Source organism: Falco peregrinus, chromosome 6, assembly GCF_023634155.1.
Source record: "Falco peregrinus isolate bFalPer1 chromosome 6, bFalPer1.pri, whole genome shotgun sequence".
Lineage (NCBI taxonomy): Eukaryota > Metazoa > Chordata > Aves > Falconiformes > Falconidae > Falco > Falco peregrinus.
Window position 1 is genome coordinate 48,236,286 of NC_073726.1, and position 58,216 is coordinate 48,294,501.

Sequence of the window (58,216 nt, forward strand, 5' to 3'; positions counted from 1 at the left end):
CTCGCGTCCGGGCAGGCAGCGCCCAGGCCAGGCACGGCTCCGGGAAGCACCTGCGAGCCCGGCCCGGGGTGCAGCGCTGGCCGCCGCCCGCTTGGGGAAATGCGAGCGGAGGGCCCGCTCCGGCCGAACAAGGGCGACGCCGCCGAGGATAAAACAAGAGTGAAACGTAGGAAGGAAAATAAGGAAACCCGCCGGGGAAGCCCGGGACGCCGCGTCTCCCGGTTGGGTGCAGACCCGCCTGACGGAAAACAAGGTGCCCTGCGGGGACAGGCCGTGGCAGGAGCAGCCCTCGGTGCCTCGGGACCCGGCTCCGACGCCCGCCCGCCTCAGCCCCGACCCCGGGGCGGCAGCCCCTCCACTCCCCGCCCGCCTTCCTGCGCCCGGCACCGCGGGACCGGCCCGCTTGGCCCGGCGGCGGGCGGGGGCGGCCGGGGGAGGTGGGAGGAGACGTGGGAAGGACTTGTGTTGCCACTACAAATCTGGTGACAGACCCGCCACCGGCACATGGCGATCGGCCCTTCCCGCCCCGCGCTCGGCAGGTGGGTGCGGGGCGGCGGCGCGGGGCGGGGCGGCCGCGGGGGGTGCCTGGCGGCCGCTGCCCCGCAAGCCCGACGCCGCTTGTTTGCCCGCGGGCCCTCCCCCGACGCCCGCTGCCCACCCGTGGGCGAGCGGCAGCGGCTGAGGGGCGACGGGCGCGGGGATCCCGCGGCGGGCCGGGGGGGGTGTGGGGTGGGGGGGGCGGCCGCCGCGCGGCGCTGACGTCGCCGAGGGGCCGCTCCGAGGAGGCTGTGGCTCGGGGCGCCCAAGATGGCGGCAGCGGCGGGTGACGGGTGCGTGCGGGGGCGGCCGGCGGGAGCGGGATGGCGGCTCCGCGACCCCGCCGCCCGGCGGGGCAGGTGGCCGGGGCAGGGCGGGGGGTGGTGGCGGCACTCTTTCCCCCGGGGAGGGGCGGTCGCGGCGGCGCGGTGCCCGCGCTGGGATACCTGAGGAGGGGGCGGCCGTCGCCGCGGGGGCGAACCGGGCACGGCGTGGGGCCAGGAGAGCCGCCGGGGCGGGAGCGAGGGGGCTGCGGCGGGGCAGCGGCGCGCCCGGGACCGTCCTCCCCTGCCGGCAGGAGACGTCCTGCCGCCTCCCCGCCGCGCTCCTGCGTGGGGCCCGGGCCTCTCACCCGTCCCGGCGGGGTCGGGAGGGCGTCGAGGTAAGGGAGACCGGGGGGAGGAGGAGGGGGCGGCGGTGAGCCGCGCCGCCGGGCCGGTCCCGCGGGGCTCCTGCGGCCCGTGCCGCTCGTCGGCGAGAGGCGCGGAGTCGCGCCATGTCGCGGGGCGCTGGGAAGCGCCGGACCGTCCTGCCGAAGCGGCCGCGGGCAGGCTCGGGCTGCGGCGTCGAGCGCCGGGTCAGCTCGGCTGGAGCGTCTGTGCGTGCGCGGGCTGTCAGAACAGGGGCCAGGCGGCGTCCGGGCGGCTGTCAGAGCGGTCGGGGGCGCTTATTTTTCTAAATGGATAGAACCGTCAAGTGGAAATCCAGACTAATTAGAAATGCGGTGGTTTTCATGCTTCTGTGAAAGTGCTTCGATCTAAACTATTTGTTTACCTTGAGTTCTCAGCTGCTGGGAACGACCGGTTATTCGCAGCAAGAGACATAGAGTGTAATGCTGTGCCGGTGTCCTGGTGTAAATGACTACTTCTAGGCAGCATAGTGTATATACATTCCTTAGTTGGCGGGAAAAAAAGGAGAAAAAAGTTAGGTGACGATTTGTATGGCTCCAAAGAAAGGAGGCTGAGGCCTTTCTTGTGAAAGGCTGCACTGTTAAACATTGGAAATAATTTACAAAACTTCCTTTTGAAGTGCTGCTTTGATTTTTAAGTCTTAACTGCTATGCCCGCAGGACTGTACCGCAGCTTGAAGCTGTGCACATCAGTGTTTTGTTGGGATGCTGTCTTTAAAAAAGGAACTGTGTAAGAAAGCAGTACATATGCCTGGTATTTAGCAGACTTGTTATCTAGAACTTTCAGTTGTTCAAGTACCCGTGATTGCTGGTTTTTCAAGTACTCTGAACCTGACGAAAATCAATCGGTAAAATGTCATCTGATGTAAAAGCCAGCATATTAATAGGGCACATGGGGGTGTAAACACAGGCACACAGACAAGCATACGCACACACGGACACACACATATTTATATATTTGTAAAACTGTATTGCATTTCTAGTTCAACGCTTGAGATAAACTGATTTTTCATTTACTTGCCAAACAATTAATTACAAAAGTCGTGACTAAGGGACAAAGTTGTCACTAATGGAAAAAGTTTCCTTTCGGTTATGTTTAGAGTTACAATTTTAAAATGTACTAGCTGTGAAGATGAATCTTAATTTCTTGTTTACATGGAACACAAATGGAAGAAAACCAGCCATTTTCCTAAGTTGGATGGGTTTTTTTTGACATCAAGTACTTTTTCAGCTCATGTGTAACCCCAGAATGTACATTTTACCAGCCATTCTTTAGTGAGACTGAAGAAATGAGTATGCCAGTAAAGTTGAAATGTGTTTCAATGAAAAAAAAAAAAAAAAAAAAAGCGCAGAGCTATTCCATATACCTCTATTTCTAACTTGTGAAACTTTGGTGCAGAAAAATATACCTTTGTGTTTCTTTTTACCAGACAACTTAATGCTTCCAGTGGTGCTATTCTGTGTGTTGGTACTCGTTATTTTGCTTACCACTTCAGCTCAGGTCTGTGCTAAGAACACAGGGGGGCTTGATCTCTGAAGTGCTGGTCAACTAATTCACAGTTTCTTTGTGTGTGTGCACAGAACTGAATCTCGGGAGAGAAGAATGCATAAACTAGCGCTGAATAACTTTCTTCAGGGAAATTTAACATTAGAGTATTTGCTTGTACTATTTTATTCTGGCTGCAGCTTTCTTCTAGGAGTGGGAATGACTGTGCAGTATTTTTTAGGTTTCTTCCACCATTATCTGTCACTTCACCCCTGTTTTTTCCCTGAGCTCTTCTAGTTAACAAGTCTTGGTTCTAAGGTAAAGTTTTTAGATTTTGTGACTCGACGTAGTCAGTCTCAGTCCTTCAGTACTCCACATCTTAAAACATTTGAACTGTCATCATGCTGCTTGACGTTCAGCTGAAAATTTTTTGGTCTCAGTTTTGTAATTCTAGCTTTTTCAAAGACTTTTCAGATATTTCTGTCTTTTTGACCAAACTCTGCGTTTTGATTTCTTCAAAGACTTCTCCCATGTCAATGATTTTCCTCCCCCTCCCCCCTTCCACCTCATCTCCTTTTCTCCACACGACGACGTAGGTGGGAAAATGTCATGCTGGCTTGGTTGTTGGTGGGGGAGCTGGGGTTTTAGTTTTTTTTCTTCAAGCCGCTGATCTTGTGCTTTCGTAGAATCGTGTTGCTTTTGCATGAAGAGCTTGATTGTGCAACCCTGGTTTGCACAGTGCCTGAAATCAGCAGGCTGTTTTGTCCTCAGTCCAGTATCTGCTTACATTGAGACATGTAAGTAGTTTCACTTTTGATAATATTTTTAAAATAGAGAAACACACATTTTCTGACCATATATTATTAAAAATAAGGGTTAAATAGGGCACAGTGTTTACACAGTGACTTTAACAAAACCAGAAAGGGTTGACCTGTCAGACTCCTCTGACTGACAGCATTGCTGTGTGTGACAGCCCTGTGGGAAGGCAGGGTTTAGTTTTCTTTTCTGGCCTGCTGGAAAGGACCGTTACTAATACGTTACGCAGGAGAATCTATTTCTGTTAGCCCAAAAACACAAAGATGAGTCTTGTCTCTTAAAATCCTCTCTACTATATTTAATTCTTGCAGCACACTTTAGATATTACTTTGATAGTCCAGGAAGGATTAACATACATAGTTCAACTCTGAAATTTATGTGAATTTTATCAAGTGCTAGAAAAGCTCAGTTTTCTTGGGGAAAACAGGTTGTCAGACTAGAAGAGGACATGGGATAGCTCTAGCAGTAATTGTAAAGACTAAAAACCCAAACTTGGTAAGCAAAGCTATTTGTAAAAGGATCTCATTAGCAGCCTACCGATAGACTACCTTTTAGAAGGAAAGAATTTTGTGGATGATAGCAAGCTCATCAAGGTGTTATTTGTGTGATCTGTTGACGGTAGCACACAAGGGATCTCGATCTCCTGTGATACACTTGTGAATGGTACTTAACCTGGGAAACTGAATGGGTACCTAGACGTCATGGTTCCTGAAATTCTTCAGTGTAGTCAGCGAGTACGGACTAGAGACAAGTCTTAGATAAAACTGAATGAGAACGATTTATATAGGTATGTAAAACTGTATAATTTATTAGTTTCACTACAGCTGGCTCAACCTTTTCTGTATTACAGGGTAACACCTAACAGTGCGTTGCAGTGCTTGATGCTGATTATGTGCTTTAGAGTTATTTGTGGCTCTTATGCTGGTGTCTCTATTGTAACATTTTAAAAGGCAGTAGCTGTGGGCCAATTAAGCAAACACAGCAATTTTTTGTTAAATCTTTTAACTACAGTTTTTATCTAAGTACCAAATGAAAATTAAAGGTTCTTTTCCTATCTAGCTGCAACTTTTTACCTGTTTCCCTCCCTTAGCAGTGTCATGGCATTGTACGTTAGGATTCCCTCAGTCTAATGCTTATTCTGACCTAGACATCTGTTCTAAGTTGAGTAACCTATTATTGTGTATTTCTGAATTGTAAAAATGGAGAAATATTAGTATATTTAAGGATAATAGCGGGAATATATAATTTTTTGGGTTCTATCCAGAGTTGTCTGAATCACTCAGTATTTTTGTGATGTGGTTTACTTATTGTAAAACAGAATCCTGGACCTTGATAATTTAGAGCCTAGGCCAGGTCTACAATCTGCATGCATTTTTAACGGTGCAGCTTGTCTTAATTGGCATAGCCTGGATATTTTACAAACCCCTGGTACCCCTCAGATGAATTAATCGTTTCATCTGGCAAATACTGTGCATAATGATACTGGTGCCATGTGCTGTTTAGCTCTTTAGCTAGTGACATCGTGGTACGAACATCCCAGATCAAATACAATAACTTCCTGATATATGGTTTCTCTACAGAGATAGTCGAAAGATGGCAAAACCAAAGAATGAATCACTGTCTCTTTAATTCTTGTTAGGCAGAGCCTGCCTGTTTGTTTTAGGTAAACGCACCTTATAGGACAAAGCAAATACAGCAGCTTTGAGCAAGTAAATGCTACCACATAAACTTATTAAAAGATGTAAGCCAGTGTTGGCCAAATTTTTAAATAATTTTTTGAAGACATGGATTAGAAAGATCGTTCAAAATGCAGGTTTTTATAAAGTTTACAGCAACTGAGGTAGATACCTTCTGTCTTATGAAGAAAGCAAGTTTTGCTTTTTAGGTCACACTTTTGCTTTCAGAGGTGTTAGGATGACATGTTAAAATGTCCTTATTGAAGATACATTATTGTAGAGAGCATTGGTATTATGGGCTTGCCTGAGCACAAAGGTGCAGTGATTTAATTAAAGGTGTGGTTTAATTAAGGGTTTGAATTGTATAAAGCCTCATTTGTCTGAACTGTTGGCACTGTGTAAACATAATAAATTTAAGCGAACTTTGTACTTCTGCACTTTCTTGCACTTATGCTTAGGAAAAGAATTAATAGGAGCAGTTTATAGCCATAGTCTCACAGAACGGTTTGAGTTGGAAGGGGCCTTCAAAGATCCTCGAGTCCAAGCCCCCTGCCATGGGCAGCCCTCCTTGCACTAGATCAGGTTGCTCAAAGCTTATCCAACCTGACCTTGAGTGCTTCCTGGGATGGGACACCTGCAGCTTCACTGGCAACTTGTCCCATTTTAAGTTGTGTTTGTATCCAAACTCTTTAACAGTGTCTTGTAATTTAATGGGTGCCCTGAAAAAAACAGGCCTCATCTGAAGTGTGGCTAGTATGTTTCAGTCCTGAGTCGGAAGGTACTGGGAACACAGTGAGATTGAGACCATTTAGTCTGAAGGTCGAACTGCAGTTGATGATGTTGATTGTGGCCCCACGTAACTGACTGCCTTTATGTGTTTGGTGACACTTAATTGGATGGCAATCGTGATCTTGGCCTCAAGTATGAGTTTGGTATACTCTTGATACCTGTAAAAGTGATGCACTTGGGTATTTATGAACTGTAATTTATGACTTCTTTTTTTTAGTTGCAGATTGAAATATGGACAGCGAATAGTTTGGATGATGTGTTTTGCCAGTGTATCTCTGCAAGTTCAGTTTTAACAATGGATAAATGTAAGCACATCGGGCGTCTGCGTCTGGCCCAAGATCACTCCATTCTCAATCCTCAGAAATGGCATTGCATGGACTGCAATACTACCGAATCTGTGTGGGCATGCCTCAGCTGCTCGTATGTGGCGTGTGGAAGATACATTGAAGAACATGCACTAAAGCACTTTCAGGAGAGCAGTCATCCAGTGGCATTGGAAGTAAACGAGCTGTATGTTTTCTGTTATCTCTGTGATGATTATGTTCTTAATGATAATGCAACTGGTGATCTAAAACTGTTGCGAAGTACGTTAAGTGCAATCAAGAGTCAAAACTATGAGTGCACTACTCGAAGTGGGAGGACTTTGCGTTCTATGGGCACAAGTGATGATTCTTACCTTTCACATGGTGGTGCCCAAGCCTTGCTTCGGAATGAAGATCGTATGTTCACAGCTCTCTGGCACCGACGGCGTGCATCCCTGGGAAGAATATTCAGATCATGGTTTGAGTTGACACCTACTGGAAAAAAGATTTTGGAAGAAGGACGTAGGGAAGAAGCAGAAGAAAGAAGGGACAAAGCTAGGAAGAGAAGACAAGAACGAAAGCGTGAGTTGAAAGCAGAGATGGAAAAGATGCCTCCAAGAAAGAGCAGTCGTCTGCAAAATCAGATTAGAATGTCCTCCCAAAGAGCACCCTGCCTGCAAAAACCATCTCAGAACATGGAATCTGTGGCAGAGTTGAAAGAAACATATACCTCAGATGAAGTAAGATTGAAAAAAATAAGTGACTCTCCAATTAAACGAAGGCCCACAGTGACTCCTGGGGTAACAGGACTGAGAAACCTGGGAAATACATGCTATATGAATTCTGTCCTGCAGGTATTAAGTCACTTACTTATTTTTCGAGAATGCTTTTTAAAGCTTGACCTCAACCAAACTCAGGAACTGCTGGCAACAGCAACCAATGATAAAACCAGATCTTCATCGAAACACCTGTCAATAGCTGCCTCAACATTACATGTGAATGAGAGCCAAGAGAAAGCAAAGGGATCATCTTCTGTGAGGCGGCCTGGTTTATCCTCTGGCTTAAGTGGAGGAGCATCAAAAAGTAGAAGTATGGAACTTATTCAGCCCAGGGAGCCCAGTTCAAAGCATATTTCTCTCTGTCATGAGCTGCATACTCTGTTCCAAGTTATGTGGTCTGGCAAATGGGCACTGGTGTCTCCTTTTGCCATGCTTCATTCTGTGTGGAGACTAATTCCAGCCTTCAGAGGATATGCCCAACAAGATGCTCAGGAATTTCTCTGTGAACTTTTGGATAAAGTGCAGCAGGAACTGGAGGCTACGGGAACCAGATACACAGCTGTCATCCCTGCTTCTCAAAGAAAACTTATAAAACATGTTTTGAACGTGGTTAACAGCATCTTTCATGGACAGCTATTAAGTCAGGTATGTTTTATGAGTATTTTTTTAATGTAATGATTTGTAGTTATGGATTTATACTGGCCAGTGGTAGGCATACTTAATATAATTAGCATACCTTAATATAATACTGAAGGTCAATACAATTGTAACTACTGAGGAGGCATGGGGAGGATTAAATACACACGGTTTCAGAAGAAAGGTCATTTGGATACTCATAAAACTTTCAATAGAAGAGTCACTGGATAAAAATGAAAGTTTAAATTTGGTATTCTAAAGCACTGAGAAATATCTGTCTTTGCTATTAAGTACCAACTAATTTGTAGGAATAAAGAATTTACAGTCTTAAGTATATAGCTTATCCCTATAGTGATACTAGATAAAAAGTGTTAAGGAAGGTGTTAAATCTTGTCTAAGTGGAAACTGATGAGGTAATGGCTGCCAAGCAGGGTATTATTTCAGTAAATAGCTTGAATTTGAGATTCATTACTACGGAGTAATTGCGTGTAATGATGCTGTGTACAGGAATACTAATACTTTTCTGTTGCAACATAAAGGTACAGAAGGTTCTGTCAGCACAGGAACTAAATTTGTGGGATGAAGGCAACTGTTGTTTTTCTTTTTTCTGTCTGATTGCTCTCCTTTTTTCTGTCTGACTGCTCTCCTTTTTTCTTCTTTTCGGCTTCCTGTTAAGTACTTCAGTGTGTCCACTTACGATTATGCATATCCCAACCGTGTGTATGTACAAACGCCTGAGAACTGACTGAACAAACAAATGCTGGTTTCTGTTGAATTAATCTAAAAACTGACCAGACTGCAGCAGGAACAGAGGTTGGGAAAGTCTTGGTCCCCAGGAACTGATCTTTAGTATGCATGCACACGTTAATGAAGGAGTACAGAAGCATTTTATGGATATGTCAGGTAAAGGACATAGTTCTAACACAGATTAACAAAAATGTGGATGTTCCTATTGTTCTATTTTGATTTGTAGTTTAATGTTTTAGTATGTGGAGTTAGAAATCCAAGTTGTTTTTGACAAAGGTAGGATTGTTTACTGCTATGATACTGTAAACTTTATCATGAGATAACAGGGTTGTTTGCAGCATATGCTGGCTTTTAGGTTATTTTAGGGTTTGTGTAACTACAAGAAACTGTTTTATCAACTAAAAAAAACGGATAATCCTCTACCTTCCATTTGGCCCAGTGTAAGAGCATTTCTGCTGGCATACCTCCTTTCCTTAAGGTAGTTTATCTATCTTGTGTCAGGGTTGTGCTAAAGTGTCTAATATATTATGTCATTAAAGCTTTCTATTTGAAAATCACATTCCTGTCCAAAATAGTAACTTTGTTAGTAAAACAAGGTAATTCTTAAGTATACTGACAAAAGTTTTGTTGCATTCCAAGCCTTCTTACGAGATCTAATTTTTTGGAAGTATTTTCAAGGTTTTGAAGGCACACGCATTATTTCAGTAGTACCACTTTTACATGCTTTTAGGTTTGTTATGTGAAAAGGCTTGTGACTAGAAACCCTCCCACCCTCCTGAAACCAGGGAGGGAAATAGTGATAATTCACTCAAGTGTCATCAAGTAAGACTGAAAGGGAATTAAACAGTTTTGAGCTATCCTGTGATTTCTGTGACTACAACACGTATTTCTTTTACTGCAGCTGGTTAATGTCTGTGTGCAAAATACAGCCTTGATGAACTTGAATGCCTCAAGTGAGGGGAACAAGGAAAAGAGCATTGAGGCTGTTATCTGTAGTAATTCCTCCCTAGCTCATTGGGCAGTTCCACAGACAACGTCCAACACTTCATCTCCTAACGTTCCCTTTGTCTTCCACCACTCTTTTGTTTCAGTTTAAGTCTTCACTAGCACTTTGGAACATTGTAAGTATTAAAAGCAAAAGGTAACTCCTGAAGATTTACATTTCTTCCTTGATAAAATGTATTCAGGTCATCTTATGATTCAGTCCCTGGTGTTTGGACATAGAAGGGTAAGTTTTAAAGACTCTCATTAGGCTATTACTTTTCTCTCCTCAATAAGCTGCCTGCATCATGATTTCACTAGGCATTTGTCAGAACTGGCACAAAGTTCTATAATGCAGTTAACAAAAAAGGCAAGAAAACATCCATGCAGGGCTGAATTAAAATGTGACGTACTTCTTGCTGTGTCATCACATCATTGACAACGTTACTTATTAAAAGCAAGGAGTGTATGCTTTGTCCCCGTAGGTTTAATTGTATCTACCTACAAGCTGTAACAGCATTACAGTTTCTCTCTAGAAGATTGTTGGAGCTGTAGCCTGTTGCATTAAAAACAGGATGGGATTTTAGTCTACAGTATTTAATAAGCTACATCTTAATTCAGTGAATAAGGGGAATTGAGAAGTTACTTTCTGTGTGCAGTTGCCTTCCACTTAAGGATCACTAAAAAAATTATTATCCTTACTGTCCCTTTGTACTGAAGATACCAGTTGAACGTACTTGATTCTGTGAGGTACTTAAGCATAGTGAAGTCAGTCTTCTTGACCTTCAAACCTCAGCAATACTATGAACTACTCTTGATACAGTACGCAGAGGATCACTTACAATGCAGATAAGCTGTATGTTTACATAGGTTTCACATTACTTTCATGCGCAATAAAACATTGTCCCTATTCTTCTAGCTCTTCTATTTTAACTTGAAGTCATAATCCTGAGTTTGCCTTCAGTCTCTTGCTATTGCAGTGGCTGCCTGGTTCAGCACTAATTTAGGATATAAGATTAAGAAAGGAGAAAATCGGGTGTGTGAGAATCTTACGCAGATTATTTTTTGATAATTAGGAAAAGCTTAAGGCGATGTCAAAACAATTCCACATTTTATATGAGTTGTTGTTTTGTAATGTTCTTGGCTGATTTAAAGTGAGTATTTGTCACCTACTACTTGAAATCTTTTATTACTTTATGGATACTAGACTAGGTAACAAGTAACTTCAGGAATAGCACAAGTGGATTGCTTCTTGACTTTTTTTAAAAATTTTTTTTTATTTTATTCCAATATCCTTTTTAGGATCAGAGCTTTTTGCTTTGCAACACAGACTGAAACTTCAATACCCAGTACATCTAAGGGAAGTAAAGACAGCATAACTAGCTACAAAACCCTTCCCCTCTTTTTCCTTTTTCACATGCTAGTCTTCCTCCAGGGATTGCCTGGAGAAAGTTGTGCTGTAGCACTTACTGGACAAAGGAGTATCTTGTAAACATGGGCTTTTGGAGACAGATCTGGAGCAGTGGCTTGTCCCTCTCAACCCCATTGGGAATGTAAGCAGGTGCCAATATATCTATTGAAGTCCCAGTTGTTTTCAGTCCCTCAAGTGTTTGTACTCGTAGAAGGTACCTGCTATCTTCTGTCCTCAGTCCTTCAGTGGGAAAGGAGAAGATACTGCACTATGAAGTTATGTGGTACACTGATCTACACTGATCCACAGATCTTCAAAGTACACTTCAAGGGCTCAAGTAGGTTAGCTGCTCTCTCTGTCAAGAGTTTTTTGGCTTGTGTTTTTTCAATTGGTCCCAGCTAAATAGCACAGTATCTTTAAAGTATCTTTATTTCAAACTCTGTCCATATTAAGCAAGGAAGTGGGCAGGTATATATGTAAAAGTCCAGAGATTGAAATAGCAGATTTTAGCTTCCAGGGTAAATGTGTGTTTTCAGCACTGCTTTCGGAGAATTGTCCTGCATATCCGCAGAGATCTTATAAGCAGTAACTCTGATGTGTGTAGTTGTACCAGTGTTAAAATTTTTGTCAGGATGGTTTATACCGGGCAGGGGGGAGACAGGGAAACCAGTATGAAGTATTTGTGAAAGCTGATCTAGGCAATCTAGCTGATCTAGAAAGCTAGTTTAGCAGGTCTATTGCAGATACTTAACGCTGGCAAAATCTTATGCCATAGTAGTGGCAATGTTGATTTAGTAACAAGTTTCCTCTACAGATAAATTGTGATTAGTTACCATTTCTTCTTAGGACAAGCCTGTTGTGGGCTGTGAGACTTTTTCCCAATAATTCACCATTTATTATAGAAATGCCTAGTAAGAACTAATTTTGGTATCTCTAGGCATACTTAAAAAAATCCCAAATGGTTTGATTACTTCCTGATCATTTTTAAGATGGAGTCTGAGCAGAATGCCCCCCCTTGGACCCTGGGAGAGTAAGTGTGCAGCGCTCAGAGAAATGAGTATGTCAAGACCCAGAGAGTGAAGTAGGTTCTAACCATTGTAGGATGTAAACTATGTTTTAAAATTTTAAAAGGCGCTGCCTTCGCTTGCAAGTCTTGCTCCGTTTACTTTCTTAACCGCTACTTCAGGACAGATTGACTGAGAGAAAGGGAAGTGTTTGACACCCTTTGGTTTTGGGTAGTATGCTGTGAGTTAAGGTTTGGGGGAGAATGCGGAAGCTGACTTGTGCAGAGCTGGGTGTTAAGTGTCCCACTGAACACACTATTAAAAACTATGAGAACTTCAGGCAGGTCATAGGAGAATTTGCACTTAAACCAATCCGTGACCTGCGTACTGTTTTCTGTATTCTGGTATTAGTCGCTGTTTTTACGTGTAGCATGAACCACAAAATGGTTGTCAAGTTGCTTTCTAACCAGATGAAGGTGACATTTTAAGTTAATCTACAAGAGGCAATTGAATCACAGACCATGGTTTGCTGTGGTTATGCTTATGTTATTCTGTTAAATAGATACAGATAACTGTGATGATGCTGTATACTCATCACTACAAAGTTTAGGGCTTTTTTATGACTGCAGAAATACAGTATGGACTGTCATGTAGAATTTTGTATTACAGCAGTATCCTAGAAATCCCCTTCTACTTGGATTACTTTGTGGAAAAATGCAATTACTGCTCTTTCTATATATGTTTCACATAGTGAAAACTTAAGTAGTAGTGAAAGCACAAAAATGGGGCTGGCCATCTTGCTGTTCTTAAAAAAAAAAAAAAAACAAACAAAAAAGAATTAAGAGCAGAAGATAGTAACAGTTGTTTTTCTTCCACGCAAGTGCAGGCAAAATAGGCAAAACAGCTGATGGTGGAATTGGCTTCTTCTGTAGCAAAATGTTAACTATTTTCTTCGGCTGCATTTAGGTTGAATGCCATCCAGGGCAGTGGCTGTCCATCAAATTATTGTGGGCACAATGATCCTTGTGCAAGTGGTCTCCATGCTTAGCTTCAATCAAGCAATTTGATCCATCTCTTTTCAGTCTGGCCTTTGGCCCATGATTGAATACTGAGCTTTAACCAAACAATTGTATATAAGTACCCATGTTTCAAGGCATGAGAGGGTGGTCAGGGAAGAACATAAGGTAGAGATTTCAGACTAGCTAAAACCAGGAATTTACTTTCTTTGCTCTAATGTAAACTTCTCATGTAGCTTTGTTGCAAAGGACAGCATTAAGGCTTCCTGAAATAGAAATTATGGAATATAATGGGGAAGGTGAAATCAAACTCTGAATTTGTAAAATGTAGTCATAAAAAGATACACGTCATTAACCAGTTTGCTAGAGCAGACTTGGTTTTCTATTACTGTTATTCATACTCATACCATAGAGAGCTACACTGGACAGATGTATAAAAGTTTTTGCCAGCCCTGTGAGTTTGTGTGTTTTTGGTTTTATAAAAACCTCACGTCTTGTTCAGCTTTTGAGCAGTTTATACAGTTTCAGTGCTCTTCATGAAGAAGAAAATCTGGGTTGCACTTTGTGAATGGAAGTGGAGTGTGAGATAAAGGAGTGCCATTTAGGACTGAAAGAGGAGTGATGGGAGTGTTGTAAAGCCTGTGCTGCACAGGCCAGTGCAGATGGATTCCACCGAAGTGTAGGGATCCTCCTACTTGTTAAGTAACCCAATTTATGAGCTCGGGCCTGGCTAAGAAAAATACTTCCAACCTTTGTTCCAGCCCTGATTTGCCTCTCATTTACCACTGAGTGAGCGTACAGGAGCAGTTATATACAGTGGCTGATACAGTTGGGTGTATGCGTATCCGAATACTGCAGGTTACTTGGCTATTACGCAGATCCCAGTTGAACTCTTTAAGAGTTTAACTCTGCTGCAGACTCAGGGTGAGGAGGACTGTCTTGAGTTGGAGAAAGTAAGTGCAGCTCTATATCAGTACAGGATTTTGTCAACACAGGTCAGCTTTGCTTGCAGTTGCATGATGATGAGAAGCAGCACTGTTGCATTAGAGTATTGTTTTTTTAGTTTTTTGAGAGGCAAAAATCAGAAGCTAGATCAATTATTTGTTTCTTTTTCTTTGAGGTAGTACTTATTAGCTAGTTGGGAAAGAGGATCTGAAAATAACCTAGTCTATTAATATTACATGCTAAATTTTAAACCTCAGACTTGTTAGAAATTATTTGAAGTACATACTGAGTTCATGTATGCACTTCATCCTGACCTCTTTAATCTTCAGTGTGCGTTCGTGTGCAACAAATTCTTAAGTTGTCAATTAAATCAACTTTTGGCCCAACAAAATCACCCATTTATACAGTAGAAATCTATTAGTCATATTGTTTTTATGCTGGAGTTAGCTTGAACTGTGGCCAAACATATTATTTTGTCTCCAAGTCTAGATTCTGGCTCTGAATTACTAATAGTTTGTGGCTTTGAAGTGCTGCCAGATGTTAGCGCTTACAAAAGAAGCTCCTGTCAGTGTAAATTAAAGGAGAAGATTCTCTTTTCTGCCATGTAAGTTCAAAGTTTTGTTTTCTAAGAACAAGGCAGTGGCATTTTCTTCTTCTTAGAACTTAAAGCAGCTACCAGCTTTCCTGACTCCACTGCTAAACATGTACAGGTGCACAAATACATATATGCTAATGCATGGATCATGTACAAGCTGTTGTAGCTAATGAATGTATTAAATACTAGTTACTCACAAGAACACCTAGAAGGAAGATTCCATAAGGTGACAGGTCTGTCATTATATAAATGATCATGAAATAACAGTCAAAGCAGGGTGAATAACTGTGTAACAGCAAACTTTTAGAGGATTGTAAAGGAACTCTCAAACAAAACCAAGTGTCACACTTGTGTGGGCTTACTAACCTAACTGAAGAGAACTACACCAAATTTATGTAGAGCAGCAACGCAAAGGCGTGCCTGTGAAATAACATTTGGATTCCTTGTGGATTTTTTCATTCCTTTATTACTACGTCTTTGTATTAGTTGTTCCAACTTGTGGTATTTTCCTAAATAGGAAGCATGTTTATAGAGATTTAATTTAGAATTACTTACCCTTGTGGTGCAAACTTAAGGAAATACTTGATATTCCATTTACTTTAAAACATGAATGGTGGTGTCTCATCACACCTGGCTGTTTTTCTGAGCTGATACATAGCAGTATCTTGATAGTAGGTTCTATATGAAAATTCTGAGTTCCTTTAATCTTATTGGTGGGGAAGTTTAATTGTTGGGGAAGGGGGTGGGAACATGTTAGATGCTTATGGAAGTTCTGTCAAAGCCATCTTATCTAAGCCCAATTAAAATTCAATGTATTTTCAGAATGTGTCTTTTCTAGAGCAGTGAGGCTAGAGCTGCTTGAGTTAGTGGTCAACTGCAACTTATAAGCCAATAAATACATTAACAGTAGAAAACACGGGTAATTAATCTTCAGGATTGCATTGTACTTTATTGTATTGAACATACCAAGGTGAGTGTATCTTTAGTCTCAAACACACACTTGATATCTACTGGTATTTCTGTATAGCCTTTATGAACTATGCTTGTTGCAGTCTAAATGGAGTTTCACTACTGCGTAAGTTCAGCTGCTAATAGAAGTTATTAATCCACATGGATCATGGAAGGGTGGAGGTCCTTTGGAAGAAGACTCAAATGATGTGGCACTCTTCTGTAAGCAGCTTGAGCTGGCTTTTAGAAGACTGCATTGCGAATCAGCACCTAGTGTGTTGTCATTCCAACTTAGAGAGCTACTGGTTTTAACTTATTTCCATAAATATTGGATGTTATCATAATTGTCCCCTGATGTATTATCTGCATTTTCCAGGTTGACTCACTTCACTTCTTGACATTTTATTTATGTTGTCTTACTGCTTGTCCTTTCCCTAGTGTGACGATGGATCCACTTACTGAAAGAAGAAATAAATTATTTTTACCTGTTAATTTTTCTTTGAAGAAGTATGCTTCCTAATCCAGGCTTCCCTGGAAGACTTACAAAGTAAGAAGGATATGACTTTAAAACCCCCAGCTGTTTTTTTTGTTTGGTGCTTTTTTGTTGTTGTTGTTTCTAAACTTATCTTTCTCTCTCTAATGTGAATTTTATTTTTGGAGTGTTTCTTTTTGGAGAAAAGACTCCTGAGACTCCACCAGCTGCTTTCTCTTGGACAGTCCCAGACAGACAATTCTGACACTGCTTTTGTTTCTCTAAGAATATACCTGTATGTGATAACAGTATTGGACATGCTACTTCAGAGAAAAGAAATTATGTGTACCATTTCTTCTGTTAAATGACTATGTCTTGTCTTTGGTTGCATCAGTTATCTCTAGGGGGATTTTTTTTTTTTAAAAAAAGCTATTATTACGGTACTTTTAGCAAAGTAAGTATTTGAGTATAAGCAACTGATGAAATATCATTTTACAGGTTACATGTCTTGCCTGTGACAATAAATCAAATACCATAGAACCTTTTTGGGACTTATCCCTGGAGTTTCCTGAGAGGTATCACTGCAACGGCAAGGAGATGTCATCTCAGTATCCATGTCTGCTGACAGAAATGCTGGCCAAGTTTACAGAAACCGAAGCTTTGGAAGGAAAGATATATGCATGCGATCGGTGCAACAGTGAGTAAAGACAGTATGTACTCATGCATACATTCTCTGTAAAATGTAAAGTAAGCTGACAGTGAAAGTAGAGAAGAAAATACTAAAAGTCTTAGAAGTATGTTGCAAACAAAGTCGTCCTTCTTATGTCCTGATGTGGTCATTTGACAGCTGTTACTTGCCACCTAGAAGATTAAATTGTTCAGAGGATGTGTTGAAGTGTGATGCTTCTCTTAGATAAAGTCTGATCACACACTAATAGCAATTCTGATACTCCCAGCTGAAGAACCCATCAGCTTTTTATATTAAGGTGACTAACCTAAGTGACCACAAGTATTTCATACTTACATCATAAAATAATCCTTGCAAAATGGCTCTCAGTATATCCTTTTTAAGGAGGCACATAACCAGAGCTATTCAGGTCCACACAAATTTGGTGCATAAATCTTAGACTGAAATACTGTTAGGCTGTTATCAAGATTTGTGTTGTGTAACTGTGTGTTTGGCCTCAGCAAAACGAAGGAAGTTTTCTTCTAAACCAGTTATACTCACAGAAGCTCAGAAGCAGCTTATGGTGTGTCGACTACCTCAGGTTCTCAGATTACACCTTAAACGGTTTAGGTAAGTAGTACCACAGCAAACAGTACTGCAAACTGCCCCATTCAGTTCTGCTCTTTCTGTCGTTTGGGATCAATGTTTTTCAGCATCAGTTTAATTTCCTTTTACTAGTATGATGGAAATAGTTATTTGAAACTTCTTTTTCTTCTTTAATTTAAATGTCAATAAGATACACTGTAAGTAGAGAATTGACTTTTTGGATACACTTGCTACTTTAATAGCAAAATTATTTCATCCTTCTTTTCAGTCAAAACCTACTAACCTTGCTGTGAACTCCGTTGGTAAAAATTAATCTTGTGTTATCTTCAGGTAGAGTAAATGCTCATAGTCACTAACGTATAAACCAAGATTGTATTCAGTGGAAGTCTCACATAGCCAGATAGAACTTTCTCATATAACCAAATACATTAATATTAATGCATTAGCTTGAGAGCTAGGAAGTGGAGACTTCATCTGTGTGAACTCGTAGTCCACGCATTAGCCTGTGCCCAATACGAAGGAAACTGAAAATGAGATAGAATAAATGAGAAATACTGATTAGATATCCTACAATCATTTAGGTTGGAAAATACATTTGAGATCAAATAATATGTGGAAAGTACTTCCCAGTCACTGTAACACAGATCTTAAGATGGATGTTTCAGAAGATGAGAATCATAAAATCATTTAGGTTGGAAAAGACCTTCAGGTGGATCCCATCTGACCCTATAGAGGTGTGTGTGTCTTAAGTGGAGCAGAAGGTCACTGTTTCCTCCTGGACTGTGGGGACTTCATTCTGCTCCTTGTCCCTGTCTTCTAGCTCAGGGGGCTGAGTACCCTGAGGGTAACTGGCCTTGCTATTAAAGACAAGGCAAAAAAGTCATTAAGTACCTCAGCCTTATCCTTTGTGGCAATGTCCCATGCCCCGCCCCAGCCCCCTCTTCCAATAAAGAATGGAGATTATCCTTGGACCTCCTTTTGTTGCTAATATATTTCTAAATACATTTTTTGTTACCTTTTATGGCTGAATAGTAGCTACCATAGACACATTTTGAAAGGCCTTGAAATACAGAAGTGAAAGAGGAAGCCTAGAAAAGAAGTATGCAAATTAGCATTGATCTTGTGCACAAAGACAACAGTGATGATAAAATTTGTTATGTTAAAACATATTTCAGAACACTTTCTTTCTTTGGAAAAAAAAAAAAAAAAGAAAAAAAAGAAAAAAAAAAAGTAAGTTTTCATTTGACAACCTTCCAGGTGGTCAGGACGCAATCATCGTGAGAAGATCGGCATACATGTTAATTTTGATCAGATGCTGAACATGGAGCCTTACTGCTGTAGAGAATCCCTCAAGTCCCTCCTGCCTGACTGCTTTATCTACGACTTGTCCGCTGTGGTAATGCATCACGGGAAAGGATTTGGCTCAGGGCACTACACTGCCTACTGCTACAATTCAGAAGGAGGTAGGAATCAGCTGTGGAATAAGGAGTGTGGGAGAAAGGGGTATTTGTAATTCTGAACTGATAGGCTTACTGTCTTCTGTCAAAAGCAGAAGGGGAGTCACTTGTAGCTGAACTGCCTGGAGTGAGAATTGCAGTTCTGTAGAGCAAAACAGTTCAATTTTTGTATTGGCTTGTTAAATGTGTTCTGGCTATAAACTCTCTTGTAAATGTGAGGAAGCTAATCTGGGCCTGAAACAGCATAGGGTTCACATACAACTCCTTGATTGGTTATTAAGTGTAACACAGTTACTTCAAATCAGTGTCCTGATGTCTTTTTTTTGGTGTATTTCTTCGCTGCAGGATTTTGGGTACACTGCAATGATTCGAAACTCAACATGTGCACTATGGAAGAAGTACGCAAGGCTCAAGCCTACATTTTGTTTTACAGCCAACGACTTACTCAGGCAAACGGACATGGTAAAACACTGTGTCCTAGCACAGCTGAAATTCAGCAGCACACAGAATTAGCTGGCTCTTCCATGGCCAACAGTAGTAGCAGCTAATCCAAAGCCAGTCAACTGTGTATGGTAAAAGTTTGAATTGTCATAACTATATATTTTTAAATGAAACAGAAGTACAGTATTGTACTTTTTAAATTTGAATCTGTGTACAATGTTTATGTACTTTTGTATGAGTTAAAGTGCTCTTTACAATTGTTAGTAAAAGTTTTTATTGACAGTAAGTAACTTTTAAAGTACCTAGAATTTCAATATAGCTATTTTTTTTAAGAAAAAAGATTGCTATTTGCATTTAACTCTTACCTCAGGCTGTTTGTTTGTTTATTTGTTTGTTTTTTAAGCTGGTTTTGTATTTTGATAAAAGTTTTGAATTGGTTTAGAAAAATGACTTTCAATGGGCAACTGATGTTTCTCTGGTTAATTTTTTATATATGCTTGTGTACATTTTATAGGATAGTTCTAATGATACCGTGATTTTTACTGTCTGCAGGAATTGCTACTAAGTTTTAGAATATTAACATTCACAAGCAAGGAATGTTTTACATGTCAAATAGTAACTGAACTTTTCATAGGTAACACTCTGTATATTTGTGACTAAAGTGAAATTATTTTGCAAGTTTCAAGGGAGCTACACTAAAGATACATTGATAGAATTTCTTAAAGTCTGAAATCAAGGAAATAGAGCGTGAACTTATTTTTATGTAAGAGGAGCATCTAATAATGCAAGAATGTATCTTTACCAAGACTTTCCACGTTTTAAGCCTTAAAAAGTCTGGGAACTTAAAACTCAAGTGCCATAGTCAAAGTACTAACTTGACAACCAGGGGCTTTTTATTCCAATAACTCAGAAAGCTTTCTTAAAAACAAAACCACAAAACACCACCAAAAACACAAAACCACATTCACCCACCTCACTGTCATTGCTATTAGCACCCCTCTTTCTTGCATTGGGCAAGCTCAATTTAAACTGTAGCAAGCATTGTTGGTCTCGGTAATCTCTAATTCAGACCAAAAGAAGCTGTAACATTTCTATGAAAGTATTTTCAATCTGACTGTTTCCATTACCTGAAACTGCTGTACCTTCTCCATGGTCCTACCACTAGCATTAACAGAACTGTGCACTGATAAGAACTAACAAGCAGGAATTATCAGTCCTCCACATACAGTACTTAATGCCAAGTAAATTTCAATTGTGAAGTTTTGCGTAAGTCCTATGCAAATTGTTACCTCGTCTTCTGCAAAGTTTATACCTCAATAAAATGCCTTTATGTGGACAGGAAAACGTGTGTACTGGAATTAGCTCCTACATTATCATTACAATCTTCTTAATTATTATTTTAAAATTTTGGGTCAAGGCATTAACTGTAAGACTGCTTTGGCCATCTGTTACTGATTTAACAGCTGGGGTTTTTTTCATGACTTTTCCTATCATTTCTATGTATGTTTCTGAAAGATGCCATATTACAGGGAGTACATAGTGGTCTCAGTCCTCAAACTTTCTTTGCCTTGTGCTCATCCTAATTTAATGTGCAAGAACGGTTTGCTTCTTTGGGTTTTTTTATTTAAGCCAAGGGCCACCCGCTGAAGTGAGATGATCTGACAAATCTACTCGTTATGGCTGTACAGTCTTTCAAATACTTTCCTTCTCTGTTGGCCTTTCTGATGAGGAAACAAATGTCATTTAAACGCTTCTTTCCACTTACAGGTAGTTCAGGGGAATAGAAAGGAAGGGGAAAGAGTTGTGATAATTGCCTTTCAGACTCCTGATACTTTTTCTTCTCCCAGGAGTATCTCAACTAGATATGTAGGAGTCCTGAGAGACTCAAGCATTAGTGGAAGAGCTTATCTTGGGACTGGGGGGGTTGGGGGAGGAGAAGGAGGTTAATTAGCCTCAATCATCAGTATTAAGCACATAATCAAGTCCCTTAGAAAGGGCCTTATCCTACCAGGATTGCCTAGGCTGTGCTTATAGCTGTCCCCCTGCATTTTCTCTTGCTGCAGCAAGCATTGCTAAGTCTCGAGGCTTTCTCTAAAAGAGATCATTAGCTTAGGAGAAGCAGATTCTGCTTTCTTCCCATTGGTGCTCTCTTGGGTAGAACAAGAGAAGGAGAAAGGACATACTCAGAGTTCTGGTCCTAATCCAAGTTGTAGCAAGGATAGAGATGATTACTGCAGTCCAGCATAAGGATGAGCTAATTCAGGTGCACTTCTCAACAGCTTCTGCTTGGGTTCTTAATACTTGCCAGGTGATGCAGCTAGCTCTGCACCCTTTTAAGATGGAGTAAGGCTCAAGCTCAGTGTAAGTCTACATGCTTATGTTCTGCCTTCCTTCACTCAGGTACGTATTTAAAATAGCACTCCAACTGGAGCCAAGGAAGTGGCAAGGTTCAGGAGCAGAAATACCACAGCCAGTGCAGAAGCCTACATCGTGCTGACCTTAGGAAACCAAACAGCTATTTGAGCAAAGGCCACCTACCCGTTTTAGCGGCAGCTGTGGAACCCTGACCCCAGGAACAACTCAGTCGCAGTTCTGAAGAGTGGTAAAGCTAAGGGTCCAGCAACTCGGCACCTATATCAGCAACAGGGGTATAGTTAGGTGGAGTTGCTTAAGAGACCCAGGCAAACCCACCTGATTGATAGTTCCAGAGCGAGCTCGTCTGGTAGCTTAAGTTACTGGTATGAAAGATAATCGCGTGAAGGCATCTCAAGAAGCCTAACCCTTGTTTCCTCTACTCGCTACCTTCATTTTAATCTACACTCAGAAAAACAGGTTCAGTTCCATTGCTACCTTGCTAAGAGCTGTCTGCAGCTGACATACAGGCTACCTGGTCACCTAGAGCGCCGTACGCTGCCCTTGCTGAATTTCCTCATTGCACAAGCAATCAGTGCTTGTAGCAACTAGGTAAAGCAATTATGTAGTAATTATTTTTAATGAAGGGTTCAGGACCACCTCACACACACAGTAACTCTCCGTGAGTAGTAATTTGGCAGCCAGCCACACTGTGAACATAGAAATGTTAACACCAGTTATGGTTTTGCATGCATTTATGAGGTCACTTGCCAACTCCCTTCTGCAGCCTTCCAGGAGAGATGCTGGGTTTTTTTCTCCAGCTACACAAGGGAAGTGGTAGTGTGCCTTAACGAGTTACCTACCAAGTACATTTGAGGAGGGTACACAAAACTGTTGATAGTGGAAGGGGCCTGTGGAGACTGTAGAGTCCAACTCTGCTCAAAACAGGGTCAACCAGAACAGATGGCTTAAGGGTGTGTGCAGTCAGGCTTTAAACAGGACCAAGGATGGAGACACCACAAACATTCCAGGCAGCCTGTGCCAGTGCTAGACCATCCTCACTGTAAAAGCTTACTTCTGACTAAATGGTACTTCCTGTGTTGCACTTTGTGCTGGTTTCCCCTTGTCCTGTCACTGGGTACCACTGAGAAGAGCCTCGCTAGGTCTTCTTGACTCCCTCCCCACCAGGTGTTTACACACAAGGATAAACTCTACCCTGAGCTCCCCTTCTCCAGGCTAAGCGCTCCCAGCTCTCTCAGCCTCTACTCGTGTCAGATGCTCCAATACCTATCGTCACCTTTTTAGCCCTTTGGTGGGCTCCCTCCAGGCAGTCTGTATCTTGTACTGGGAAGTGCAGCACTGGAGCCAGCCCTCCAGCTGTGTCTCTCCAGTGCTGAGGAGAGGGGAAGCATCGCCTCCCTTGATCTGCTGGCAGTGCTCTGCCTAATGCAGCCCTGGAGGCAGTTGGCCTTAGTGGTGGTGCCTGGGGTTATTCCTGCCCAGGCCCAGCACGTGGGACGTCCCGGTGTAGAGCTGCACGAGGTCCCTTCCAGTGTGAGATACTCCAGGCTCCTGCTGGCCCATCTCCCCAGCCTGTCCTGGTCCCTCTGGGCAGCAGTGCCCCCAGCCGGCCCAGCCAGCCGCTCCTCCCTGCTGTCCCCCACCCGCCAGCTTGCCGAGCGCACCGATGCATCACGCAGGGCACAGCAGCCCACTCTTCCACTGACAAAGAATCCCATTTTCCCGTCCCAGGTGGTAATGATGTATGCATCCAGACAGCATGCAGTGGGATTATGTGTTTGCACTTCTATCAAGTGGTAAATAGGGCTTCCATACAGCTCTCTCCCATTTAAGGATTTGGAGATTTGGCCTTACTGGGGTGGGGGAATATTTAAAAAACAACTAGGCCAAAAGGCTTACTCTTTATCTTAACTGCTGACAACTGCTAACTAGGCAGTTGTGGGTGTTTTTTTTTTAATAAATCACTGTAACTTTGCAAAAGAAGTCAGCAGCAGTAGAAATGCAAAGCAAAGCTAAAATTAATACGACTTTCAACCTTAGTTGGGTGGCTGTCATGGCAAAAACACAAGTCAAAAATTCTGAAAGAGTCACAGGACAGCTGTCTTAATTAGTTTTTCTTTTACTTTAAAAGTAGTCAAACATTCAACTGCCTCTTGAACCCTTGTAGAAAAAAAAATATACTGTATATATTTCATATAAAAATAACATCCTGCTTCAAAGCACACAATGCTTTTCTCAAGTTACATGGTCTTTCTCTAAATACACCTTCATAAAACCATTTGGCAAAACCACTATTTTGTGAATGACTTAAGAATATATACTGCCTGCCTTTGTTTATGGACAGCTGATTGATATTCCATGGAATGCCAAGTACCAACAAGTTGGAAGAGCAAAATCCTGGCAAATAATTAACACAAGAAATACTAACCCTCTTCTTCCTTCCTGTAAAAAAAAAAAAAAAAAAAAAAAGTAAGAAAGATTTGGCAAAGTTCCTCTGCCTCCAAACACCGCCTGTAAAAATCAAACGAACAAATTCCAGTCATGCTTACACATCGTATCATTTATGTTTCCATGATACTGTCTTACCCTGGTTTTGTACTGTTATGTAACGCTAATATTATTTTGATATACTGAAGGTAACACAGCATGAAGCAATTGGAAGACAACAGCAACTTAACCTCCCTCCCTAGATGCCCCATTTCAGCTTCCTCTTTGGAAAGTTATAGTTATAACTCACCCTTGAAATACCTGCTGCTCCCTTGCAAGCCAGGTTGCTACACAGCAGCTTGCACAAAGCTAGTGCTAGAACTGCTTCGCTATTTCACAAGCCGGAGTCTCAAGTAGAAAAGCATGTTCCCAGGGGTGTACCTTACAGTTCCTACTTAGCACCAAGTTCACTTCAATTTTCAATAAAATCCACCACTAAAAAGGTGAAATGCTGATTTCTCTTGTAGGGTGGTATTTTTAAGCCAAAATTTGAAGTGCAGAACTCCAAGGAAATCTACCATCAACACACAAGTGGAAAAATAGTTTTAAAAAGAAGACCAGGGACAACAAAACAAAAAGCTGATGCATTAGTTTAGGCTTTCACCTAAAGAAGCCAAGAAAGCAACTGCGTGTAGCAAGTGCTGGAGCTGCCCTGGCATTTTCCCTCTGGCAGCGTGCTCCTGGGCTGGAGCTGGGCCTGGCACGACGCAGCGTAGGAGGCCCACGTCAAATGCCTTTTACAGGGTGGGACGGGGAAAGCAGGGCTGCAGGATGCAAACACAGCCAGCTTTTTGTTTTGGGACATAAAGTTCACTTTGCTTTTGCAAGCTGCAGTCAGGAGTCTCTGCTGCATCCTGCTCCTTGCATACAGGTAGAGGGGCAGGCTTTAAACGTTTCAACCACCTGGGAAAGACTGCTGCAAGCTGGCAGTGCCTGTTGCCCACACGGAGCATGTGCACTGCATTAGGGTGCCGCTAAGGCAGGTAAACACAAGGCAAAGTAACTTTGCCATTTTACAGGCATAAACTTATACAAGACTGCATGAAACTAACAGAAGACTGACTCAGGTTGAAGACTTGCTCAAGCAGGTGATCAAAAAGCGGAGGAAAAAAACCAACCCAAACCCAAGCCCCACATTGGAAAAGCATGTTGTTTGAGCCTAAAATGAGTCTCGAGAGAATCTTAAGCTGTACCTTCATCAAAAGGACAGGTCAAGGTCAAGCTGTACATTCTTTAATGATGCGTGTCTCAAGGTCTACATGAAGGAGAAAGCCTGCCAATTAGGTCTGGGACTCTCCGGCACCTCTAATGAATGCACTCACTGCAAAAACTATTACCATTTCTGGTGCTGCACATACTTGAAAAGTAAGATGATCCCCATCTCTGGGTATTCGAGAAAGACGAAAGACAGACTTCAATATCTGGCTCAAAAAAAAATAATTTGATTTTGCCAAGTGACAAGACAGTATGATCCAGTTATCAGATAGTGTGGCCAGGACCTTATAACTACACCTACAGCAACAGGAAAATGCAGCCTATACGGCATGAAAGCCATAGAAGATTTTTTTTTTTCTTAATGCAAGGTGCAAGGAGGTAGAAATAGGGCTTACCTTCTACACTGACTGTAAATGCAGGATGGTCAGCAGCACAGGAAGCATGTTTCCAGACAAACCCAATTAAATTTAATGGCAACAAACAATCCATCATGTTCTGCAAATGTTTTTGTGAAACATTTCCTCTACAACTTGTTATGCATGATGATCAGCTTCCATATGTGGATTAGTAAACAGCCAGTAAATTACAAAGTTAAAAGAATAGGCCATAATCCAAAGTAGCTCTGCTAGTCCAGATCTTCATACTACGTTCAGGTGAAATAAAAGACAAAGGGAGGAAACCAAATCATGGATCTGCAATACCAAGTGTTCCTGAAGTAACCATCAGTGAAGATAAAAAAGCCTTAACCTGTAGGAACAGTACCAAGTGCCACTGAGCTAGTAACAGATGATCCTTCTAGACAGGAAAGTCTGCAATTGGCAGTTAAGAGGCTAAGCACTGAAGCAAATTTGTCTTGTTTCTAGCAGAACTTGCAGTAACCTGGTTTGTTACAAAAACAGGTAAGTGAACCAGAAGCCATCAATTCCACCACAGCCTGCTCATATCAAGTCAAAAAGTGCATCAGTGGTATGGTCCTGTTAGCGTAAGTAAAAAGAGCAGCAGCTGATGTACCCAGCAACCCTGTTCATCACAGATTCTTTCAAGTACCAGTTTTTATTTTGCATTGTACAAGCATGTACACTAGTTACTGTTTGTTTGGAAGTTGAGACACACATGCCCATACAGCTGCATAAATCACTTAAAATCCAATGCTGGGATGCCAAGACCCCCAAACAGCAACAACAGAAATACACATTTCAATATCCCGTTTCATCCATTTCTACAAGTTTGAACGGTACTAAGTTTAAACAATACTTACAATTGGGGAAAAATACCACTGATGTATATTATTTTTAAACTGTTGCCAGTGCTCATAATACTTGTGTTTTTAAAAGGACAAAGTGCAGCTTTTACTCGAAAGACAGGGGGATTGAACTGGTATTTCTAAATTAGTATGAACTCCTCTAACTAAACACAGGCTGTCATCTATGAAGGAGCAGGTGAAGTGTCTCTGTTTCGTAAGCAATTGTTTAAGGCACTGTTGTGGATCCATGAAAGCAGCTGTCCTTTTTGTTACTTTTGTATGTAGAATTTTAATGTGCAAGTCACGAGGCAAGTATATAGCACTGAAAGACATACTGCACCTAGGCCTGAAGAACCATTTAATTTAATAATAAATAGGGATTTAATTTACCTTTACAAATGCGATTCAGCAGATTCACTGCAGCAGGAAGAAGAAATGACCTCTTATGTCAAGATGACATCAATTACTCCAGATTTGTTTGCCTGTATAGAAGAACTTTTAACACTCCAAAATAAATTAATATTTCATTGCCCCTAAAACATGTCCAATTGAATGTGAACTTTAAGGAGACTGGGAATCACACATAGGAAAATTTTACTCTGTGCAAGAGGGCATGCCAACCGCAAAGAATATATAGGGATATATACTAATATTCACAGCTGACTTCAGCCCGAAGTTGCACGTTGCTGGTAACAGCAGAGACCACCAAATGCATTTGACATGTTCTAATACAGCAGAAGTCTGAAGACCGGCACACTCAAAACCAAATCACACCACGCACCTTTACTGAAGTCCCATTCTGTCCTGCAAAGAGTTGATGACTTCTTACCCTGTATCCCAGTACCGACAAGACTATTTAAATTGGCACTGAAAGGCCACATTTCATACTAAGGGTAAGACAGATCCAGTTTCAAGACAAGAAATGGCAAATCAAGTTTGTAAAATATTTAATAGAGCAGTTCCCGAGCAGACTCCTGACTAGAATCATAACCAGACTTCTAAAAAGTATATATATTTTTAGATCTGAAAATTTGTCTTTATTTTTTACAAAATGGATTCCAGGAAGTTTAAAAGGCAGTATCATAGAGGACTTGGGCGCAGAAATCAGGTGTAGTCATTCAAAGCATTCAAGTAGGAATATGGTAATATAAATATTTGAAAAGCATCTTTTCTCATAAATGTTCAAAACAAAATGTATAACTCATTCCAAACTAAAAATCGAGCTTTATAGCACGTATTTCCCTGAACAAAAAAAATAAGTAACTTTTGAAATATTTCTAAAGGCCTGAAAGCTTTTTCCTTGGTTAGTTACATTAGAAGACTTGCCTTTGATTAAATTCCTTCCTTTCCAAATACGGAAAGTATTACATCAGTCCACTGTTAAAACAGACAATACGTTGCAAATTAATTCTGGTATAGTATGTTCTGACAAAGCCTGGAGTATAAAGGTGCTGAGGTGGCTTTGAGTTTAGTAGTCATCTCCTCTGCTGACAACCTCCTTGCACGTTGGGCGCAACAGTATAGTGTGCTCAAACTGTGCCGTGTATGAGCCTTTAATGTCGCACAAGGGAGGATACGGATCCACTATACCCAAGTCGCACAGGTTCTTCAACGCCATTAGGTATTTACTCTCTCCCAGGCGATCTAGCCATCTGCGGCAGAAGGCAAGAGTACCAAAGTTTTCATTGATAACGTTTAGCAAGTGTTTTGCTCTTGGAAGCCTGAAGAAAAAAGAAGTAGTAATTTGAGAAGGAAGAAGTATCACCAGCAAGTATTCCCTACAGAAATGAAACACACTAATTAAGAAAAGGGTTAGATTTCAAGGTATTTTAAGACTGCCCAGTCTTGGGATGTCTTTCTACATCAATGAGATGTTCTGTTCACAAAAGAAAGTGCATTTTCCTCCTGCAAAAAGATATCCTTCAAAACAAAGCTGAATGCTGCCAAATATCCTGGCCATCCATTTTGAATGGGGGACGTCAGATTGGGAACATATCTGCATCTAACTATGCAAGCAAAACTAAATGCAGTGACAGGAATAGTTCTCTTAAATAATAAAAGGACAATTCGTTTTATACGGAAAACCAGAATTCTTCCTGATCCAAAGTGGTTAATAATCTGAACTAACTTAGGCATGAGCCTGGTAGTTTAAAATGCTGAAGTTTTACTTCTGAAGTAAAATACTTTTTATTCATACTTCTTGCGATATATGAGCATAAAAATCAGAGATTTATAGATCTGCTAAGAAATAAATTTACTTCCAACCGTAAGATGTTCCTTTCCAACCCTTAGGCTAATTCTACAACCCCTCCCCCTTTTTCATATTACTAGATAGGTCTATTTTGTTTCCACAGAACAATCTGGAAAAGCATGCCTGCCTGCTACAGTTCTAACCATAACAGCCTTCACTTCAGAAAATAGATTGCACTCCTAGAAATGTTAAAACGCAATCCCAGTGAAAACTGAACATTAATAATCTATTTCATTTTATAGCTATACACTAAAATAAGAACTTAAACCCCACAAAATATCTACACAAACAAAACAGATGACACTAATAGCTTGATATATTCTGGGAACAGCACTAAAATAAAGATTCTAGCACACAACCATAATACGGATGTTGATTTTTTTTTTTAATCTATACTTTTAATATATAGACTAATATACCACCATAATATATTATTAATTATTAAAAAAATATTAATGATAGGAAGATTGTTAACAAACAATCTAGGTTTCTGAAGACATAATAATGTATTTTCTCCATTTCAAGACTCTTTGGAATAAATAATTCCATATTGTTCCAGACTTACAATCAGAGCATATTTCATAGCATGAACATTGCTACCACCACCCTTTGAATCCTCCGACAACCTCAAGAGAAGAATCTGCATTGTATCAAATTTGAACCTTAAGAGGGTGGTAGCTCTAGCACAAAATACCAACAAAACCCAACAAAATCCAACCTTATTGGCACATGCCCAACATCAAAGTTCTTCATGTAATGAGAACATTCCATATCATCATGAACAACACCTTTTCCCGTGCTACCGAAGGTTTCTATAGCATACACTTCGCCTTCCTAAGGAGAGAAGAAAAAACAAACAAACAAACATGTTGCAATATGAAAATAAGTGACATCAGGCCATTCTGACATGACAATCTCAGTATAACAACTTCTGAATACAAGTAATTAAATGTGAATATATTCAATCACCGGATCAATGTAGAGAAAAATTTAATACGGAGATTTCACACTTAGTTACAGACATCTCCAAATCACCAGCTATTTATGTTAGTACCATTTGTTTCAAGCAATAAATATCAGCACGTTTCTAGTCACAATTTCTCAAAGTCATTGCAGTTAAATTGTCAAAGCATATATCTAACATAGCTAAGAAACTACATTCTGTTGTAAAACATTTGCTAACTGGAAGCAATACTCCTTTTATATTCAGATAGAAGTCCTAGGAAACGTATAGTTTAGACATAGCAAATAGATGTTGATTACAGAGACTTACTGCACTGAAGAACTTTCTGCCCAATTTCTGCAAGAATTTTCTGGTAACAGCTGCTAGTATAAACCCTTAACCTGCTCATTTCCACTCCACAAGATGAATTTCTTCAAGAAATGAAGGTGATAAATATCTGCAAGGGCATTATCAAAATTCTAGCCAAGAACATACTGAAATGCCATTATATAAACTCATTTCTGGCAAGTGCACTCACATATCCTTAACGGTAGGATTGTGAAAGGGACTTTACAAGATAGGGCATCAAACATTAATGCACAGCAGGAGCTGGGTTTTTCAGTTTATTAAGCTACTTTGAAAGTCACAACCCAAAAATAAGAAGCCAACACAGCCTTCAAATTCAAGACAAACTCTTAAAGATGCCCTTGAATATTTAACTGATTTAATTTAAAAAAGCGCCCCGAAATACAAAAGCACAAAAACCTGCACACAATGCCACAAAAACAAGAAAACAAACAAACAAATAAATCACTTTACACCCACTTTTTCAGAATAAGGATTGTCAGAGGCTATATTTCTCTCCGTCACAAAAAACTCACTGGATTGCAGTTTTATACTATAATTAGTACGGTACAGTAAGAGCTTGGCTATGCTCCACATTCTTCATTGGCAAAACCCACTGTCTTTAATGCTGTAGGATTGTGTCCTAAGTAACCTACAGAAGCTGAAGAAATCTAAAAAAGGTCTTCTCCCCAGTGTCTGGATATTAAATTAAAACAATCTCAAATCTCTGAAATCTGTAAGTAAGATTTGCTTAAAGAACTTAAATTTTATACTAGTAATAGATGATGGAAGATACACAAGACCTAACCATTCACTAAGCTAAAACAAGAACGGCACACAAGTTTTTTCTGTCTTCCTTTTCCACCACTCTTTCATCCCTTTGAACACTCCTATAGATAAGATTAGAGTTAAATCGGTCTCTTTGCTCACATCATTAACAAGGTGATCCATAATTACCATACAAGTTTTAGGCGATGAGGGTGAGCCTACCTCAAAAAAAACAGTCCTGTCCAGACCACACCTGTCCCTGTTCAGCTCTTACAAGTCTTATTTACTCTGATAGGCTTACCAGTGACCATTGCTGATCAGTGATCAAGCTTAGAATTAAATTAAAAGCTTCTTATCTCATTATCAATCTTCTAAATAAGCCTTCCTTTCTTGTTAGAACACATTTACATCAAAATGATGGCTGAATCTCAGGTTACATATTTCAACATTACATTTCCAATTGGTAGTTGCCATATCATGTACAGCAATTTCTCTTCCCGTTCTCCAAAACACTATTCAAACAGCATCTCTCATCCAGCCTCTCACATTAACTAGAAATATGCTTGATTATCTTATATCTGCAAAGAAAACCTGCGCTGGAAGCTTCTCAAGAAAGTTAGCATATCTAACTGTACTTGCAAAAAGTCATCCAAAGCTAGAACACTACATAAATATTTCTCAAGAATTACTGGAGCAAGAGAAGATTGTTATTTCATCTTTTTAATTACAGTGAACAAACAAGGAAAGTGTGAATGACTGGCAAGTCCAAACACCTTTCAGGAAAACTCTGATCCCAAAATTTGAATTCCTGACTTTTTCCCTGCACTTAAGTGCAACATTCCAACACTGCATTAAGTAATATATACACACTGAGAAATAAACACGCAAGAGTTTCTGTAAGCATCACTATGGCCATTCAGAATTCAAGGTTTTTTTGTTTTGGTTTGTTTTTTTTTTTTTAAAATAGCAGGGTCCCTAGGCTTCAATTTCATAAAGTATTAGATACCAGAACACTCCAGGGCTAAATGTAGAAGCCACTGAGATGAAACAAGAGTGATCACTCTTTACAGTAACACTACAAAGTACAGTTTTTCTTCTGCTGCTATTACCAACCAGCATCACAAATACCACACATCAGGAGTGCACAGGAAATAATAATACTCTTGCAGTGACAGTCAGGGAAACTAAACAAAGATTTAATAACTCCATTTACCTCCATTCTTGTTGCTTCTCCTCCTTTCACAATGGGCACTGTTTTCCCAGCATGTATCCTATATGGCCCAATCGAGTGTCCATTCAAATTGCGAATTGGTTTCACTTTTGAAGAAAACATCAGTATTACAGGCAATTTCCTAACAATTCCTTTAAGGCAATTTGGTTTGCTAGCCCATATTGAAAGTACAATAGTGACTCATCATATTGCAGAGGAATTAAACACAGAACTATCCACACATCTTGTACAAATCCCAACCAAGACACAAGTTAGTTTTGTATGCTGTATCAAAACTTCATTATTAAAGACTAGCAACTCCAACATTAACAAAAGCTCTATGGAAAAATGGAAAATATGAAAAAATGGAAAAAAATGGAAAATAAAGGAAAAGCATTAATAAAGCCAAACAACAGGTATCAAATTATTTGCACATTTTGAAACAGTTGTTTAGCCTTCATCTTATCTGTTGAAGATACAATACTTGGAAGGATAAACGAAGAAAATCCCTCCAGAGGAACGGCAAGCCAGCCAGAAACCCGTATTTATGCAAGACTCGTACCATACTTCTAGTACAGAGGTCTTTTCAATATGTTACATATAAATCAGTATTTGTACAAATATATATAGATACACATACACTCTCTAAGAACAACTATCCTTACATAAAGAAAAGAACTTGCCTTGGTATGTTTTGCCATCAATTTCAACCTCATAAGACTCCATAACTTCTTGTATGGCCTCCCCCACATCACAGAGACGTACATCTATTCCAGCACACTGAAAACAAAGTGCAAATATAAATGGAAAAGAATCACAAGGTTTACTGTGAGACTTGGTAAATTACTTACATAGTGATCATACCTTTATTCCAGTATTTGTGGCATCCTTTACAGCTTGTAATAGTCTGTCATATTTTGGATTGAACGTGACTGTAAAAGCACAGTCAATAATACGACCTGAAATCAGCAGAAATTAATTAGCTTTAATCTTTGCACTGAACAATGTTCTCAAAGTTTTAATTCATAAATAAAAACTAACCACTAATATGTGTCCCAAAATCTATTTTGCAAATATCATCATACTGCAGCACTGTTGGATCTCCGGCATTGGGAGTGTAGTGGGCAGCACAGTTATTCAGAGAGCAGCCAGTAGGAAATGCAAGACCTGCATTTAAACCATTCTCCTTTATCAGCTTACGTGAGCAGTCTTCTAGTTTTTCACTAAAAGGCAGAAGGGAGGGAGAAGATAAAAAAAAAAGAACATAACAGTTGTCATCAATACTTCTTATGATGACTTCAGACAAATCAATGCAACAACAAAGCCTCAGAAAAAATATTCAAGCATATGTTTTCATGTGAAATCTTAAATTACTTATATGCTAACTAGAAGGAGACCCTAGACTGGAAAACGTTAAGTACAACAATAATGATCTTCAGTTCTTTGTGTTGTTTCTTCTACTGGTTCTTGGCCAAAATGGAGGACTTCACTAGTGTGTTTACTCTAAATTTAAAATATCCATCCTTTACCAGCTACATTTAATCCATTCCTCCTGAGCAGCAGTTATACAACTAAAAAAATTCAGGCAATTTAAATAAACTCTTTAAAATTACCGGCATTTAAAAGAGGGTGGGGTGGGTGGGGCAAGGCAACAGTATAGTCACTTCGTTTATTAAAAAAAATAAAATCTAATTAAAGGACTAATATTTTTTTCATTTAAGCAATAACTGTAATAAAATAAAACCTTATGAGACTAGCATTTGTTCATGGTTTTTGTCTACTCTCAAGCTGCTAGCTACTGGAAAGCTACAGAAACAAACACGTTCACCACTGTCCTATAGCGGCAGTGAATGACGCACTCACACCAGCGCACCATACTCCGATTTCATTTAAGAGCGCTATTCACTCAAAGCAATCTGGAAAAAGAAGAGAGCTCATTAAGAGCAAGTCCCCACAGCCTGAGGTATTTTAGAAGGAAAAGTCATGTTTTGAGAAAATTATCGCTTTTAACTGTAATAGTCAAACTGTATAATTCAGCATGACAGATTTGTTTCAGCCAGACTAGTTATTAAGGTAGCTGTCTGTCTTCCACTTTCCCTGATGGTCTATTACTTCTTTCCATTATCCTCACACAGTTACCTTGGGGATCAGCTCAGATTTGCTTTCTTACTATCCTGCTCTTGTCAGCACAGTCCTCAGTCATACCAGGCTGAAAACATCTGATTTTGGAATCTAAACTGTCCCATATCAGTGCAGTACTTGGACAGTAGACATTCACTGCAGATAAACTGAAGGACAGAAAAAGGACTCAGTCTAGCCTAATTAATTCTTTAAACTTCAGCTTAATCAAACTCATGTTTATCTTAATCCATTTGCTCAATTATTTATCAGCTGAGCATAACACAAAGAAACACTGCCATCAGCCAGTGAAGACTAAATCAAGTCAGTCTTCCTGCCCTGGACCGAGTACGCAGCCACCCCATTTTTATGCTTCCTCACCCTCCCAGAAACAGACTGCACCCGTGTTGCTCATTCACATACAATTTCACTGACAATTCTGGCAAAAGCCAGGATGTTTACTACCACTATTGCTGTTTCTCTCAGCACCGCTGCAGAACTTGTGTGCAAGAGTAGCCAAGGTACTGAACATTAAAATCAAGCATGTGCTCAAAATTAAGTGAACGCAACCGAAATCTTAAGTTTGAAATTCAGTATGATCCCAGACCCTGTAAAACTGCATAAGCTAAGAACATGTTGTAAGAGGAAACTCAGAGGAAGTAGTTTGGGATACTGGTTGTGTACTTCAAGCAGAAATCCCCCACAACACTCGTGACACGGTGAATTAAGCACACAAAATTGAGACTAAATCCCAGCCCCACACAGAATGAAGAAAAATCTACAGCAGAGGTCTCTGAGAAGATCTGTGTGCTCACCAGATTTCTATCATTGTCATTCCAGGTTTTATCCAGCTCATAACATATTTTCTCACTTGTCTGTGTGCCTCTGCAGCCTCCCGAAAATCATTCCAGATTTCCTCACTGGCTTGGTCTAGCGCTTTCTTTTCTTCATTAGTTGTTCTCCAAGCAGCAGTTCGCCTTCAACATAGATTATGTGTGTCATGAAGTTACTCAGTTAGACCACAAGCTATACTACCCCCTTTATACTTTCAAAAGCCCTACCTCCCAGCCTTCCCAAAAGCCCAGAGAAGCAGAGTCCTTGAAGGATGCATACTTTTCAACAAGACAGAACAAGCATATAAAATTCATATCAATGCTTGCATTTCTACCTTGAGTTTAGCAGGGCAAATCACCGCAACATGCTCTGCTCATGCAAAGTTTATTTTTTGCACAATCTTGCTCATTCAGACAGTGCTCTTCCTGTATGCAGGAGAATCTCAGCATTGTAGCATAGCTACTTGGCCCAGAAACTGTTACTGACACAGAGACAATAGCTCCTTCAAAATTTAAGAGCTTGCAGATCCAGTATTACTTTCACTCACCCTCAGAATTACCTAATGCAGTGCATGGTAACTATGACACATGCCAGGAAGTTACTTTCTAAATTTGTTGGATGGTGAATTAATTTGTTCCAAGAGAATACCACTCATTTTGGCTCTTTTGTAGGTTCATAGAACAAACAGAAGAATGATTTTCAATGCAAGACTAAAGATAAGATCAGGTTTGAATATATTTTTTTGTTATGCAAGAAACGATACAACTAAGTTTTGAAGAAAGCAAACAAACAATTAATTTAAGCACTCCAGCAGCTGTCAGAACTTAGATACTAATTTTCTGACTACAAAGTAGATACACCTTCAAATAGTGAAGCTGCAGTACTGTAATAATACAAAAAAACCATAATGCTAACTCAGAGAACTCCATACACATTGTGAGGGACAAATACTAATAATAACAACAGATAGCTGCACATCCCGCTAGGTGGGTAATAAAAGAAAAGCCATGGTGGGCAAGATGGACCAAAGATGCTGAACTGTGCCAAGGTTTCCAAGTTTAGAAACTAACTTTTACCTTTATCCAAGTGAGCTGAATATGAAGTGTTAAAGGATTACTTTTTGAAATTCAAAGGTGTAGCTACTTAGCTGTTTTATAGACATGTAACTTGGCTCCACTCTAAGTTTCCTTCACAGCCAAAAACCAGGTATGAGTAGCCAAGAGACTATGTCCTGCAATTTTACTGCATTTTGAACTTATTATTTATACATTGTTCAGAGGCCTAATCCTAAAGCAGAGATGAAAAGATAAAGAAGGGTAACAGGCTATTCCATAAACGTTTTCTCTGGATGAATAGAGGATCAAAGTATTTTGAGACTCTTTTGCTTGTTTCCCTTGAACTTTTTGTCCCTGCTCAGATAAAGTAACAACAGTGTGAAGGAGAAATCTCATGCTTAGTTTTCTGAGCAGTTTTCTGGCTCCGATAGCAAGTCTCATGCATACTACTCTTAGAATTTGCCTTCCACCAACAAAGAAACAAAGCAACAGCCTGCAACACCTAAGCCACCTTACTGCACTTGGAAACTGGACTACTGCCAACAATGCAGTCACGGCACAAGATGGAAAACGTGTACTGCAGGAAAACAGTGGGGAGAGGCTTGAGGATCCTTTCAGACTACTCTGGATTCCAGCAGGGAACACCCTCTGGTAGCAAGAGCTGCTGACAATCTGGGCAGCTGCTCTGCCAGTCACAGACTAAAGCACAAACTCCAGCAAATGGGCAGGAAGCCATCCTCACTCTATCCTACTGCATTTCAGCATATAGTCACTCCATGCAATACAGCCGAAGGACAAAGTAGTCCCTACATTTAAAAATACCGTATCAGACCCAAAGCATTTTGCTGCCAAAGCTGCACCACTGCCACCTGGGAGCTCAGGAAAGGAGGTGACAAATCCTGTGTGGGTCTAAGCACTCAAGACATGCAAAAAATCAGTTTATCAGATAAAGGTCAAACATCAAACATCAAGTCCTCTGACAGGTACATGAGCTAACAAGCTTTTCCAAGGACAGTATCCTAATGTGCTGGCTACCATGTGTCAACTTAAGAAGTTCACCTCTTGCTCCAAGCAATTTGTTCCCATCTTTTCACTGCAGTTCACAGCCCCCAGTTTTCACTAGAAAATCTTTGTAAGACTGTGCTGTAAACTAGATTTTAGTGATCAAAGATAAGAATTCCAGAAAACAATTCCCACAGATTACCTTAACCCTGACAACACCACAGAGGAAGAAACAAGCAGTCAGGGACAAGAATTCCTTAATCCCACTTCAACAAAATCAGCGTATCATGAAATATTGCTTAGAGCTTTTCCGTCCTCCCTGTCACGTCATTTCAAATTCCGGTGTCTTCAATAAAAAAACCACAAGCCTTCAAACAAAACCGAATACTTGAGATATAAAAATATCAAACCTGTTAGTCTGTTGCTTATATAAGGATTGATTATCTGCTATTTTTTCCCCTGAAAATTGAATGATACCCACCTTAGTTCAACTTCCTACACAAAATATACAATTCCAGGTTGATGAGAGGTAGCTTCAGAAAGCACTTGACACCAACAGCTAAGCACAGAAGTGCGACTCTTTAAAAAAGCAAAGACAAAACCCTACTGCCCTCTGAATGAATAAGAGAAGCAGCACAAAAATGCTTCACCAATATATAAAATGAAACTGTTCTTCAGAATAGGAAATACCCTAGCATTCATGTCAGTTACTAAGTAGCTACTTGTGTTCAAAAATGCTAAAGTACATCATAAGATGTAAATATTTAAATTAGGAACAAAACTAAGCATATATTTGCTTAAGCAAATTATATAAAGAAATAATTTCCAGTTCCTTAGAAAAGTATACTCTTTTTCCATAGCAGAATGCTCTTGGTACAGAAAAGATGCTATACTTAAATCCTGTTACAAAACGCGGTTTGTTTTTGGTTTGTTTTTTTGTTTGTTTGGGTTTTTTTGTTTGAGTTTTTTTACTTTTCAAATGAATAATAGCAAACCTAGAGTTCAAACATTTAATCTTCAATAGCTGGATATATAACAGATGTGCAAAAATGGCGTGTTAATAAACTATGGATGTGCTTAAAGACATTTATAACCGAATTTTCTGGACTGCTTAAATCATGTCTATCTGAATGTGTCATATGCATATACAGACACTTAAGCATCAAAGAATCACTCCTGGATCAGCCTGTCAGGATTACTCTGATAAAAAGTTTAATGCACACAAAAAGGCAGTAATTTGTAAATAGATATGAGTACACCTTCTGATCAAATTAAAGTCATTACAAAGAAGAAAAGCTTCCTCAAAACTGAGTTTTAAACTCATAAAAATGAAACCATATCATCTGTGAATATCTGAGTAGAATTTATAGGATATAGTAGACTCTTTAGTTGCTTACACTCTGAGAAACAGGCATTGACCTTAACCAATAAATGTTTCAAAGTAATTCGATTCTGAAAAGAGTCACTGAAAACTAAACAATGCTTTCAAAAATATAAATATTTATCTACTCCCTGCCCCCCCCCCCCGCCTTTCATTTAAACACTTTTTTCAGAGTTTTAATGCAAAATTTCCCAGGAATTTTTCAGTAATACTTGGTCTTTTCATTCAGATTTTCATGCAGTTCAAGCTATTTCCACACCACCTCTCATTCCATACCCCCATATTTCCAGTAAAATATGACCTTCCACAACACTTCATGTAGGAAAAAAAAATCAGGAAACTCAAGTCAAGCTGGTATATTCTAGTTCCTAACAAAGCACAAGGAAACAGTAGTACTCTATGAAAACCTAAGAATGCAGATCTTTGTTCCAGTAAACTGCTAAAAGTTGTTGCTTGTTTAGTAAAATTGCACACCATTCCCATGTCTGAATGAATTATAAAAAAGTTTGTTGTAACATATTCATACAAACAAGAGAAGCAAAGTGCAGAATGTACCACTTAAAGAATATGAGACAGTTTAAGTCTGACACAGACACCTCTTCAACAACAAAAAAAACCCCAAACCAAGTAGTTGACATCTAGATGCCCCCAGAACTGCTGCATAAGTAAGTATCTTATCACCTTAAATTTTAAATCTTCACTCAGTTCTAAATCAGAGTATATTTTTCTTACAAGCTACCTACTGAAATCCTGTTGGCCCCTTGCCTCATAGCAATTCTGCTCAGGCTATATCTTAATTAAAAAGGCAGGGAATGAGAAACATTTCTGAACCAAAGACTTCCAGTTTAAAAAAAAAAAAATAAAGGAAGAAAAAAAAGCAAAAAAAGCAAAAGCAAAAAAAAAAGAAAAGAAAAAAGCACACCACAACTACACTTACTTTGTCCATTTAGTCATACATTAACAGTTTTGCAATTCCACACATCTAGATGACAGCATTTTTTTTTTTTTTTAAAGCTTAAAACACTTACCCATCTTGTGTTGGTGGGTATTCGCATTCTTCCCCCTTTGGGAATATGTTGCTAGGAAATAGATCACATATTGGAATAGAAGGTGGATCTGTCTGGACTTTAGCTGTTGAGTATAATTTAAGAAAGTTTTAAATATGGTACATGAAATACTAGGTATCTTATTTCAACCATAAAAGCTAAATGGCACAAATTATTTAAGATCCCCTTACCAAAATTTAGGCTTCTACCAAGGTAACATCATTATCACAATGCCCTCATATGACTTTATTTGGCCCAACGTTTAACATGGCATTCAGTGATACCAGAAAGAAGAAAACTCAGCCAGACTTAGCCTACAAACCCAAGATGCACCCCAAAATTTGTTTCTACTGCCAAGAACAGCACTTACACATGCTTATACCAATATTCATGCGGTCTATCTTTATTTTTGTGCCCGATACCTACGTCCTTTCTTCTTTTTCTTCTTCTTCTTCTTTTTCCCTGTTGCTCCATCTCCTTCACCCTCTCCATCTACAGGAAAGAAAGCGTTCAGGTGAACATTAAGTAACTTTAAAACCTGAAGAATTCTGAATGAGACATAAAACCATCTGGAAACACTTCTTTCACAGCAGAATTTAATGGATTAAAAGAAACTAGAAGCTGATACCAAACCATTAGCATTTTTCGTCCCTACAACAAACACAGATCTAAGAAAATACTTGCTCAAGTTGAGACTTAAAGATATCACCAGAGAAAAAAAAGTTGTTCAGGGAAAGAGCTTTCAGAAAGCCCTACTTAAAATTCCTCTATTCTCAATTCACCCAAAAAGATGCATGGGGTAGGGGAAAGCATGAGAGAGAACTGTATTAGACACAACATGTAACAAAAAGCTAAGAACTACTGCTTTGAACCCATCTTCTGATGCTTCAGCTAAAGGAACTTCTGGAAAGATAAAAAACCCAAACAAGTAAAGATGACAGCACTTAGGTCAGGATGAGTTTAATCTGGAGATAACTGGGAAAGTCACAACCAGCACCAAGCAAAACTACTGCGTGTGGGAAGTACGAGTGGGAGGTTTTCAGAAAGCACAGCATGTAAGCACCAAGAACTGGCCACACGGCATTACAGGCACATTTGAGAGTTAACAATAACCCCATGGACTTCACATTTAGTAACATCTAACGCTTAGTTACTTCCATACACTTCATATATACTTCATATCTAGTGTGATACCATCTAACTAAACCTTCTGGACCTCAACACAAATGCATTGCAGAACCAATAGGTACTAGTCATCTACATTTAAAACATTTATTTTTTTATCTAAAGTGAGAAGTAAATCAAGAGCACTTTTAAATCAAGTAAAAGCACTGCCATTTTGAACGTATTTATACAGAATTTTTTATTTGCTCCTTTATTTAAAAAACAAACCAAAACACTGACCAGTTGTTCCAGTCACTAGATTTCAAGCCTCTCATGATGGTCAGTGTCATCTGCATTTTTATGCCACGGTAAATGCTCCTGCAGCTGGAGCAAATTTCAGTAAGGTGTCACTCCCACCCCTCCCCAGCTCATCTTGTCATTAAGTATTTTAATTTAAATTCTTGTAAAAAATCGCAAGTATAAATACTTTGTAACTACAATTGTAGTCCAGCCTACCAGATTCTCAATCAGTCTGTATTTCATAGGCAGCCAAAAATCCTTAAGAGTGCATAAATTTCTTCAAAATGTGGTAATTTTGCCACATTTCTCTTGACCTTGATGTCAAACCATACATCAAGAAATAAATTAGACATGACTCCATTTCATTCACCTAGTGATTTCTGGATATTTATTTTTTTTAAACACACGGCCTAAACTGCAAAAAAAGTACTGTTGCTATCTGCTTATTATGGCTTTTTCATACATCAACGCACGTGAGTCAGCCAACTGCAAGCCAAACCAACCCAGCCTATGCTTTCATGTCCTTGAAGACTGCTGCAGACTAACTTATGCTTCTGCCACAAATTAACTACTGCATCTGAGCAATACCCTGTGTGTCTACAGGTTATTTAGCTGATAATAATAAAAAAAAAAAAATCACCAGAAAAGCAATTCCAGATCTTTTCAAAACTGAAGCCCAACCTTAAGCCATTTTGGTATAGCCATTTAATAACTTAGCCTAGGATCATGCAAAAGTCTTACGTATCAGCATGTTTTAACACTGCAGTGGAGGTCAGAAGTGCTACTCCTAATCAGTCCTGGACTTCAAAAGGTATGCAGTCTCATTTCTGGGGCCACATTATGGGCTTATTAGAAGAAAAAAGAAAAGAAGGGGGTGGTGGTGGTAGGGTGGTAGGTATTTTATTGGTTTTAATCTAACGCTGCACCATGTCTTAAGCAATATCCTTGAAACTACACAATTAAGATGGCAAGTGGTGAGGATCAGTACAGGCAGGAACACACAGTTGTCTTAAAACCCCCTTACAGTAATTTTTATTTTTCTGCAAAAATATTACTGCTTTTCTAAAAATAAATCCAAGTCTAATGTATGGAAAAAAAGTATTTCAGTGATAGTACCACTTCATTTCTTTATACCTCCTAATACTGTAATACTAATTGCTAATACTCTAAAAAGGATAAAAGTACACAGCACTTGACCTGCAACTAACAACCTTATTTCTCCTGAGATGGAACTATAGTCATTCTAATAACTTTCAAAGTATTCTTTTTATTGTATGAAGTTTTCACTACTCTCCTCAATACTTATCACTTTTGTTGCAATGATGGAAAAGCAGATATTGTATTAATTATCTTTCAACTATGTAACCTGAAATATAGCATAAAACAACAATCCATCAGAATATACTTCTGCAGAAAGTAACTGCATAAAACTGGATGCTATATATAGATTAATAATGTTCAAAGATCAATCTATTTGTAATTTTCTATATCTCAGCACACTTGTAAAAAATGTCTATAACTAATTTATTGAATTCTGGAATGATGAATTCCAACATTAGTCAACTAAGAAGATTTCTCAGCAAAACAACAAGAAACATTTTCAGGGTGCTGAGCAAACTTTAAATGCTAATGCACACAAAGGAGACTAAATGACTAAAGATTTGTATTTTCTTAAATGTTCACTTCTATTGAGAAACATTCATCAAAACAAAGAAAATACAGCATCTTTATCTGATATTCCTACAGAAAAGACGCATCCAGCCTGGATTTCAATATTGGATGCTTTTGAGGCATTTGCTTTGAACATCAGCTGCACAGCACAGGCAACATACAAGGTGTATACCTTCCTTGTGTATTAATCCCTTTCCTGTTCTGTTTTAATGAAAAATTAGGATTATAGATGAACAGGTTTCAAGTCACTGATAAAGAGACTAAAACCTGGTATTAATTAAAATGCTTCCTTAAAATCTGTATTTTTTTGTTCCAAGTCAAGTATAAAAGACATAATTTGGAACAAATTTGTACTGACCATAGTAACTCAAGTTAAGAATTATTTGTACCTTACCTTATCTTGAGCTAAACATCTCCCTTCAGTAATAAGATCCATGAAAACAAGAAGCCTTAACAAAGCCGTTACCCCCATTATTCTTTATACATATCTGCATGTGCAACAGCTGAATTGCTGCCAAAAAAGTTTAAAAGTATATACAGGTGCATTTTACCTCTCACAAGCCAACCCCCCCCCCCCCCCCAACCCAACTAAAAAAACCCACAAACCCAAAAAGCATCTGTAAAAGTTTTGTTAAAATAGGAGTCCAGGAATAAGCTGAAACTGGAAATGTCAACAGAAAAGTTACACTTGCCTTCATCATCATCATCTTTTTCTTTCTCCTCCAGTGCTTGTTTATCCAACTGTTTTGCTACATCATCAAGAGCACCTTCCATTTCTTTATCTGTTTCTTGTCCTGTTTGTAAAAGTAAAGTATGACTTACAATAAAAGATTAGCTCCATGTTAGTAAACAATAACGCCCAAAACTTAAAAAAAAAAAAAGGCATCATAAAGCAGACCCAACGTAGATAGTAGGGCACTACAGTGACAGGTGCTGTTACTGAAACTTGCATAAAAAGGCAGCACTACCCAGACACTTCTGACTACTTTTTTTTTATTTCCTGCCAGGGCAACTAATTTTTCTTGCCATAGCAGCAACCTGCTCTTGTGAGATAATATGGGCGTGAAGTAGATAATTATAAAGGCACAGCATGATCATCACTAACTGCTACCCTATTAAACAAACCCAAGCCGTAGTTCTTTTACGCTATTTGCCCAGACTTGCTCCAGCTCTGAGAACCTGGGAGGGTACGGGGAACCCATAGAGACTCCATCATGCGGGATGACTTTCACAGCAGCAGTCTTACGCCTTTCCCCCCGCAAGGCATGGGAGGGGATAAGGGAAGGGGTGGCCTCTCCTGCGCGCACCTGAGCAAGGAGGACTTTCCTCACCCCTGCTTCCCAGGTGCCGAACGGCAGCGGCGTCCCCTCGGCACCCGCCAGCCCCCTCCTCGGCACCCGCCAGCCCCCTCCTCGCCGAAGGGGTTCCCCCTCAGCCCACACGGGGCGGCACGGCGGCCTCGGGGGCGCCCATCGCCCTGCCTGCGCCCCGCACGGCAGGACCCTTCAGCCACCCTCAGCCACCCGCAGCCGCCCGCCACCGCGTACGAGGCCCGGTCTGCCGGGTCGCGGCCCCCTCAGCCCGCCCCGCCGGCCTGTCAGCGGAGCGTCCCGACGCGGCGCGGCCCGGCCCCTACCCGCGGGGCCCGCTTTGCCCTTCTTCTTCTTCTTGCGCTTCTTCTTGGCACCATCATCGGCGCCGAGCCCCACCGCGCCGCCCTCCGCGCCATCCTTGTCCTCAGGTTCCGGCAGCAGCTCGCCGTTGAGGTGCTTCTCCGCCTCGGCGGCAGCGCTGCCCGCCGGCCCCACGCCCGCCATGTCGCCGCGGCCGCGCCGCCTCCCACTCGCGGTGCGAGCGAAAGAGAGCGAGCGGCGGGGCCGGCCCTCCGCTCTATGGTGAGCGCGGGGCACGCCGGGAAGGCTGGAGGACTCCGCCGGGGAGGGGAGGGCGGAGGAGGAGCGCTGGGGAGGAGGGAGCGGCCTCCCCGCACGCCGGGCCTGGTGTGCGCGGGCGGCCTGTGAGGGCCCGGCCCGGGTGGTGGCGGCGTAACGGCCGCGCCTGGCTGCCCGCGGCTGCCCCGCCGTCCGTCCGTCCGTCCGTCCATCCGTGGGCCCGGCCCCCCCCGGCCTGGCCGCCGGCTGCCAGCCTGGCCGTGCCGTCGGAGCGCCGCGGCTCGGCGGCCCCGCTGCCCCCCGCAGCCTGCGGCCGGGTCAGGGCCCGCGGCCCGCCGCACGACTGGGCGCCGGCACCATCGCTGTCGTAACCGCAGTCCGCCGTGGCCGGTCATGTTGTGCTTCCTGTTGGTAGTCCCCACTGGCACGCAGAGCGGTGACCAGATGACGTGTTATGTGTGTCAGTGTTTTAGGGGGAGCGTGTGCCTTTGAGTTTGAAGGGCCACGGTTTAGTCTTTTGGCGTTTTCCTGCCGGCTGGAATCGGGGGGCCTAAACTCCCTGGGTGGCACAGAGCACTTCCACGTAACAGGGTTTCAGTTTGGAGAGGGTCAGTGGAGGCACAGCAGGTGGTGCCCATCGCAAGGGGGGGTTCAGAGGTGCAGGGTGAGGGCACTCGGCAACTCCAGTTGTTACTGCGTATTCATCAGCAAGCGCCGTCCTGGGGAAAGAGTGAAAAATGGAAAATCCTGTTAAAGCAGTCCTTTCCCAGCAAGAGCAGCTGCCATGGAATGGTTTGTACCATTTAAGTTTGTTAAGGTTTTACGTCTTGAGAGCATGGCAAATTAAGTCGTATGAGAGAGAACGTGTAAAGAAGGAAAATGATGTCAGAAAAAAGAACTTGTTCCAAGTCCCATGGAGCAAAAAAGGGAAGATTCTAATATGTGGCAAAGGGCACTGCCTTGTCCCATTTCCATCTCTACTTAGAAAACCAGTGTTACCAGCATCCACGAATAGTTCATTAAATCAGCCTGATTCTTAAAATTCCTGTACCAAGTTTATGCTTTTCACAGCTTTTCTACAAGTATAACCATGCTGGCTAAAAATACTTCCCCCACCCCCCCTTCCTTACTGGTATATTTTAAAAACTCTTGCCTGAGATGTATTTATAGTCTTTAGTATAATGTAGTGTCATGACAGTTTATAACATACAAAAATTATACACAGGCATAATCTGCATAGCTGTGTTTTAAAATGCTTCTGCAGCTAGGTCTGTGCTTGGGAAAACTGGTAGTGCCTTGTATCTCACCGAGGTACGAATTCTGGCCTCTCTGACCCACTGAGGCTGGCTGCCTGCTTCCATTCCCCCTGCCCCCAGCTCACACCCGTGGGCATCTCCTCACTTCTGGCCTGCTACAATTCTCAGCGGGCAGAAGGCTTCAAAATGATTTCCAGCCTGGTCTGTGCAGGTTTCACAGCAGCGTGTTCTCCACTGTTTTTACTCGTAAGAGTACTTGAACAAGGAAATATCCAGCTGGGCCTTTTATGAGACCAGGATGGGTGCAGGGAAGCTGACTGCCCTGGGTTTAAGGCGTGTTCAGAGCAGTGAGACATGCCTCACCAGTTGGGAATGGCTGTGTTACCACTTGTTCACCCTTTAAACCATGTTGTTATATGCGGGTGTTAATTAATATAACTGGACCACCTCCAGGAGGGTCCTATTACTATGATTAAAGCAGAATAAACCTTGTATGATAGAGCAGGTGAGTGATTTAAGTCTTGCTGCTGGTTTTCTGCTGTTTTGTTACCCCTGCTCCAGTGAGAATTGACGTTGTCTGAGGCTGATGAAGAGAGCAATGGAGGAATAGCTTTTTATCATAGCGAGAATGGATGACACAAAAGCATGTAAACTGATGTTGCTTAGAACACTTTTTGTTTATTGCTTATAATTTTAGTTTTCTAATTAGGTAGAAGAGGAATCTATAGAGCAGTGGGGGGTTTGTCATTGGTGGTAGAGGGAGGAGGAACATCACGGGTCAAATTCCCTGAATTCTCCATTTTGAGTCATCTTAGATCTTCCTGTTGCATATTACCCCTTGCTATATCCCCTTTGGTGCCTTTGACAGCTTGAAAAAGAGAGTTATGAACTTCTGCTCCTGGTCCCTTTGCTCTGGTATGTGCCAAAACAGACAAGTTGCCATGCCATGGATTTTGTTGGCTCTAGAACTGAAATCGCAGATAAAGTAGGCCATAAAATCTACAGAAGCCCAGGGAATACAGAGAGATGTTGACCAGAGACAGATAAAAGAAAAATAAGGCGTACATCTCGTGCAGAGGCTGCAGACATGAGATTCAGAAGTAAGGGCATCAGAAGAAAAAGGACAACAAGCAGAACAAATATTTCTGTGATCAGCTGAATTAATGAAGCCAGTTAAGAATATGAAATATTATGAAATAATGAAAGCAGAATCAGAGGGTTGTTTATTTCCTCCCCAGAATGACTCCAGTACCATTCATAACCACTGTGATAGCCCAACGGAGAGAGAGGGAGATGACTTGTGCTGTAGTAATGTGCGTGCAGTTGGCCAGCTGACTGCTTGCTGCACAGTGGGGGCACTTCCCGGGGCCTCTATTGCCTACTCAGCTGCTGACTTTCACAAAGTATGTCCAGGTGTCATTATTTTTGTGTTGTTCTGCCAAATTTGGCTGAAACTGGGCATTTGTATAAACCTCCTTTCCTTAAAAAAGTAGGTTGACAGCAATTTGCAGAGGGGAGTCACACTTTACTTAACAAAGAATATGAATAAAACCTAGAAAAGTGAAATAAAACTGGCAGTGAGCTAGTAAGAGGCAGGATTAACAATGTGTCTCTACAGTTTGAGGTGTTACCGGACCCAGGAGCACTCCATAAGCTGTGTTCATTAGGCTGGCAGAGAAGAGGGCTTGTTGAACAGAGCGAAGTTAAGCACCTTCCAGGTTACACTGCTTCCAGCCCAAGAATTAGCACTATTATATAGTATAGAAGATAGCCAGCAGGATAATAGTTTAATAATCAACGTGCAGAAATGGGAACACTGTATGAAAAAAATTGCAAAGTGTGAGTAAGAAGCTGGACTGACTGCATTAACAAAGCAAACATTAACATGAACAGACTGACAACCGGATTCTGTGTTCCTCACTTGGCTGCTTGTAAAAGGATCCAATCTCTCAGAAGCAGAAAGAGTCACATCTTGTAGCATACCCTTACCAGCTCAGATGTTTTTTGTCCTTCTTCTGTTATTGCCGGTCAGCTGTTCCGATATTAATGAATGCTGTGTTTTCCAATTTCATGCTCTAGGCAGTGTGATGAGAAGACAGCATCAGACAGGCCATAGGCCAGAAGAGTTGTGTGAATTTTTAGCTGGAGAAAGATACTGGACTTTTTTGTTTTCTCACAGTGGCTATTCCTTTTTCGTAACCAGTGTCCCAGACAAAGGTAGGCGGTGGCTGGAGAGTTAAGGGAAAGGCTGAATGCCATCCAAAACATGTAGGAACTAAGCAGCAGGACTTGAAACACTTGCCGGAAAAATGGCACAGAGACTCACATTCTCTTTTTCTTCCAAGGAGGCAGTTCCCATTGCACTATTTTCCCAGCAAAAGGAGCTATGATCTTCAGGAAAAGACTTTTTTCAGGGTATGTTACGTTTTCTTTTGTGTTTTCTTTTCAAGCACTATGTAAGTGTCAAGGAATGGCATAGAATGGGGTAGAGGGAGCTGCCTCAGACCACTGCAGTTTAATCCCGCAAAGGGGGAGGAAGGACAACTAGGGAGTAAGTGGCCTGTATCAGTCCCAAGAAGAATTGAACAGAGGGAAGTTATGGTTTTTTCTGTTTGTATTTTTGGGACTGATGCAATTATTTATGTGTTTATGACGCTTTTAATACTCTTTTTCCTAGCTTAGGGCCAAACTCATAGTCCTTACTGAGCTCTAAAAATCCACTGAAGTCAATGGGACAATTTTTATGACCAGAGGTTTAATATTGGGCCTAAAGGCTGGATGTAAACAAAGAAAATATTTCTTGCATGAGAGCAAGTATGTGTTATGAACTCTAGCAGGAAAGATATTCCCCCTCAGCAATTGCTAAGGACAGAGGACACTTGTACATTCTCAGCCATCATCACCCACAGCATTTACTGTGGGAATGACAGCTGTCACCAAGAAGTGTCTTCCTTAGCATGAGCAGGATAAAGGACTTCTTTAATTCTGAAACCACTCCTACTCTGAGATTGTACTTAAAACCTAGATGAAGTAGCTAAATCAAAACTTCAAGTGACAAAAGCAGCCAAAGATTTCACATTTAACACTGTTCACTATGGACTTCTTTCCACATTCCTCAGAGATTTCTTTTTCTTTTCTTTTACCAAACACTAGTTTGATTACAGCCTGTCAGCCATAATCCAAATGTATGGGTTTGCATCAGCTAGTGTCATAACATCTACGTCCTTTGGAGGACAGATTTTCAAAGGATGCAATGAGTGTTTCTGAAAAGAAGCAAATTTCATCTCTGTTACTGCTGAAAGTAACCTTGAGAAACACAGACTGCTGTTTGTGCACTCATACTGGGACAAAGTAAACGCTTTTCAGTTTGCATAAATAGATGCATGCTGTGAAATATAAAAATAAGTCAGTTTATTGCCGCCTATGGAGCTCATTTTTTAAATTGCTTTTAAGCGACAAGATTCATATGAACAAAACAAGCCATTGTCTGTACCAGGGCTTCTGGTTCCTTGTATTTCTGTGATAAGAAGCATTAGGCATGTACACAGATATGTGCCTTAGGGTGTGCTACAGTGAGTGTAGACAGCAGATCTCAGTGCCTGTGTGCAGTCTTGGTAGGGGTTGGAAGGCTGCACAGAGTCCCCACACTGGTATCTTTCAAATAATTTTTTAATATTTATGATGAAGTCATAACTCCCCTTTTTAAATAAAAGCTTATTTATTGACGTACTCACTGAGTCATAACTGCAGATGCAAGCAGTCTTTTTCAGATATCAAACTGACACATTGCCTATCCTTAGAAATAATGGTAGCTCATGTCTCATGAAAATGCTAATTTAGAGTAGTGTGCACCTAAGTTATAAAAAAAAAATAATATTTTGATCTTCAGTTTTTTTGTCACAGAATCACAGAATGGTCAGGGTTGGAAGGGACCACTGGAGATCATCTAGGCCAGCCCCCTGCTAAAGCAGGTTCACCTACAGCAGGTTGCACAGAGTCATGTCCAGGCAGGTTTTGAATGTCTCCAGAGAAGGAGACTCCACAAACTCTCTGGGAAGCCTGTACCAGTGCTCTGTCACTCTCAGAGAAGTTCTTCCTCATATTCAGAAGGAACTTCCTGTGTTTCAATTTGTGCCCATTGCTCCTTGTCCTCTTGCTTGGTACTACTGGAGAGTCTGGCCCCATCCTCTTGACACTTGCCCTCAAGATATTTGTAGACATTAATAAGATCCCCTCTCAGTCTTCTCCAGGCTTAAAAGGCCCAGGTCCCTCAGCCTTTCTTCATAAAGGAGATGATCCAGTGCCCTAATCATCTTGGTAGCCCTCCACTGGAACCTCTCCAGTAGTTCCCTGTCTCTCTTGAACTGGGGAGCCCAGCACTGGACACAGCACTCCAGGTGCAGCCTCACCAGGGCAGAGCAGAGGGGGAGGACAACCTCCCTCAACCTGCTGGCCATGCTTCTCCCAATGCACTCCAGGATCCCATTGGTCTCCTTGGCCACAAGGGCACGTTGCTGGCTCGTGGTCAACTTAATTAATCAACTTCATATAATTTAATCTACTGATGCATTAATGTATTCCCATTCATACAGTGCTGGTTCCTGTATTATTTGAAGCAGATTTTCAAGGTCTTGCGCAGAAAGTAATTCCTCAGCTTCATTGTTAGTGTAAAAAACATAAACAGTTTCTTTCTCACAGCCTGCTGATATAACTATTTTTCCTCTGGGGTTCTCCATCTCTTCTTCATTTGAGGGAGTAATGGGTATTTCTTTGACCAGGTATTTTCTTTTATGTCCAGGATATTTTTATGCGGTGCTGTCTTATGCACCAGCAGTGCTGTCACAGCTCCCACTCTGGCGGCTGCTGCAGCCTGTGAGGCGGGTATGCAGCTGGAGCGGCTTTCTGCTCTCTGTCACCACAATGGCGTGGGACCGCAACAGGCCCTGACATCTCTTTCTCTCCTGCAATCCTGTTTTACTTCTTTCTTATGTTCACTGTTGTCTTTCTGGGGCACTTTTGATCTTTTTTGCTAGAGCCCAAAGCAAACTCTTGGTGAGTTCAATAGTTAGCTGTTAGCATTTTCCTTACACCAGATAAGGTGTTACATGAAGTACCAAACAAAACACCTTTTCCTAAAGATGCATCTCAGCATCCCATCTGGGATGACCATGGACCTCAGGAGCACTCCCAAGGGCTCCACACCCAGGCTTCTTGGTATATGACTGAGCTATGCTTGCTCCTACGTGGCAGGGAGAACTGTATACCTGCACCTCAAGTCCCCCTGTCCAACCTCTTCCACTTTTCATCTGTGGAAAGAAAATACCAATGCAGGCTTTGCAATGAATGAAGTACTCTTTGCCCACACTGGCAGTCCAGACGTGATCTTTGTGGCCTTGGAAAACAGCAGGCACCAACCTCTTTGTAGCGATAATTCATTTAACTGAACAAACAAAAGAGAGGAGCACCAAGATGATGAACATCTGAAAGACCAGCCTATTCAGTCAGGAGTCCTCCAACTGGAAGATGAAGCCTCTCTTGGATTTTTCCCAAGAGAATCCAAACCCCTTTACTTATCCTTACAACCCACCTGCATGCCTCCACCCACTGCTAAGTGGGTGTCCCTTCAGTTACTTGCTTGTCAAACTATAATGCTTATGGCTGTTTGCTGCAGAAATATAATGATAAAAATCTTTTTTTGGGAGGAAGGTGGGTTTTTTTAATTATTATTTCATTCTCTAACATAAACAAACTACATCTGTATCACTACTCCAGTTTTCAGGCAGGTATTTTTTCTGCAAGCTTTGTAATATAAGGGAGTTTCTTTGTCTAGCATAGACACTTGCATAGATGCTGTTATATACTATGAAAAAAACCCAACCCCTTAATCTGCAGAAAGGTGGCGATTTGGAGAAGCAGAGACTTTTCATCTCAAGTTAACTGCAAATCCTGCATGATATTTGACTGGTTGGCTAGTGGATAACATAAGGGGCATTTGGCAGTGTCAGGAAGGTGTGTGTTTTGTGTTCCTTAGTCTGTGCACAGAAGCAGAGCCCGTTTGGTAAAGGAAAGGCTCACACTGATTTTGCTGCCTTTCAGGTAAGGCCCAGAATGAGCATCAGCTGCCTGACTGCTAGACCCACGGAGGGACTTCAGCCATTGCAGTACTGAGCTTGGAGTTTATCAGCTCTTAGACCCTGTGAAACCTGGGGGAATTCACACCCGTGTTGGGAAGCTCTGGCTCCCCGCACGATGCACTGTGTACTCCTTCCACGTCTATATTGAAATGTCTATTCTAGCAAGGGGACTGGAACACAACCATTTATTTGTTCTATTTTTTCACACAAACTACCTGAGTTAGATCTTTTAGTGGTGAGACAAGCTTGACAGTATGTCCCCTGCATTTTGTAACAGTGTTGTTCTTGCAAAATTATAACTGTGAATATAAGACAAATGCTTATAACAGTAATAAGCCTCCCATTTCAATAACAGTCTTTTGTTTTTATCTCTTTTGGAGTACTATTGCAATATGAACTTATTGTCAGTGATTATTAGCAACAGCAGAGAAGACAAAAAAGAAATGTGTTTGGAAAGAAGCATGCCTAGTGCTTAATATTATAAAAAGCTCATAATGAATTTTAGATCAGGAACACTGTTCCGTTAGAAAGACAAAAGAAGACCACTAGATGGTGGTAAAACCCCAAGCCTTTGCTAACAAAATCTGTGAAAAGAGAAGTTCAGCGGGGCAAAGGGGAGGAGGAGCTACAGTTTGAGTACTGAAATGATTATTGCTTGGAGTCTATAAAAAAGCATTTGCACAGTAAGTAATTTATACATGGTCAGCCTTGACTCTATGGATTTACTCATTCCTTTTTCTCTGTTTTTGTCACCTCTTCCCACCAAGGAATCCCAAGCCCCAGATGTCAGGTGAGGAGGGGGCTCTGTGGAGGAAAGGTTGCAGGCGATGAAGAGCAAGAACAGCTGAAGGAGCAGCTCTGGTAGATAGGTACAGTTAATTCTTGATTACAAATAAAAGGTTAATTTTAAAAACTGAGAATTATCTTGATATGCTTTGAATTTTATTTGCAACTGACATCTTTAAGTGTTCCCCTTCTTAAGAATCTGATGACTTACAAGTTTGGCTTGAATATTGTCATTACCAAAAATGCACTGAATAAAATATGATCTGGAATAGAGAACTTTTTTTTATTACAGAATTCTACCGATACCAATTCTTAATTCGTAACCTTAGTGTACCCTGAAATGTATGGATTTGTCTTCGTTAGGTGTTTAATACTATGCTTTTATGTAAGCATGTTAGTATTGTACAGGTAAACTGTTTATAACACCATTCCTATGAACTTAAGAAGGACAAAGGCCAGGAAAGCATTTAATTCTTTTTGCTGAAAATGTTCAATTCTTAATTGTGGCAATAATTTAAACTTAGGTATGTTGTATTCGAGTGAGCGGTTTCTGCTGAACCTAATACTATATTTTCCTGCATTTCTGGGGTCTGAGAATTGAGACTTCGAAAACTGTTGTTTGGTTTTCAGCAGAATTTCCAGGACATTGTGCTCACTTCTGCAGGACCAAATAGAATAAACAAAACTATGAATGAAGAGTGCATGAGTCTCTTGCTATCCATCCTTACTTGGAAATTAAAACACAAATTAACAAATCTCTATCAGAGGTTAATTTAGAATCAGTAGAGGAATATGGTGTGGAAGAGGTGGGATGTGTACAAGCCAATTTAAATAGAAATGGGTGATATTTGTTTTGTCAACTTCTGCCTGTTCTCGTCATGCTATATTTTTTTTGGCAGGGTCTTTTGCCTTTTGGAAAATGCATTTATCACACTCCTTGGCAAGTCCCTCAGAAAGAACAGAACGTGTTTGCTTCCATAAATGATGAACACGTCCTCTCAACTGTATGTTTCTGAACCAAACCTGAGTGCCTCTGGTAGCAACTTTACTGTGTCTACTGTCAAGAGCTAGTCATTGCCTTGTGAGCAAGTGGTCATTGCAGCTGAGGTGTTCCTAACTCTGGGCATTGTAAGCCTCCTTGAAAATATCTTAGTTATATGTGCAATAGTTAAGAACAAGAACTTGCATTCACCCATGTATTTTTTCGTTTGCAGTTTAGCAGTGGCTGACATGCTGGTTAGTGTGTCCAATGCTTGGGAGACCATAACGATATACTTAATAAACAATAGACACATAATTATGAAAGATACCTTTGTCCGTCAAATAGACAATGTCTTTGATTCAATGATCTGCATATCTGTGCTGGCTTCCATGTGCAGTTTGCTGGCTATAGCAGTAGACAGGTATATCACTACCTTCTATGCCCTACGTTATCACAACATCATGACAGTGAAAAGATCAGGGCTTATTATTGCATGCATCTGGACCTTTTGTACGGGCTGTGACATTATCTTCATTCTTTATTATGAATCAACTTACGTGATCATTTGTCTCATCACAATGTTTTTTACCATGTTGTTCCTCATGGTCTCACTAAACATCCATATGTTCCTCCTGGCTTGTACTCATGTGAAGAAAATAGCTGTTTTGCCTGGGTACAACTCTGTCCGTCAAAGAACCAGCATGAAAGGAGCCATCACTCTGACTATGCTACTTGGCATCTTCATTGTTTTGCTGGGCTCCATTCTTTCTTTCTTTTTTATTCCTTCCTTTCTTGCTTTCTTTCTCTTTCTTGCCCTCACATTCTTTCTTCCTTTCTTTCTATCTTTCTATACATTCTTTCTATCTTTCTCTCACATTCTTCCTTTCTCTCTTTCTTTCTTTCTATCATTCTATCTTTCTTTTTTATTCCTTCCTTCCTTTCTTTCTTTCTTTCTCTCACATGCTGTCTTTTCTTTCTCTTTCTTTCTTTCTTTCTCTCACATTCTTTCTTTCACATTCTTTCCCTTTCTTTCTCTTTCTTTCTTATTCCTTTTTTCCTTCCTTTCTTTCTTTCTTTCTCTCTTTCACTCATTATTTCTTTTTTCCATCTTTCTCTCTTTCTTTCTTTCTTTCTCTCTTTCTTTCTACCACATTCTTTCTTTCCTGCTTTCTCTCTTTCTTTCTTTTTTATTCATTCCTTCTTCTTTTTCTTTCTTTCTCTCACATTCTTCCTTTCTTTCTTCCTTTCTTTCTTTCTTCCTTCCTTCCTTCCTTCCTTTCTTTCTTACAGTGGTGTCTTACAGAATGTCTTGAAGAAATGCACACTAAAATAACTCTGTGTCCCTGGTGCTCAAATCGATGCATGGCTTAATTTTCCAACTACTTCTCCAGATTGCTTCTGAGAATAGAGAGTCTGCATTACCTGCATCCTTTTTCAGCAGCAATCCTGGGCTGTACACAAACAGTGACTGTGGCTGATGTGGGAAGTTGAGGTAGTTCATGTGAAGGTCTAACCCAGGACTGATCTGAATAACCCATTTTTCCGGACACCCATCTTCTTCCTAGACGTTATTTTGTTTTTCAGTTGAAGGTGCATACAATGCACATTCCCTCATTCTTTTATTGTGCTCTTCAAGGCAAAGAATCAGTTTTAGCTCTATAAGAAGGCAGTTCCCAAAGCTTCAGCACTTTGTATTCATAGCAATGAACCATACTTTCTATTGACAGGTGTTGTAGAATAGGACTGACATTAACATCTGTCTTGATTTATGCGTCTAATTATAATCTCTCGTTCTGTTTCTCTAGGTTGGATTTTCCAACTGTCTGACTCAAATTCTGAAGATATTCACCAGAAGCTGCCTTTTTGAAATTTTCACTGTGACTCACGCTGGCCATGCTGATTAGTAAGAAGTCGGAACCTCCACACTCTGCTGCAACTCAAGGGCAGAGTCCAGTGACAAAGTGCTCAAAGGTCTGTAACAAATTCAACAGGTGATGGGGCTATTTGCTGATGTTTGTGAGGCTGCCTGAATTCCTAGATACATTAGTAACCTTAATCATTTCTCTCTCAGCTGAGAAACTCAAATCAAAGTATGTTTTCTGCTTAGGTCACACTTCATTCTAAATTAATCAAAGTCTTGTCTGAGGATTCTGCTTAGCAAAAGCAGAAGTGTAATTTTTTTCCTCCCACATGTAAAAGAGAAGAGCAAACACCTAAGCTGAAAGAAGTGGAGTTTGACAAACCAATTATTCTCCAGCATTATGGTGATCACAGAGAAGAAACTTTCTCTGAGACATGGAAGGTTCAGACTGGCATGATTGTCACAGCAGAGCTGACATATAGCAAAGCTCAGATCCCAGTGATCAAGAAAGCAGGCACAACACAGAGAAAACTGCGCTATGGACTGAATGATGGCTCATCTTCATTTAATATCCTTTCTGTTTACACAGCACGTGTGAATTCTAGCAAGAGTGTGAGAGGTGGTGGGAGGACTTTTACGGGGGGAAGACTCAGACTTAATGTGTAGCTGAACAGCTTCCAAGACTCTGCTATGTGAAAATGTTCATTTCTTATCAGGATGTATTTATATAGTACCAGAGCTATAGCGAGGTAGTCAGATTATAGCAACAAAGCCCAATATGTGTCAGGTGGGTGGACATGCCTCAGAAAGAAATTTTCCAGAATGAAGAATGCAGCTACAAGTTAATGGTGTCACACTGCAATCCATTTAGAGTATAACCTTGTGTTGAACAAAGATAACTTTTATCAATCATAGTCATCAAACTGGGTAAGGAGCAGCCTGCCCTGTCACAGGGAAAACCACCAAAGATACTGTGCTTCATAAACGTATTTCTGATTCACGTGTTGCTTCTGTGAAGATCACTTTTGGCCTGTACCAGACATGTTAGCTTAGTCAAGTGGGTGGATTTTGTACTGAGAGCCTTGCTCATCCTCCGTCCCTCCCAACCCACTTGTTCAGGGAAGGAGATGACTGGGTTAGTAACTTCACTTGTGCTTATACACTTGGACCCAATACCCAGGATATAGAGCTGATAGAGCGAGTTAGCCCCCTTGTTCTCTGCAGGGTCATGTAACAGAAGCCATAAAACTGGAGAATGATAACAAGTAAACTCCTTGACTAGTTTTAGCTGTCCTTCTGAGTATCTTGATGTTTGCCAAAGCTGCTGCAATCTCCAGAGTGGGGGTTTCTATACCAACATATTTAGCCTTTCTCCACATCATTCTATAGTTGGAACTTTCACCCCTTTTGGATGTGGCAGCATCTGTCTTCTTAGCAGGTAGGTGGATGCACTATGAGCATGTGCTTGGAGCTGCAAATTAGAGCAGAAAGCATGAAGCTATACAAGGATGTGAACAATGTTCAAAACCATAATGGGCATGAGAAAGATTATATGTTGTGTGATACCATATTTTTTCTGCAGCTTAGAGTCATAGCCTAGTTGGGTGTCTAACAATGGATTGGGTTTGTTTTGATTGTTTTTTTTGCATCTACCCTCTTCACTCAAGAAAGTGAAGCCAGGCACGGTCTTTAGTGACCAGGCTTCTGCTCAGATAGACTGGTAGTCCATGGAGAGTTTGGCATTGGAGGAGACTGACATCTACAGTGTGGGAAGATGAAAAACACCACTTCCATCTTCTTTGCAGGTCAGCTGGAGGTGAAGAAAGCTGGAAGTGAAGGTACTTTACCCTCTACAGGTCCCATCTAGCAGTAAAGTGCCACCATTTTTTCAAGCAGCACAAAAGCACTATGTTATCTAAATTGCTAAGCTAGACAGAAATTGCTTTGACAATTGAATTTCCCATTTGTGAAACCCATGCTGTAAGGACAGGATGCACTTTGGCTTACTAGAAAATTTACACACACAAAGGAGACAGCACACATTTGGGGATCCAGCCTTCTGGCTGCCTTGAATGCGTGAGATGAGGTGCAGATGGATATTACACACAGACAAAATGCAGAAACCCTCTTCCTCCCTGCACCCCTGCCACTTCTTGCTGCCTCACAATGCAGTGCATTATACAGGTCATAAAAAGAGCTGATCAAATGTTATTTGTTCTATGTATTGTTCAATCATCATTATGATTTTCTGTATTAAAAATAATTGGCATAACTTCATGGGGAAAGTGGAGCTACTGACCTAATCTGGAATAATTTACACGCAACAAAATGCTGAGATCTTAGTGACTGTCCACCAGCAAATATTTGCAAACCTGTTTGACCCTTCCCTCTAAATGTGTCTGAGTGACTTCTCTAAGTCCCTTCCAGCTCCTTTTTCCACAATCTGTTTCTAATAAGCATAAAAATTAGACTATAATTGTCTTCACTAGATCTTACATGCTTGTTTTAAGAAAAATCCTTCAAAAGGTATTACTCATGGTTTTACATTTTCAACTTGATTATATTCCTTTCACTGGGTTACATTTATTCTCTGAGGTTTAGTCTTACACGTTCTTTTTAGGATTTGTTTTGGATACTTATCCTTCTATACAGTTTTCTTCCCTTCGTGGGTTGGTCTCCTGCCTAAAGGGGCATAGATAGGTCTGTCATTAAAATGCTACCTAATAAAAGCTGCAGGATGAACAGCGATATTCTCAATATCCTTGTGTCAAATCTCAATCTCAAATGCAGTTGTAAAGAGCAGATCGCCACTTGTGGAAAGCAAGCACACAGGTGATTTCCTCTGAAGTTTCAGACCCACCAGGCCATGTAAATTGAACAGTTCTCTTCTGGGTAATGTTACTCTCTGTTTGTATCTCTCTGTGTAGTTTTTTGCACCTTTACATGATATGAATAAAGGT

The 58,216-nt window shown here is 40.8% G+C and overlaps 3 protein-coding genes across 10 annotated transcripts; 2 read left to right on the forward strand and 1 right to left on the reverse strand.

Moving 5' to 3' along the window:
* Positions 1-320: 320 nt before the first annotated feature.
* On the forward strand, positions 321-20,343 carry USP44 (ubiquitin specific peptidase 44). 8 transcript variants are annotated; one of them, XM_055807347.1, is made up of 7 exons: positions 444-539; positions 3,398-3,508; positions 6,210-7,718; positions 16,327-16,525; positions 17,017-17,125; positions 18,359-18,564; positions 18,904-20,343. In XM_055807347.1, exons 3-7 carry the CDS (start codon positions 6,288-6,290, stop codon positions 19,104-19,106), a joined length of 2,148 nt encoding a protein of 715 aa, XP_055663322.1. In that variant the 5' UTR covers positions 444-539; positions 3,398-3,508; positions 6,210-6,287; the 3' UTR covers positions 19,107-20,343. The 8 variants fall into 8 exon arrangements, with proteins under 8 accessions (XP_055663327.1, XP_055663322.1, XP_055663325.1 ...); XM_055807348.1 differs by lacking the exon at positions 444-539 and adding an exon at positions 764-830; XM_055807352.1 differs by lacking the exon at positions 3,398-3,508 and having other exon boundaries at positions 321-539.
* Positions 20,344-27,247: 6,904 nt separating this feature from the next.
* Positions 27,248-44,270, reverse strand: METAP2 (methionyl aminopeptidase 2). The gene is made up of 11 exons (XM_055807353.1): positions 43,982-44,270; positions 43,038-43,139; positions 39,697-39,762; positions 39,253-39,355; positions 34,768-34,929; positions 32,876-33,057; positions 32,699-32,793; positions 32,518-32,614; positions 31,838-31,941; positions 29,287-29,402; positions 27,248-28,038 (listed from the first exon to the last, which is right to left on the reverse strand). Exons 1-11 carry the CDS (start codon positions 44,160-44,162, stop codon positions 27,786-27,788), a joined length of 1,461 nt encoding a protein of 486 aa, XP_055663328.1. The 5' UTR covers positions 44,163-44,270; the 3' UTR covers positions 27,248-27,785.
* A 6,439-nt stretch (positions 44,271-50,709) lies between these two features.
* LOC101924909 (melanocortin receptor 5-like) lies at positions 50,710-54,268 on the forward strand (the record flags this gene model as incomplete). The annotated part of the gene is given in 4 exon segments (XM_055807703.1): positions 50,710-52,496; positions 53,313-53,541; positions 53,628-54,144; positions 54,146-54,268. Coding segments are annotated over 2 exon segments (624 nt in total), but the record flags the coding sequence as incomplete, so codon positions are not given.
* Positions 54,269-58,216: the final 3,948 nt, after the last annotated feature.

What these genes read in the sequence shown, in the direction of transcription:
- USP44 (XM_055807352.1), top strand. Translation starts at nt 6,288, where the DNA reads ATGGATAAATGTAAGCACATCGGGCGTCTGCGTCTGGCCCAAGATCAC. An exon ending in TGCATGCGATCGGTGCAACA is followed by an intron (nt 16,526 to 17,016) that starts GTGAGTAAAGAC and finishes GTTTGGCCTCAG; the next exon opens with CAAAACGAAGGAAGTTTTCT. An exon ending in CTGCTACAATTCAGAAGGAG is followed by an intron (nt 18,565 to 18,903) that starts GTAGGAATCAGC and finishes TCTTCGCTGCAG; the next exon opens with GATTTTGGGTACACTGCAAT.
- METAP2 (XM_055807353.1), bottom strand. Translation starts at nt 44,162, where the DNA reads ATGGCGGGCGTGGGGCCGGCGGGCAGCGCTGCCGCCGAGGCGGAGAAG. An exon ending in GAAGAAAAAGAAGAAAGGAC is followed by an intron (nt 39,356 to 39,696) that starts GTAGGTATCGGG and finishes TATACTCAACAG; the next exon opens with CTAAAGTCCAGACAGATCCA. An exon ending in TACCCACCAACACAAGATGG is followed by an intron (nt 34,930 to 39,252) that starts GTAAGTGTTTTA and finishes TCTATGTTGAAG; the next exon opens with GCGAACTGCTGCTTGGAGAA.